General features: G+C 36.0%; 2 protein-coding genes across 2 annotated transcripts; both read right to left on the bottom strand.

Moving 5' to 3' along the window:
- Positions 1-29,715: 29,715 nt before the first annotated feature.
- On the bottom strand, positions 29,716-31,227 carry LOC131053832 (scopoletin glucosyltransferase). Its single transcript, XM_057988478.2, has one exon. It carries the CDS (start codon positions 31,225-31,227, stop codon positions 29,716-29,718), a length of 1,512 nt encoding a protein of 503 aa, XP_057844461.1.
- A 34,851-nt stretch (positions 31,228-66,078) lies between these two features.
- LOC131057560 (scopoletin glucosyltransferase-like) lies at positions 66,079-67,476 on the bottom strand. Its single transcript, XM_057991724.1, has one exon. The coding sequence runs from the start codon at positions 67,474-67,476 to the stop codon at positions 66,079-66,081; it is 1,398 nt and encodes a 465-aa protein (XP_057847707.1).
- Positions 67,477-72,089: the final 4,613 nt, after the last annotated feature.

Raw genomic sequence — 72,089 nt, forward strand, 5'->3', positions numbered from 1 at the left:
GAAGGGCTGACATATTGAAGATGTGAGTGAAGATTAGGGAGAAGAAGCCCTAGTAGAACAAGCAAACATACTGGTGGTTGATCCGGATGAGGAAAGGTTTTTGAGGGTTTTGAGTAGGGCGAATACTAAACCTCATTTTACCCCACCAGAATATGATGGGAAGTTAGATTCAGATGAATTGATGGATTGGGTCTCGAAGATGGAGAAGTATTTTAATTTTGAAAACACTGCAGAAGAGAGGAAGGTGAAATATGCCTATACCCGGCTGAAACTTCATGCATCTATTCGGTGGGAGGATTTGCAAGTTGATAGATAGAGAAGAGGTATAGAGAAGATTAAGACATGGGATCAAATGTTTGCTAAGTTGAAGTCAAATTTTATGCCAACGAATTATCAAGTGGATTTGTTCATGAAGTTGCAAAATTTGAGACAAAAGGAATCCAGTGTGAAGGAGTGCACCGAAGCATTTTACAAGTTGAATATCATATCCAGACATGTTGATGATGAAGTTGAACAAGTTGAAAGATATTTGAATGGATTGTGGATGTCTATACAAGATGAATTGAGTTTTATCAAATTGGAGAGTGTTGAAGAGGTTTACTAGTATGCCCTAAAGGCAAAAGAAAAGTTAAACAAAAGACATGAGCAGAGGCAGAGGTAGAGGGGCAAAGGTGGAAGGTTTACCGGAGGAAGATTTCAAGAAGGAAGAGGATATACCAGAGGTAGAGGGACCAGTACAGATTAGAACAAAGACAAGGAAGTAAACAAAGAAGGTGATTCATACCAGAAGGATGATATAAATTTCTACTAGAGAGAACCGGATGGTTACCAGAATGAGAATTTCAAAAGACAAGACAAGAGAACATTTAGAGGAACCTTATTTAAGTGTGGAGGAGAAGAACATCGTGCATTTGAGTGTAAGAAGACATAAAATATCGGAAGAACAACAATGGTGGAAGAAAACCCCACCGGGGTAAGTGCACCAAGATGGTAAACAAAAAGGAGGGTATAAGTCACCACTTTTTTTTTTTCTTCTGAAAAAACAGGTAACCCTGAACTTCAAAGAGATATTTGAAGGTCATGCACTAAAAAATAGGAGTTGAGAAAAGAATAAGAATTGTAGTGCTCTGAATCTAGTTTCTAAACTACCAATTTTTTTTAAATTTGCATAAGATTAAGAGGGTCAAACCTCTCGTGCACGAAAAATTGTTCTTGATTTTTTTTAGAAAAACATAATATAGCTGTTTTCATGCGCTGCACAAAATATATAGTTAGATTTAGTATTTTGCAAAACCCTTTGGTAGGATGATAGGTGAGAGTGAGACCTAGAAGTTGTTTATTTTTTTGTAATTTTTCGTTGAGTATTTTCTTTTTTTTGTAATTTTCCATTGAGTATTTTTTTGTAATTTTCCGTTGAGTAATTTTCCGTTTAGTATTTTGCAAAACCCTTTGGTAGGATGATAGGTGAGCATCTTGAAAAATTTAGTACTTGTTCGTGCACTGGACATATTTTGCATCAAAATAATCGAAAATGCAAACTTTTTTTTTTTAAATGTATAGAATCTAGTGTAGAATAATAATATGTAATTTATTTTGAATTTGGTCAAGTATATCAAAAGTTTTTTAAAAAAATGGTAGACATATGTCTGTGAGGACTATCAAGGCATTGGTAAAGAAAATTAAGGTTCACTATGCTAATGTTGTCCAAAAATAAAAAAAATTATATGGTCACAAAACTAAGAAGAAGTGTGAGATTATGGTGTTAATTTTAGAGATACCCACTTGACCATTTGTAAACCTGATGATGACGAAGTTGAGAAATCATGTTGGACAAAACTAGGGGGAAAATGGGCTTGCAAGCCTTAGGGTCATTTTCTAGCCCTCTTACCAAGCCAAAACCCGCACGGGTTTTGAAAAACAAAAAGTACTATTCATAGTTCTACATAACTCACATGGGTTTTGAAAAAAAAATACTATTCACAGTTCTACTTAACCCCTATGGGCTATGTAGAACTAAAACCATTATTTTGTGTTTCACAAAACCCATACGAGTTATGAAGACATAATAATATATGCTTGTAAACTTAGCATTTACTACACATATGTATAGGCATACATATATAATATGTGTATATGTGTTTATATATGCATATCTATAGCTATATATACATATATTTATATAGATATATGTGGGTATGTGCAGGATCATGGTGTGCCAAAACAGACCCTTAAGTGTCAATGAAATTTCAGAAAAATCAAAGTTATGCAACTTGACATGAAAATTTGAATAAGTTATGAGCATTATTTTTAAAATATGTAAGAAGAGAATCTATAGAAAATTGAATGTAGTTTCTAAGCTACTAGTTGTTTTTTGGACAAAAAATCCTATTTGATGAAAATTTTAAATTTCAAATTTCAATGCAGTGGTACTAAAATTTCAGGAAAAAGATAAGAAGTAGGCACATGTCTGACCACCCTAATCACAATCAAATCATAATATTTTTTTATAAGATTTATAGTATAAGTATTAGACTCATGTCTGGATGTGACACATATTTTTTATAAAGTAATAATTATGTATGAATTTTTAACTACAACTTTTCATAAATTCAAAAACTCCTACGTTTGACAACCTTAACTTGGTCAAAACCTTATAAAATTCATTTTTTTTCCCCTATAGTAGACGAAGCATAGGATGTGATACATATTGCGTGGTTGTTGGGGACTTCAATGCGATCTTTTCTGGCAATGAAAAAAGTGGGGGCATTCAGAGGACTGGTACGTCCCAGAATGATTTTTTGGAATTTGTTGAGAAGAATCACCTTATAGACATTGTTCCTAAAAATGGAATTTTCACATGGATGAACAGGAGATCGGGTTACCGTTTGAAATTTATGAGTGTTTTTCAATCAGTCTATCAATCAGGGCTTTTGTCAAAATTCAATTAGAAAATAAATAATAATTATTTATTAAAGTCAAAATAAGACAAGCCTTATATTGTTGGAAAGCTAAGAAGGTCCTTAAAAAGCCCTTTTCATTTTATCAATTTTGGCTAAAAAAAGTTGTCAACCACTAGTGTGAAGTCTAGAAAATCAAAGAATACTCAAAAACACGTTTTTCCTGTAGACTTTCCAAGCTTGTCATTTCCAAGCCAAATCCCAAAGCATTCCCGAGCCAAAAATGGAGGGAAAATATTATGTGTTTTAAAATCGGATATCCGTTTTAAAAAAATAAAAAACATATTTTAGTAAATTGGGGATAACTTTTGCTTATCATATCAAAATTTTGATTTTTTACAAGTGTTGGAAAGGTAATGCAGATCTCTACAATATGTAATAGGTAGTTTTTTAATATTTCATTTTAAAAAATATTTATAATTGATTTAAATTCATCCTTCATTTTTAAAACATCAAAAGCTCACGAATTTTTCATATGAATTTTTGTAACAATCATCTCAAAATAATTGAAACACTAAATAAGTAATTAATAATAGAAACTTTAGGAATTTTATTGAGTTCAATCAATTTTGATAAACCATTTTATCTCTCTTTGTTCCTTTCTCTACCTCTCTCTCCTAAACCTATCACTCCACCTGTTTGTTTCTTCCTCCCTCTCTTTTGTCCATATTTATACATCTCTTTCTAGACCTATATCTCTAACTTTCATTGAATACCTCATTTCTTCTTTCACAATCTGCACTTATATTTCTACCCCTTCATCACTTCCTCCTCTATCGCACTCTCTCTTCCCTAAGATCTAGACTAGTCTCTCTGCATTTCCTTCCCATCTCTAGCAACAAAATTCAGAGGGGACAAGGAGACGCATAGGGAAGTATCAACAAAAGGATAGGGGAAGAGAGGTGAGAAGGAGAGGGTAATTGGGGGGAAGAGAGAGTATGTGTGTGAGAGAGGGAGCTAGAGGTAATTAGGTGGTAGGAAAAGAGAGAGCGGGGGGGGGGGATGATTGGGGTGAACAGAGAATGAGAGGGAGAGTTTAGGATTATTAGGGGTTAGGAGAGGGGTAGAGGAAAAAGTATCAATAAAGAGAGATGAGAGATAGGGAGAGAGGTGAAGAGAGAGATAAAGAGTAATTAGTGGGTGGGGAGAGGGGGAGAGGGAAGTATCAATAAATACATAGGAGGAGAGAGGTGAGAGAGAGGGTAATTGAGGGGAAGAAATAATGTGAAAGAGAGTTGGGTGTAATTAGTGGATAAGAAGAGAGGGAGAGGGGTAAGTATCAACAAAAGGAGAGAGGGAGAGATGTGGAGAGAGGTGAAGAGAGTGATAGAGAGAGGATAGTTAGGGAGAGGGTGAGGGGGAGAGGGAATTATTAACAAAAAGATAGAGAGAGAGGGTACTTAGGGGGAGGGGGAGAAGGAAGTATTAACAAAGAGATAGAGAGAGAGGGTAATTAGGGGGCTCTCTCCCAATATCTCCCCCCTCTTCCTTTGTTGATACTCCCTCCCCCTCTCTCCCCCTTTTTTGATACTTACCTCTCCCCCCTCTCCCCCTATAACTCTAGACCTCTCTTTGTACCTCTCTCCTCATCTCTCCCTCTCCCTTTGTTGATACTTTCCCATCCCCCCTCTCCTCCAACCCCCTAATTACCCCCAACTATATCTAATTCTTTCTTCCCCAATTACCATCTATCTCTCAAAGCTATCTCCCCCTCTAACTTTACCCAAACTCTCTCTCATTCTCTCTTCACCCCAATTACCCTCTCTCTCACAACACTCACCCCATTGCGCTCTTTATTGATACTTCACTCTTCCATTCTCCCCCTCTCCCCTCCCCCTTAATTAACTGCCCATCTCTCTCTCTTGATACTTCCCTCACCCCCCTCTCCCCCTCCCCATAATTACCTCTCTCTATCTCTTTCTCCACTTATTTCCCTATCTCTCCTTCTCTACCTCTATTGATAGTTTCCCCTCTACCGCTCTCCCCTACCCCCTTATTTCCCCAACTCTCTCTCATTCTCACCTCCCCCTAATTACATTTTCTCTCTTTAACATCTCTCCAACTCTCTCTTTCTCTACTCCCTCAATTATCCCCAACTCTCTCTCTCTCTCTCTCTCTCTCTCTCTCTCTCTCTCTCTCTCTCTCTCTCTCTCTCTCTCTCTCTTCCACCATATGACCCCTTAGGACACCATATGACCCCTTAGGACACCATATTACCCATTAGAACATCATATTGTCCTAAGGTGTCATATCGGTGTCCTAAGGGGTCATATGGTGTCCTAAGGGGCCACACATGTATTAGAACACTGTGTATGAGCCCTTAGGACACAATATGGACATAAGGGGTCATATGGTATTTTGAGAGGTAAAAGTGTGTCCTACAGGGTAATATGGTGTCATTATGGGTCACATTGGATTCTAAGGGGGAACACATGTGTTAGAATACTATATAACCCCTTAGGACACCATATGACCATTAAGGGATCATATTGTCCTAAGGGGTCATATGGTGTCCTAAGTGGTTATATGGTGTTATTAGGGGTCATATAGGGTCATAATGTGCCATGCATGTGTCTAAATACAATATGACCCCCTAGGACACCATATGGACATCATATGATCCTAAGGGGTCATATGGTGTCCTAAGCGGTCATATGGTGTCATTAGGGGTCATAAAAGGCCACACATGTGTCAAAACACCATATGACCCCTTAGGACACCATATGGACATCATATGGTCCTAAGGGGTCATATGGTTTCCTTAGGAGTCATATGGTGTTCTAAGGGGTCATATGGCATTGTTATGGGTTATGTGGAGTCCTAAGGGGCCACACATGTGTTATAACACAACATAACCCCTTAAAACGCTATATGACCTATTGGGACATCATATTGTCCTAAGGGGTCATATGGTATCATAAGGGGTCGTGTCATGTAATAGGATGTTAGAAGGGGTCTTATGATGTCCTGAGGGGTCATATGGTCACCTATGGGGTCATATAGTGTTCTAAGGGGTCATATGGTGTCATTAGGGGTCAAATAGGGTCCTAAGGGGCCACACATGTGTTACAACACCAAATGACCCCATAGGACACCATATGACCCATTAGGACATCATATTATCCTAAGGGGTCTTAGGGTCATATGGTGTCCTAAGGGGTCATATGGTGTCGTTAGGCATCATATGGGGTCCTTTAAGGGCCACACATGTGTTAGAACATCATATGACCCCTTAGGACACCATATGGACATCATCTAGTCTTAAGGGGTCATATGTTATCGTCAGGGGTTGTATGGTGTCCCAAGGGGTCATATGGGGTCCTAAGGGGCCACACATGTGTTAGAAGGCCATATGACCCATGAGGACATCATAGTGTACTAAGGAGTCACATGGTGTCATAAGGAATCATGTCATGTACTAGGATGTTAAAAGGGGTCATATGGTGTCGTTAAGGGTCATATGGGGTCCTAAGGGGCAACGCATATACTAGAACACCATATGACCCATTAGGACACCATGTGACCTATTAGGACATCATATTATCCTAAGGGGTCATAAGGTGTCCTAAGGAGTCATATGGTGTCCTAAGAAGTCATATAGGGTCCTAAGGGTCCACACATGTTTTAGAACACCATATGACCCCATAGGAAACCATAAGGACATCATATGGTCCTAAGGGGTCATATGGTGTCGTGAAGGGTCATATGGTGTCCTAAGGGATCATATGTTGTTGTTAGAGGTCATATGGGGTCATAAGGGGCCACACATGTGTTAGAAGACCATATGACCCCTTAGGAAACATTATGACCCATTAGGACATAATATTGTCCTAAGGGGTCGTATGGTGTCATAAGGGATCATGTCTAGTACTAGGATGTTAAAATGGGTCATATGGTGTCCTAAGGGGTCATATGGTGTCGTTAGGGGTCATATGGAGCCCTAAGGGGCCACACATGTGGTAGAAGACCATGTGACCCCTTAGGATACCATATGACCTATTAGGAAATCATATTGTCCTAATGGGTCATATGGTGTCGTAAGGGGTCATGTCAAGTACTAGGATCTTAAAATGAGTCACATGGTGTCCTAAGGGGTCATATGGTGTCCTAAGGGGTAATATGGTGTCACTAGGAGTCATATGGGATCCTAAGGGGGCCACACATGTTTTAGAACACCATATGACCCCTTAGGACACCATATGACCCATTAGGACATTATATTGTCCTAAGGGGTCATATGGTGTCGTTAGGGGTTATATGGGGTTGTAAGGGGCCACACATCTGTTAGAACACCATTTGACCCCTTACGACACTATATGGACATCATATGGTCTTAAGGGGTCATATGGTGTCTTAAAGGGGTAATATGTCCTAAGGGGTTATATGGTTTAGTTAAGGGTCGTATGGGGTCCAAAGGGGCCACACATGTGTTAGGTGACATCATCTTGTCCTACGGGGTCATATTGTGTCGTAAGGGGTCATGTCGTGTATTAGGATGTTAAAAGGGGTCATATGGTGTCCTAAGAGGCCACACATGTGTCAAAACACCATATGACCCCTCATGACACCATATGACCCATTAGGATATCATATTGTCCTAAGGGGTCATATGGTGTCCTAAGGGATAGTGTCGTGAGGGGTCATATGGGGTCCTTAAGGGCCATGAGTGTGTTAGAACACCATATGACCCCTTAGGACATCAGATTGTCCTAAGGGGTCATATGTGAGAGGCCACACATGTGTTAGAACATCATATGAACCCTTAGGGCACCATATGGACATAATATGGTCCTAAGAGATCATATTGTGTCATGAGGAGTCATATGGTGTCCTAAGGGGTCATATGGTGTGGTTAGGGGTCATATGGGGTCTTGCGGGGCTACATGTGTTAGAATACCATATGACCCCTTAGGACACCATATGAACCCTTAGGACACCATATGACCCCTTTAGACACCATATGACCGATTAGGACATTATATTATCGTAAGGGTTCATATGATGTCATAAGGGGTCATGTTGTGTAGTAGGATGTTAAAAGGGGTCATATGATGTCCTTTGGGGTCATATGGTGTCTTGAGGGATCATATGGTGTTGTTAGGGTTTATATGGGGTCCTAAGGAGGCACACATGTGTTAGATCACCATATGACCCCTTAGGACATCTCTCTCTCTCTCTCTCTCTCTCTCTCTCTCTCTCTCTCTCTCTCTCTCCCACCCAATAACCCTCTCTTTCTCTAACCTCTCTTTTCCTCTCCCTTTTTTGATACTTGCCCCTCTCTGCTTTCCTCCTACATCGTAATTATCCGTCCCTCCCCCCTTCTCTCTCTCTCTCACTCTCTCTCTCTCTTCCACCAAATACCCTCTCTTTCTCCCACCTCTTTTTCCCTCTCCCTTTGTTGATACTTTCCTCTACCCCCTCTTTCTCTTTGTCTCTCCCTCTCTCTCTCTCCACTTCTCTCCCCATCTCTCCCTTTCACAGTCTCTATTGCAAACACCTCATCAAGAACTAAGATCCAAATATAGCAAACACAAAAACATATAAATTAGAAAAATAATCAAGATCCATTACCAATAGGCAGAGAGATCTATACATAGATTAAAATAGAGATAGACATGGAGATACGAATAAAGAGAGAGGAGAGGGATAAAGAGAGGTAGAGGAGATACGTATATATATATATATATATATATATATAGAGAGAGAGAGAGAGAGAGAGAGAGAGAGAGAGAGAGAGAGAGAGAGAGAGAGAGAGAGAGAGAGAGAGAGAGAGAGAGAGAGAGAGAGAGAGAGAGAGAGAGAGAGAGAGAGAGAGAGAGAGAGAGAGAGAGAGAGAGAGAGAGAGATTCAAATAAGGAGAGATATAAGGGTCAAGAGTGATGAAGAGATAAAGAGAGGGAGAGATAGAAGGAGAAATAGAAAGAGATAAACATACTTAGAAAATAGATAAATACATAAATAGAGATATAGATATTAAGGACTATGAAGAGAGAGGGAGAAAAATTGAAGGACAAGGATAGATAGAAAGAGGTAAGCATATCTAGAAATTGAAAAGGAGAGAGGAAGATAGAGATGAAAATAAAGATAAAGGAAGAGGGAGATGAATAGATACAGAGAAAGAGAGAGCCAAAGACAAAGAAAAATATATAAAGAGATAGAGAAAAATGGATAGAGAGGGGTAAAGAGAGTGAGATACAGAAAGGAAGAGATAGAGAGATATAAAGGAAGAGGAATATCGATAGATAGAGAGATGTAGATAGTGCAAGAGAGTGATAAAGAGAGAAATAGAGAAATTATAGATAGGGATAGATAGAGAGGGGGAGAGAAAGAGGGAGATATAGAGATATATATGGGGGCTATAGAGAAGGATGGAGGGAAATATCCAAAGATATATAAAGAGGGAGTAAATAAAGAGATAATGGTAGAGAAAGAGAAATATACTTAGAGAGGGTGATAGAGGAAGAGAGGGAGAGGTAGATTAATCATGTATAGAGGAATATATATATAAAGATAGAGGGATATGTAGAAAGAGAGATTGACAGTAAAAGAGATAGAGATGTGAAGATGGAGATAGAGATAGATATGGATAGAAAGTGATAGAGAGAGTAAGACAAATGGAGGGAGAGATGGAGTGAATAAGTGAGATTTAGAGATCTAATGAGATATAAATATACATGAAGATAGATCTATAGGGAAATAGAGATAGAGGGGATAAGATAGAGAGAGAAAGGAGGTGATAGAGACAAGTAATAAATATGTATAGGCAGGATAAGGTAGATGAGGTAGATAAATAGAGAGAAGAGAGATTAGTAGAGAGATATAGAAATAAGGAGTGACAAGGATAGAGTGGGAGAGATAGGAGTAGAAAGAGGGAGACATATACAGAGATGGATGTAACTTTGGAATTTATTTATTTAGATGGGATGAGAAAAGAAGTGAGATAAGTAGAGAAGGAAGAGATAGATAAAATTTATTAATAGAAGTATAGATAGACAAGTGATAGATAAAGGAGGCGATAGGGTAAAAAAGGAGACTTTGTATGCAAAATTTGTGAGTATTTAAAGTTTTAAAAATGAAGGATTAACTTCAAATGATTATAATTAATTTTTGGTCTATAATATAATAAAATTACCTTATCCATTTGATAGGTCTCTGAATTACCTTTCCAATGCCTATGAAATATTGAAATTTTAATAAGGAACACAAAAGTTATGCCCATGTTACTAAAGTATACTTTTTATGTTGAGCAAAACGGATATCCGATTTGAAAAAGCATGACATCACAAATTGGATATCCATTAATACCAAATATCTGTTATTAACGGATATCCAATTTGGTTTGGTATTATCAAACCAAATTCAAATTTTGGCCGACCCAAACAAAAAGCCAAAGCAGATTTTGGCGTGTTTGGCAAAGTTTAAAATGCGTTTTTTCCCCATTGCCACTTTTTGGACCCCATGATCTTGCACATACCCACGTATATATGTTTGCATACATTCATGTCTCTCTTCTTTTCCTCTCTCTTGTCTTCCTTCCCCCATCACCATCTTTGTCTATCCTGAGCCCTAATTATCCTCCTTGAGTTCTATCTCATCTCTCTCCCCCTCACACTTCTCTCTCTGTCAATTCTCTCACTCTTTTCTCCTTCTCGTTCTCTATCTACCTCATGTCTCTCACCCCACCCTCTCCCCCTTCTCTCTCTTTCTCTACACCTCCCTCTCCCTCCCCCTCTCGTTATCTTATCCTATTCTCTCTCTCGCCCTCCCCATCTCTTGAACCTACTCTCTCTCTCTCATTCCTCTCCCTCTCATTATCATATTCTCCCCATCTCCACCCTCCCTCTCCCTCTCTTTATCATATTCTCCCCATCTCCTCCCTCCCTCTCCCTCTCTCTCAATCTCCTCTGTCTCCCTCCCCCTCTCCTTATCCTATTCTCTCCCTCTCTTCCTATCTCCTATTCTCTCTCTTACCCCCTCCGCCCCCCCCTCTCCCTCTCTATCTTTTTATCTCTTTCAACTCCTCACTCTCTCCCTCTCGCACTCTCTAACTCTTTCTCTCTTAGTCCCTCTCTCTCTCTCTCAACCTCCCTTTCTCAACCTCTCTCTTTCTCGAGCTCTCAACCTCACTCTTTCTCCTCTCCCTTCACCCCCCCTCTCTCTCTCTCCCTCTCTCTCTCTCTCTCTCTCTCTCTCTCTCTCTCTCTCTCTTTTTCTCTCAATCTCTCTCTCACTCCTCTCCCTTCCCCCCTCTCTCTCGAGTGTAAAAACCTCAAAACCTCAATAAAGTTTTGGTCACTATAGACTCTCCCTCTATCCTTGTCTATAGTATCAAAACCTCGATGGGTTTTGGTCACTATAGACATTGCGACACTCTCCCTCTCTTTCTCTTTGTCTATAGTGTCAAAACCTCTATTAGGTTTTGGTCACTATAGATGTTGCAACTCTCTTCTCTCTCTCTCTCTCTCTCTCTCTCTCTCTCTCTCTCTCTCTCTCTCTCTCTCTCTCTCTCTCTCTCTCTCTCTCTCTCGCTTTGTCCATAGTGTCAAAACCCCAATCAGGTTTTTGTCACTATAGGTGGTTTCATAAAGGCCAAAAAAATACATTTTTTGGTGAAGGACCCACTGTAACTATGTATTCACCCATGACATTCTCGGATAGTGTAAGAAAATAGATTTGTTTCCTAAAAAATTGAGATAGGTTATTATAGAGAGGCCTCGCGTGACCCTATGGGTTCAAACATATCATTTGTATGTGCTCCAAATTCTAAAAAATAGTCTATCAAAGTTTGACAATTTTTTGAACTCAAGGCACTCAAGAGATGGCATTGTGACGATATGGCTCTAGATGTTTGAGAAACTTGGGAAGACAACTAAGACCATGCATAGCATAAAATTGCCTACTTAGACATACTTGTGTTGATGGTTCATGGATACGACAAATAGAACAAAATTTAACCAATCTTACAACTTTACATTGCGTGCAACTAACAAAATTTGCATCAACAGAGAAATTGTTGCCCTAAGAAAATGGCTTTGAGTCTTCAAATTTTGAGATATATTATTGTAGAGGGGCCTCACATGACCCTGTAAATTCAAACAAATAATTTGTATGTGCCCCGAATTTCGAGAAATAGCTCATCAAAATTTGACAAATTTTTGAACTTAGGGTACTCAAGAGATGTCGCCATGACGGTATGGTCCTAGAAGTTTGAGAAACTTGGGAAGCCAACCAGGACTATGCCTAGCATAAGAATGCCTACTCGTACATGTTCGCGTTGATGGTTCGTGAATATGACTACTTTTGAATCATTTTGACAAATTTTGAACCTAAGTCATTTGTAATGAATCTAACTCAGTCCAAATGAATCTAGATCATGAATGATTCCAAATGAAAATGATAATGAAATTCAACAAAAATGATCATAAAATTTGGTGGTTGCGCAAGACAACCAAATTTAACACTTGGAATTTAGATAATACCAATTTTCGTTCATAAGTTCCATTTAATTTCAATATCATTAATCCATAACATACTAAATTGTTTATAACTCAACCATTCATAATTGAATATACATTATTCATAAGTTGTTCAAAACATAACCATTCTTATTTAAATATACATTGTTCATAACTTAACCATTCTTAAGATGTTCATAAATTGTTCAAAGTATGAAGATTGCACACAATGAACAAATTAGACCAAATATCACCTTTTCTATATCCAAATGTAGAATAAAAGATTTACAAAAATGTGGCATATGTGCCAACTCAACAAAATGTACAAAAATGACATATGTGCCAACTCAATAAAATGTACAAAAATGACATATGTGCCAACTCAATACAAGTTTTACAAAACAATGGCATATGTCATCTCAAGATCGATATACAATGGCCACAACTAACAATATATTATTCTAAAAAATCCTATACTTGTGGTAGATCATCAAAATATAGCCCCCCTGAAGTACTATGTGGCTCTGTAGATGCCTGTAGAACAACAGTTCAAACAACAAATTAGATTACTTATGTCAATAATAATTTATAGTTGTCAAATTAACATCAAAATAACTATATTGTACTATTATTTCTCTACAATTTAATTGTTGATTACCTCATGTTGTAGTTTTTTTGCTGAAATACATTCTAAAAATGATGGTCCCCTTTGATGATCAAGAGTCCTACCAAATTGATGAGGTAGAGTATCTATGTCATGCTAATATCGCGAAAGGGGATACACCAGTTAAAATACAATTGATACAATATAGTTGATAAAATAATATAAACTATAAATATATCTACTACTATCTAAACAAATATTTACAATGTAGAATAAATGTGTACTGAAGGCTTTGATTGTTCTCATGTTGTCCTAGGAGGTGTCATCATTGATGAAACAAGTATCGATGTTCCCTGTATGTAAAATGATAAGATTGTAATTTAGAATGAATGTACATGTGCATATAATCATAAAATTGAGAAAGAAAAAAAACATATTCCTCTTGCATCTCTTCTTTCAATGCATCATCAGGTACATTCATTATTCTTGTAAATGATCTTAGTTGTCATTGTACATGTACAAGAAAAAATGTTAGACTCAATCAATCTAGATGTACGTGTATAAACATAATACATTTGAAAAAATAAAATATTTGTATCATGCTACAATAACTCATGTTATCTGTTAAAAATATTATATCTTGATTAAAATTGTTCTTAATTACCTTTTTCTAATTAGGTGTCCTCCAGAATGAACTTTGCAAAGGAGGAACCTCAACCACATGTGACTTACCCTAAAAGAGTAACATAGTTAATATACACCAACATTTAATGCTATAATATAAGTTAACTTAATAACAATTCACATGAGATGCATAATCAATACAAATTGTAAACAAGATGTGTACAAAGAAGAATACCATGTATAGCTCTACAAACCAAATGAAATGGCCATAATGGTGACATCATGAACCTGTGAAATCTGGTCCATAGTCAACACCTATCAAACCCCACACAAATATACATTAGAAAGTTAATATGCATTATTAAACATTAATTTGAATTCAAGGTCTTATTCTATTTTGACATGAAATATAATTTTTTTACCTCTGGTGAAGATACAAGTGCATGAGTTGTGGCAGGAATGGTTGATGGCATACCAAATTTGCTACTACATCCTAAAATGCATAATGTTTACATTATTTTAATTCATGACCTATAATTAAAAATATATTTACATTTGGAAATCTAAATTATTTAAAATAAATAACGCGTTATAAATTCAAATCAACATACCTGAGTAGCAAATGATTGCTCCATTAAGTCATTTGTGAGCACCACGTAATCTAGTTCGCTAGCCTAACAACTAGCCCCACAACATGTGCACTCATGGAAAGTATCTACCCCATAGCACACATAGTAGTAGGTGACACACTGGTGATTGCTAGGCATGTTGGAAGTAGATGGTCTAGTTGCAACACCATTTTTTGTTGTTGCACCGTCATTTGGGCCAAGAGGCTGGGATAACTATGTCCCATGCTAGATGATGGTGTCAGTTAATGTGGCAACTACTTTAAGAGTCTCCAACTCTATAGATTACTTCAAGGCTATAGGGACCATCATGTGTACGAAGGGTTTCATAGCTAGTGGAACCTTATTTTGGGGGTTTTATACTTGTTGAGCCCCTAGTCTATCCTAGGCAAAGCCTCTACCTCTACCCTAAAAATCCCTCATATCAAAATAATTAGGTATCTCATTAACGATGAACTTGCAGTGTAATTTTTAAAAAAATATAAAGGCACCTCAAGATTATTGCAAGGAGGTTGGTCAAAGACCATCCACCACCTATCCCAAAAATGTGGTTTCATGGCTATGTGATTGCACCAATGTATAAAAAATCCCTTTGAATTAAGAGGTAGGGTCTCCTGGGTTCAAGGATCTGTGAAAAGAGCACATATTTGTGCTTTGCTTATTTCTTTATCTTTTACTGCATCATATGAGAGACCCTATGCATGAAATTTGCGACATGAATTTCTATATGCATCCTATTCAATCGCCTATTTAAAAAATTTGTCCACACTTTCCACCATTGTTTCTAAGGCTATGGAAAGGTTTGCATGGTGTTGGTGTTTTGATGCTTTCAGTCTAGACACTATATTACAAATGGTAACTCTATTTTGTGCCAAACGACGTAGTAAATCCTCCTGTGTGGTTTAGGAAACGTTTATCAGAGGTTTACAAGGCATATTTAGTTGAGGGGGAGTGTGTTGTTGAGCATCTAATATCAAATTTAAAAAATAAAATCAAATTAATAAAAAAAAAATTGATGGCACAAACGAACCATAAACTTACCTCTGTAATGACATGACATCTTGATTTTCCTGATAGAACCAAAACTATGATGGGTTTTTGCACACTTTAGCTTAGGGTTTATGCATTTTTGGTGGAGGCCATGGGTCAAAATGATCAAGTCTTCTTTTTCTAAGAAAATATAATCAAAATAACCCGATCAGGTTATGGTTTGGATTTTCTTAACCGTAACCCAATCGAGGTATGTTCATTTTTAGTTTTTTTTGAGTAAGTGGCCACTTTATTTTTCACCATCTTGGTGCACTTACCCATAGACTAAATATTACTAAGGGAGTTACATCCCTTCATTGCCTATCATTCCTTCTACATATCTAGCTACTCCTCAAAAGAGACATGTTTATAACCTAAATCCTTAGCAGATGCATTGAATTAGGTGGGGATGAATTCAATAAGATAATTTTGTTATTTATGACCTTGATGCGAGAGGCTACTTTAAGTCGTGGAAGGGTAAAAGCACAAAAATGTGTCACATTTCAAGCCAACTTATTAACACAAGTGAATTTAAGTAATTCTAACTAAAAATTAATTTTATTCAAACATAAGGTCTATAGAGATTCATTATAGCTAGCTTATATATGAGACACGACTTTTCCAATTGGAATAGTCTACTAAATATATATTTTATACCACTTTGGGTCTAATTAAGGAAAAAAAAATCTTTTTTTGAAAAAATCGATGTTTCAACAACTCCTACTCTTGTAAATAATATTTTATTTGAAATGTAAAAAATACACTTTTATAGATCTATAAGTGAATTTTCTTAAATATAAGACTTTTAATATTTTAATTAGTTTTTTATATTTTATATTTTATTTTTATTGAAAGTAGGTCATCAACACTAAAATATAAGGTTGATTATCGTGTAAAAGAAAAATACCAAAATTTATTTAAAATTTTTGAAAAAAATAAATGCACTAGAGAAAAGAGTTTATGTCAAGATGATATAATTTTTTTCTAATTTGGATAAATAATTAAGAAAAAAGGTGATGCCAAATAGAAAGAGTTATATTTCAATACACGCAATTTTTCAATTTTATTGAAAAATATATATACATAAAAAATAGTTAAGAATATATTTTTGCACTAAACTTTCAAGCTATCAATATACACAAAAAAAATGAATAAAAAAAGATAAAATTTACTATATAAAGTGTGACAACTCGTGTAACTTCAATTTCATCATTTTATCAACAACTAAATTATAGTGTTTACTTTATAAGAAAGTATATTCAAATTATTTTTTATTTTTTATTTTAAATTACAAACATAAAATACACAACAGAATATAAATTTTATTAGTTTAAATCATTTCAAAATTCAAAACATATATTTCACTTTCTATTGATTCAATCTAAAAATTTGAATCAGCATTGACCATTTCCTTTATAAAAATGTGACACAACTTTGTTCTTTTACCTGGAAACTACATCACTCTTTTCCTTCACCTTACAATACTCCATCTCCTGGTGCAAAACTTGAATGGTGAGGGTTATGTTCTTTACTAAATTCTCGTAGTAATCCATCAACTCTTTTATGTTACTCACGAGGACCTCCTAATTTTCTTTCAATTTGGCCACTTCCACTTCCAATTTGGGGTTCTTGGCCTCTTGCTTAATGATTTGAATTTATTTTTCTATATCCCTGTAGATCTCAAAGGTTTCAACCATAATTATAGGTTTTTCCCAAGCCATATTGCCAATATTTTCATTTATCCATACTTAAGCTTTCTCCAAAACTAGATTTTCCAACACCTAAATTTTGCATTTGGCTTGGTGAATTTGTATCATTTTCCACTTTGAGGCTCAATTTTTTGTTGCAGCTAAATATAGAGGATGCATGGTGTCTGGGTTGGTTTGAAAAAGGGTACCTCCTCTGGCTCAATGTTGTCCTCTCTACGGAGCAAGGGGAGTGGGGGGGGGGGGGGGGGGGTGGTTACTAAGGGACTTTTTGGTTAGGGGAAATAGAATGCTAAGAGGAGTTGGAATCATACCTAGAGGATTCCTCACTAAGCTCTATATCTAGCACAAAGGAATTATATAGGGGCTCAGAAATACAACTCGAGGGTTCAAAGTAACTCACCAGTTTTTCTTAGGGAGCCTCAATGGTGAGGTCAACCATAATGTTTGGGGAAAAGGAGTTTGAATTAGGGGCTGGATTAGCAGAATAAGTAGTGCCTAGGGTGGGGAGTATAGGGTAACTGTGCTGTGTGAAAATGAAGGGGTTAACAATTCTAAACTTTTCTCATGAAGAAATTGTACAACAAAGGATGAAGGTAACATGTCAAATTATCTCGATGAATTCAGTACATTAATCAACCAATCAATTTCTATGGAGATAAATTTGGATGATGATATCAAGGCTATATTATTATTGTGCTTTGTACTCAATAGCTGTGAAGTATTGATGGCAATTAATAGTTCAATGTATGAAAAGCTAGGAAGAACTTAAAAATTTTATGATGCTATCAGGACTCTCTTGAGTGAAGTTATGAGGAGGAAGAATCAAGGAAATTCCTCAAGAGATGCTTTCATATTTGGCAATACAAGGAGAACCCAAGAAAGAGGTAAAAATAATAAAAGAAGAAGATCTAAATCTAATAAGAGATCTAAGTCTAAAGGTAAAACTATAGGTTGTTCGTTTTTTGGCAACTAAGGACACACAAAAGATAATTGTTGGTAATATTATAAGAAGATGAAAAATTAGTCAAAGAAAAATGAAGTTAACTCTACTTATGAAGACAATGAAGGTGCATTAGTTTTGTCTAGGGGAAATCTAAGTAAGCATTGTGAAGATCCTTAACATTATTAAAGAACATTTATGCAAGAATTATGCTATATCATATATTTTGAGTTTACAAGGAGTCCATATAAAAAAACATTGGATAAAGAATAGTAATAGTCTAGGGGAGATTGAAGGTAAGCATCATGAAGATCCTTAACATTATTAAAGAACACTAATATCAACACAAGGTTAGGAGCCCCTACAAACATAATATTTTTAGAAAACATCGATTGTTTAATTTATCAATAATAATACTTTGTGAAGTTAAGGAAGACTTTTAATAGCATTTCTATGTCTCTAAACTAGACAAAATTCAAAGTAAAAGTAACAAAATTCACATGGTATATAAATTGGTGTCTATTATAGAGTCTTTAAAAATGTTGAGTTTGTATTAATATTGTTATACGTTGATGATATGCTAGTGACCAACACTAGTATGAATGTTGTTACTAATGTAAAATAAAAATTAGCTCACAAGTTTGTAATGAAGCATTTTGGGGCAATGAAGAAGGTTCTTGGCATGAAATTAGGGCTAGGCAAAAAAGAGAGATCAAATTGTCACAAGAAAAATACATTGACAAGGTATTTGATAAATTTAACATCAAGGGTGCAAAGGTTGTAAGCACATCACTTTATGATCTTTTTTTCTTATCCTCTAAGATGTGTCCCAAGAAATAAGAAGACCAAGAATACATGAAATAAATTACGCAATCAAAAAAATTTAAAATTATTAAAGAAAATGTTGAAAATAAAACTAGTAATTTAAAATCAAGTGCTTGAAAATGGATAATGGTGGAGAGTTTTTTCTCATTTGGAGTTTGATAAATTTTGTGTAGATAATAGAATACAACACATCAAAATAGCTTCGTTCACCCCTCAAAGAAATGGCATAGCCAAGAGATTGAATCAAATAATCATGGAGAGATCTTGGAGTATGCTCTCTAATGCAAATTTGGGTAAAGAGTTTTGGGCAGAGGCCATTGATACATCGATGTACCAGGTTATTAATTGATGCATTTCATCTCAATTGGACTTTGAGATTCTTAAAAAAAAGTGTTTGGAAAGAAGAATTTTCCACAATCAACTTTGTGAGGTTTTGGTTATGAGGCATTTGTTTGGTGCTAGCTATGCAACCCTTTAGAATGCACTGCATAGCCTAGCTTGCCCCTACTCCCTACTCCCTATGTCGGCTATGTCAGTGCCATTAGCCCATGCATACGACCTCTCCAAATGTTAGTGTCGTGCCCACTGTAAAGGCTAAAAATTGCGATAAACCGATGCAAGGGGAAATTGCCGACCGGGGAATGCTGCGGGGAAACCCTTCCTCCCGCAACCACACAAGTGGAAAGGTGGGCCCCTCCAATTACCGCGCGCTTGTGCGATAATTGAAGGGGCCCACCTTTCCACCTGCGGGGTTGTGGGAGGAAGGCTTTTTTTAATTATTTTTTTGATTTTTTAAATTTTATTTAATATTTTTATATAGTTTATTTAATACAATTTAATTATATTTTTAATATTATTATTTTTATTTTAAATATATTTTATTAAAATTATATTTTTTTTATTTTTTTAATATATATTTTTTAATATTTTTTTAAGTATATTTTATGAATATTATATATATAATTCAATATATTTTATTTATATTAAATTTTTTTAATATTTAAATAAATATTTTAGATTATTATTACATTAAAGTTTAATGATTGATGGACATAAAAATTAAATAACATGGATTTTTATGATACTTAATTTTTATTGATGTTATTATTTGTTTCTTGGACAGGAGTTAAAATTAAATTTAAATATATTATTTCATCATTTCAATTTGAAGCAAGTATATATTGTCAAGAGGTCTTGCATTATATTTTAGTTATTTTTTGTGTGAAAAATTAATAAATTTAAATTTAAATATATTATTTCATCATTTTAATTTGGAGCATATGTTGTCAAGAGGTATTGCATTCTGTTTTGATTCATGTTATTTTTATGCAATGTATTTAGCTTTCAATTAGAAGCGAGTATTTAATTCATTATGATGTGTGCATTTAATTTATTAAAAATGTTTTTTGGATTGACAAACATACCATTACCCTCATCAATTGTTTTCAATCTCCACTAGGTGTTTTCAACTAATTGAACTATAATCCTCTAGTAAAATACATCAACTTTGAATATAAACAACCAATTAATATTATAAGGTGTTAAGACATCCATAAAGTTGGAAGATGTTGGAAAATTGGCTCAACTTTTTTATATTTATCTTTTCAACTATCAATTTAAATTTTAGAAAATAAATCAATTAAATTATTGATGAAAATAATTAAAAAATTTCATTAAATAAATGAATCAATCAATTAGCTAATAATAGCTACCACCTTTACATATCCAACCCACTTTTTATGGGTCACCTCTCCATAATCACTCCACTTTTAATGGAATTAAACTCATGACTCAAAATCAAATCTTAGTCATTCATCTATTTCGTCATTTTGATTTGGAGCAAGTATATGTTGTAGGAGGTATTACATTATGTAAATATGTAATTTGTCTTTTTATTCTATTCCATATAAGTATTTAACTCACTATGATGTGTGACATTTATGTATTGAAATATGTCTTTTGAATTTCTTAAACATAACTTATCAATTGTGTTCAACTAATTGAGTTACAACACTTTAATGAAATAGAAAAATATTAAATATAATCAACTAATTAATACTATAAAGTGTTAACATCAATAAAATAAACAAGAACATCAATAAAAATTAGGTATCATAAAAATCCATATTATTTTATTTTTATGTCCATCAATAACAAGTTCATGCTATTAGATGGAAATGGTGCACAATGAGTAAGAACAAGGGAGGGGTAGGTCTGAAAAACCTTCCACTCCAAGGCATGGCACTGGCATCAAAATGAATTTTTAAAGCCTTAGAAGGTAAGGAGCCATGGAAAGTGCTGGCCAAGTATAATATCGCTCAATCTGTCCCAGAACAAGGCAAAACATGTAAATTGTTGCCTTTGGATGATTTAGTTGCAGGGCATTTTGTTGTTAAACCTACAGGTTTGGTAGTCTTCAAGGCCATTTGGAAGTCTTGGGCATGGGTTAGGCATTTTAATGTTAATAATGGTATTATTGATAAAAATAACTTGATATGCGGTAGGTGGTCAGTGTGGTGGAACCTATACCACAAGGTGAAGCCTCTAGCTCTCACACAAGGCTGCTCGGCCAAGAATTGGGCTACTAAAGGTATCTGATATTTCAGGGACATTCTAAGGGATGGTCACCTCATTTCTTGGCTTGAACCATGTAACACTTTTGACATCCCCCAATCTCAATGGAGAACCTATACTTTGTTGAGAGAAGCATGCTCTATGTTGTTCGTCCCTAGGGGTTGTGACAAAGACAAATGTGCTTAGTTTGAATGGCCCAATAGCTCTCCCCTTCCCAAGGTGAAAGCCAAAGATATTTATATTCATCTTTTTGACAGGGATGACATCTTGAACGATTTTAATAAGAGCTGGAATATTAATTTTGAGGACTCTAAGTGGATCAGACTTCTTGGTCAACTTTGGACCAAACCAATTGAGCCTAAACAAAAATGTATTTCTTGGTGCCTCCTCTTCATAGGCTGCCTATTTATCTTTTAGATGGTGGCCCTAATATTTGTACTTATCATAGAGCTCCTGAAACAATGAAGCATATATTCTTTGATTGTTTATTTGCTAAGGAAGTGTGGAAGATGTTTGGCATATCTGTTAATACTAATATCATGAATTGGGAATGTGTGGTGGGATATGTATCAGGGTTGTCAAATAGTGCTAATGTCTTTTGGTATGTGCTCTCATCTGATATATTGTGGTTGATTTAAAAAACTAGAAATAATGAGTTTTTCAATGGCATTGAAAGGTTGCTTACAGAGTCTCTTAGGAGACTCATTTTTTACAATGTCTCTTAGCAGGTTAAAGTTATCATGAAGATCTCAAGGAAGAAATTTGAGTAGGTGGTTGGGGATGGTCAGGTCATAATGTTTTCGTGGGAGATCTCTCATGGTTTTAGCCGGAAGAGATCCACAGAAGAGAGAAATGTGTTTGAGACCAAGCTCTCCAACTTCATGATAGAGCTTGACAAGAAGTGGAAGAACCCAGTTGCTATTGTGGAAACCCCATGGCTGTTGCAGCTCCAGGTGCAGCAATAGACATTCTAGAGGCCATACCTATCCCAGTATTTCCAAGAAAGAGACAAATCTAGATGGAAGGGCAGAATGGATGGATTGCATGGATTGATGAAGATGAAGGCAACACACTTCTGGAGTAATATCAGTAGTAGATGTTATCAACAACTCCTTTGATTACTCTTTTTTGTAATGTAATATGGTTTATGACAGTCATATGGATAGATCCTATATATAGATCTTAATGGTTATGTTATGTAATTATTGATATAGCGTGCATAAATAAGCACTCATTTTGTACTCCTTTATTATTTTTAATATATATATATATATATAATAAAATATTAAATAAACTATATAAAAGTATTAAATAAAATATTAAATAAACTATATAAAAATATTAAATAAATTTTTTTTAAAATATATTAAAAAAACATTTAACGTGTATAGATAAACACTCATTTTGTACTTAGCCAGCACCCATTTGTTTACATTCCCAAAGGAAAGAGAATGGAGTTGAATGTCAAATCAAAATGATGTGTTTTCATTGTTTATGTAGAAGAGCAATATGCTTATAGGTTGTGAGGTTTTATTAACAATGGCTAATTCGTAGCTCGGATATGATATTTAATGAGAGTTTCATTACCCACATTGAGCAGGTGAGATTCTCATACAGCGGCACTTTGCTGCTTTGTCCTTCTTGAAATCTTGTCACTTGTCCTCTCTATTTTCTCCAACAGTCACCTCTGGCTGCGGCTTTCTTTTCTTCAGGCGGCAATGATTTTCCCCCCATACAGTTACAGACTTCTCTTCAACCTTGGTAAGCGGCAAAATCTGCTTGGCAGCGGCCCTCTTTTTTCTGTCTTCCAAGACTATGATTTCTGTGACTGTGGCTTGCAATTCAAGCAACTTCTTTGACCTTTGCTCCAATTTCAAACCCTTCTGATTTTTCTCTTTATCTGGTTATTTGCTTTATGTTCTGATGATTGGATTTTAGAATTTGATTCAATATTTTGGTAATAAAAATCTATAGGGTCTAATTTAGAAGTTAATTTATTGAGTCACTATGAACTATGGAAACTTTATATATTTGAATCTTTAGACGACTCAACCAAACAATTACAGCATTTTTACAATATCCCAATCTCCATTTACTTGGCCGTTCTGATATCAAATAAATGCAATAAAACTAACAATAAAACTGGAAAATATATCAAACTTCAAAATAATTTCATTTCATTCATTCTCTTACTTTCTTATAATTCATTATTATATATATAGATTTAAAGATATAACTAAAATCTTCAACTACTAATAAACAAATAACTAACTACATACTCAATGTTCATTATCCTTCAATTTCGTGCTTATGTAATCTGAGTGTGGAGTGGGGAGACCCAAGCTCAGGACAAGACCGTCGCCTTCTTTCTCCAATGCGTTGTGCGAATATGACAGACATGCAGAACGACACTGCCACTACGTGGGGTTTCTCAAAACCGTTCAACATCTTTCTTACTGATTGAATTCGTCGACTGCAACCTTTGTCAGAAGGATTCGCTGACCGAGTAAAGAATTGTCTATGCAATTTCACACATATTTCCAGTGAAGAGAAAAGCCATATTACAACCAAGGTGAGACGTTTCAGTGGTTACAAAAACCGGTCATCGTTGTGTCGTTTTCAATGTCAAGATCTGACATCAACGAAGTTTTAAAAATAACTTAAAGACTGATCCCTTAGACCAAGGTCATTAAAATCAAGCTACAATGAATTCATTCACGTGAAATGACAAACTCGTTCTGTAGAACTCGGAGTGCATGCTTTAACCCAAGGGAATCTGCACACCGTCTAGCACAAGGGAATCTAGCCAGTTTTAACTCGTTCCTCGGGAAAATTTCATTTCTTCGCTAATCGACGGAGCAGCTCTCATGGCAGATGCAGCTCTCAAGGCGGGGGACCCCACATATTAGATCAGTAGCTACTTCTAGGGTGGAACCTAAAGATAAGAGCAGCCCCACATAATTGCATTCCTTATACTTGGTAATAGGACAGGAAAGCTAAAAACACATGATTCGGTATAATTATAATTATATGCAATTGAGAAACTACAGAGGGTGATATTCGTCAATTTTCATATATTTCTTTACAATCACTATGTTGTTGGATATATAGAAAATATGAATGAATTAAATAGTGAAATAAGCACACCATTTTAACTATCAAATTCAAAATTAATTTCTACATAAAAATGTGAAAGCCCCATAGAAATATGGTAATGATTCTTTACGATCGATTTTAGGGTTTTTTTTGGTGTTTTGGAATAGTTTATTTGGATAAACTTAGAAGGGATTAGATGAAGAAAATAATCACATAAAAGTTATACTTTTTTGAATAATATTATGTATGATGTTGAAATTCATGAATCAATGAATGTCTTTCATAGCATGTACATTAGATGTTAGGTTGTTTTCCTCCATGTTTGCAATGAAGCATTTCAAGTGAGCTCTCTTGATGACCTACCTACTATATGGAACCTAGTCCTATAATCAAGCATTGCAAATTTGTAAACATGCCATATTGCCTATTATTAAATGTTATAAATTACACAAGCATCAATATGATAGATATTTACGAGTTCAATATGCTTACCTTTAAGATTTTGCAATATCATGCTAAAGTAACAATAACTAGGCCACAATTCCTAGCAAAGAAGAAATTTTTTTGCATACATAGTAAATCCCAGCAAATTTGGCATTTTAGCAACTACTTCTAATTATTTCAATAGATTTGATGCATGGTATCAAATTAATAAAATCCAATCTTTATAATGCACTTGTTGTTGTGTTTTCTAAAGCATTTTATGATCTAAATTAAAAAATCTCTCATCCCAACACCTAACATGCTCCTCTCTCTCTGTCTCTCTCTCTCTCCATCTTACAAATATTAGCCAATTTGCTATAAGTTATGAAACATTCAAAATATTTCCAAAATCACAACACATTATTGTTTTTGCATTCATAAAGAAAGTTGTTTGTTATTGAGTGAGCTTAGGGCATGTAATTCCAAGAAATATCCTTTTGTAGATGAGTGGAAGAGAAGATAACAATCTCAAATGTCATGAAAAATAATCAATAAAATTGGAAGGTGATGCATGCAATGTACACAACTAGTCATGGTAGTTGATTGCTCCCAAAAATTAATTTGACAATGAAAATACACAAGTTACTCCATGATATATATATATCTGTAGTGTTATAAATTGTAACCAATTAATTATTTCACACTATTTTTGGGCCTTTGCTCATGAGGTGACCTGATCGTATGTGATGTGCTTGAATGCTTTGTAACCACCTTTATTTTGTCTCTTTTTAGGTGGAATAATATGGTACCTAGCACCCTAGTCCTTGTGGACTATGGCACCTAGTGCCCTAGTCCCTCCAAAAGGGGCCCAAATTCAAATGTGTGCAAGTGTTGATTACTACTATTTGTGATCCTATCCCAATATTTTGATATTACTATTACAAGTTGGCCTAGATACGAAAACACCTTGAGAACCTATATAAAGAAAAATCATTTATCATTCACCAAATCTATTATTCAAATTTAGAAGTCCTACTACGAGCATCAAGCTATAACAACTTATCCTCAAGTATGTTTTCATGATGGATTTTGTTATGATTTGTCATGTTGTTACGCAAAAACTTAGATAACTCATCTAAAGAAAATCACATCACCACCATCATCAATCCTAAGGTATAATCCAATCAATTTAGTATTTCATTTATGATTTATCCTCTACCATACCAAGGGTAAGATTTATTTGTCAACATCATAGCTATTGTGAAGGTGGAAAAACAAACACAAGATCTGACTTCTAGGCAAGCCGTTATACAACACAAATTTTTTCCCTCTTCCTTGTGTAGGTTACATATCCGATAATTGAGTTCTAGATTTGCACAAAGCAGATTAAGCGACATAGTTGAAAACTTTAAATATGTAAAAACCCTAGGTCTATGGTAGCTAGACCAATTGACCAATAATTTTTAGCATAATTTTGAAGGGAATATCTATAGAGCATCCTGATCCAAAGTTTGAAGTCTTAGCTAACGAAGACACCTCTAGGTCAAGGGTGCTTATCTCACAGGTTGACACTTTTAGGTTTGGATTTTAGTAAGAGGTTCTTCTCTGAATTCATTTTGTAGATTTGTACTTCTATGTTTGCTTCCAGTTCTGTCTCTATTTTTATGTTCAATCTTATGAATTTTGCACCATTTTACATAGTCATTACACATTCACATGAAATCAAATCAAATCAAAAGATAAAATAATCATACACAACATCCAACTCTCCTTTGGAACTGAAGTTGGATTTTGTTTGCTACATCTTTTAATGAATGATGTTACTTTATATCTTATTTTATGTCTCTAGGATAAGAATTCATTTTACTACATTCCAATATTAGTTAAAAAAAAGGTTCAAATTTGGAGGGCACATATTTTTAGCATCTATTAGGGTATGATCTTGTTCAATCTCAACCAAAAATATTCATCAAATTCATAAAGATGGTAAAAAAATGGTTATTTAAAAAAGAAAAAGAGAGTTTTCTTATTACTCTTTTAATCCATATTACTAGGGTGAATGTATCAACATGGCTACACATATTATTAACCCTTATGTTTCCATGAGGTTTAACATTTTGAAGGTTATGATAGTAGACATTTTAGATTATTCCCTTTCTTGTTTATTTATAGCCTCATTAACAAATGTTTTTTTTTATATTCCTATGAAGGCATACATATTTCAATATCATAGAACAAAAAGTATAGGGTTTTTCAAAATTGAGAAAATGCTGAAATTTAATGATAAAGAAGACTTAAGTTTGTTTGCCAATAAACCAAAACATTGAGTTAATCAAAATTTATCATTTGGAAATATGTCAATAGACAAGCATGTGTTTGATAACCAAACCCTTTGTGTAGAATATTGTAATAAAATTGAAATATAAAATTACTCATAAATGTCATGACTTACTAACCTGATGAAGAGCTTGAATAACAAAAGCTTTTGCAACTAAAATTCTTTCATCATTCAACAAATGCATTTCATCAATACCGAGTTTTAACAAGAACTAATACTAGCATGTCACTACTCTTATGTCTAATCACATTTCATTTTTTAAATGTTTTCACAATCATCTTCTAAAAATAAAACATGAGATACATAGTTTTGGAGAAACAATATCATCCCAATTGGATTGGGCCACATTCAACAAAAATCCAATATAATATTTCCATCTTGTAATATTCATCCAAATTCTTAGCATATAGATATAGAAAAATAGCTACATGCCTTAGATGAAAATAGGGACAAAGGATCTATTTTCTATTTAATCCACTTTATTATTCGCCACATTCAAGTTTAATTAAAAAGAAAGAAAAACCTTGCACAACTAGTTGTATATTAGAAATAACTAGGACACTATAAAATAAAGAAAACCTAGGAAAGCCTTGTTTCTCCTCTACTAGCACGGGGTCCAAGAAAGATAGTATTTGCATTTAATCAAGTGAAAACATAAGTCTCCACCTATATTGGCTAGGAATAATAATATGAAGTCACCTAACCAAATTTTAATATCCTTTATTCTTTTATGCATATTGATAGCATGCTTCAAAATTATCATTTTGGCATAGGCTAAATAATGATTTATAGAACAAACCCTTATTCTAAAATGGAAACTTGGAAAGACACTAAGAAGTTTCATAAAAGTAAAAGGAAACGCAAATTGATAGCTATCAATAATATAGATTTGAACTAACAAGTTCCAATTTGCATACATTGGATCTTTGTGCCTCACTAGATTCAAATCAAATACACTTTGAATACAAGAAACTAGAAACACATCACCTCTTGTTCTTTATTTCCTATTCTTAATATAAAAATGAGAGCATTGATTGATGGATATCAATAAAAATCCTTGAGCTAACAAGATACTATTTGCATACATTACATCCCTAGGCCTCACCAGATTCAAACCAACTATATTTTAAACATAGATAAATGATAACACAGTTCCTCTTGTTATTTATTGCATGTGGCTAACAATATACATGACTATAAATTCTTAAGGTAAATGTACACAAATTGATTTTCTAAAAAGGCTTTGAAAACTTTTAGCCAAACATAAATAGCAAAGATAGACAATTGAGAAGTATGTTTGAAAGATAGAAAAAAAATATGTTTCACCAGTTCCATAGATCACGCTCAATAAGCATATTATCCACTTCATGGACATAATTGAAAATTAAAATAACAATATTTAATGCACTCAATGAAAATAGGTTATTAATATTATTGTGCAAGTTCTATACACATTTTAGGATATAAGGGGGTATGTTGTAAGTAAATCTAAATTCAATGAAGTAGTAGGAGGCTTGCATGAGTAGTGGAGCACATGGGAAATGATTATCATAGATCATGTAAAGCAAGTACAAATAAAGACTATTTGGATTTGTTAGAAAAAATTTCATCAAATTTGTAAATTGAAAAAGCAAAAAAACCTAGTAAAAATATGATAGTGAATTAGGAAAAAAGAAAAAAATGACAAAAATTCCATTTTAAAAATCAAATTGTAGTAGATCGTAGGAAAACACTTATTTCTCCTTTGTTGACATGGTTTTTAAGAAACACATATTTGTGTTTAGTTAAGTGAAAATGCTTTGATACATATGTATGTCATGTTTCAAAACTGCCATTTTGTCATAGGTTAAAGAAAGATTTATAGAACAAACCTTATGTCAAAATGACAGCCTAGAAAGAGGTTCATATTGATTCAATATAGATCCTCCAAATCCCTAGCAAAGAAGAGAGAAATGGATTCATGCAATATCATGCTAAAAGAATAATAACTAGACCAAACAACATTTTTTAAAAAAATTTGATCTTTATATTCATAGGGTTTTTCATTATGAAAGATATTGAGACACAAGCTATAGTAGAATAATCTTCTTTAATATAAATAGTAATACGACATCATGTAAGAAAATTAACAAGAAAAAATATCAGTAATGTAAATTATATTAGAAAACACAGGAGACACAAGTGATTGCATTATATTAGAAAACGCCGAGAAAACGCCGAAGACACAAGTGATTGATTGATTTGAAATATGAAAAAGAAATTTTTTACCACAAACTTATACAAACAAAACAAGAAAATAAAAAACCCTATGAATTGATTGATTCTATTTCAACATCGGAGGAGTTGTCTCCTGCCACAAACTTCTCTAAGATTCAACGAAAAAAACATGCAACTCACCTAGGATTCTTATTAATATAGCACCTATGACATCTTGGAAGCTACACATCGGAGGAGGCAATAAAAACAAGGCCTACAATGGCCACATGCCTACCAACAGCTATGAAACTGGTAAGCTTTAGATGAATTTTGGAACACAATGATCTTTTGGGGCTTTCAAGGATTGTTCCCGAGCAGCAGTTCTTGCCTTCTGCAACTTCTGAATATCAGTCACAAAATCTTGTAAGTTTGCATTTGAAGATCCTCCACAAGCAACAGCCTTTCTCGCCATGTCCTTCAACTTTTCTGCCTGTCTTTTCATCTGTTTCCCCTTGTCTTTACTCAGAACAAGTGTAACACCCTCCTTCACTCGTTCCTTATCTGCAATTCCATCTATATGCTCGCACACTTGGATTCCAATGCCGGACTCCACAGCTAGTTTAGAATTGAAGTGTTGATCTGCAATCATTGGCCATGTGATTAATGGGACTCCAAGAGTTACGCTTTCAAGCATAGAATTCCATCTGCAGTGGCTCATGAAAGCGCCTACAGATGAGTGGGAGAGAATAACAAGTTGTGGCACCCAACCCCATATTAATAGCCCTCTATTCTTTGTTCGCTCTTGGAACCCCTCCGGAAGATATGTGCGAGCCAGGTCGGATTGCGTGTGTTTAACCTCTGGAGACACTTTGATAGCCCAAATGAAGGGCTGTTCGCTGGCTTCTAGCCCACCAGCCAAGGCCTTGCTTTGTTCTTCTGTTAAGAATGTCCGGCTTCCAAACGAAATATAAGCAACTGAACATGAGCTTTGAGAATCCAGCCATTGGAGCAGCTTATCTTCGCTGATGTCTGCCATTTTACCTTGGGTGCTGACTCTCACCGCACCTTCAAAGCAAGCGGACGGAAGTACTGGGCCTATGGACCATACCTTTTTCCCTGTCAGATTTCTCAAGTGTTGGAGATATTCAGGCTCCAGCTCCTCAAACATATTGACGAGCATTCCCCATCCTTGGATGGCTGAGTGTATCCGTCCTGTTCTCTTCATCGGCATGGCCTGGAACATCACTGAGTGTATTTCGTGCTTATGTAATCTGAGTGGAGTGGGGAGACCCAAGCTCAGGACAAAACTGTCGTCTTCTTCCTTCAATGCGTTGTGCGAATATGACAGCCATGCAGAACGCAGCAGAGTCAGAGCGAATGCGCCATATGTATCGAACGCAACCTTAACGATGTTTTGTTTTTGGGCTAACTCCATATTCCATCCCAGAAGCACATCATGCATGATACAAACAGGAGCTTCCCTCCCTTCAAGTTGGCCTTCAAGCCAACGGTTAAAAGGGTGTTCAAGGTTAGCGACCAGATCAAAAATTAGATCAGTTTGCTCGGAAGGAACTTGCTCGAAGCTTTCCACTCCCTTGGGTAACCCTTCAACTTGTGGCGTAGGAAGGACTGTGAGGCGAATATCGAAGCCGGAGGAAATAGCGTGGGCCATTTGGAGTTTCAGAGAGGGTGCATTAGCAGCGGTGGTGACAAAAGTGACGGCAAGGCCATACGAGGCAAGCAAGTTACAATACTCGAGTAGAGGGATGGCGTGACCCAGTGCAGGAAACGGCACTGCCACTACATGGGGTTTCTCAAAACCGTTCAACATCTTTATTACTGATTGAACTCGACTGCAATCTTTGTAAGAAGGATTGGCCGACTGAATAATGAATTACATACAGAATTCCACACAAATTTCCAGTGATGAGAATTGCCAAGTTACAACCAAGGGTCAGATGCTTTATTTGTTACGTCTGAAAGGGTAGGGCATTAATTTGTCGTTTCCCATGTCAAGATCTAAAATAGGATATCCGGCATCAATGAAGTTGGAAAATAACTTAGAACGGCAATTCCTGATCCCTTAGACCAACGTCATTAAAATCAATCAATCGTTCATTCATGTGCAATGAGGAAAGCAGGGGTGATGGGCCATTTCGACAAATTTATGCAGATCCAATCCTTACAGTTTGGAGTGCATTCACACCGTCTAGCACAAGGGAAAATTGCCAGCTTTAACGCCTTCTGTATGAAAGTTATTATGTTTGCTAATGGACGGGCCAGAGCTTAAGGCGGACGACCCCACATAATTGCATGATGAGGTTCTAGAATGATAAGTTTTTTGTTTTTTTTCCTTTTGTGTGTTTTTCCAAGTACTCGTGTATTATAGTAAAGATTAAAAATTTGATTGGTTTTTCTTTTTGTAATCTAATGAGAGTTGCAACAAAGATTAAAAAAAACAACAAACACTTTTATCAATGGCCTCTCCTTCAATTTTCAAAATCTTCACTCGCACTTGTGGATTCTTGCAACCCGGTTCCCCTACTCACACTGGTTCCCTTGCTCACAATGGCTCCCTTATTAACAAATCCCCTATCTACAACATTGTGGTTGACACTTCTCACTTGCCCCCCCAGAAACTCTCTCATTTGACTCCCCTAGAGGCCTATGCTTCGATGAACTCTGCCCTTAAGAATTTGTTTGTTGATCTGCTCTGCAAACCCTCATTTGGCCCATCTACCCCTTCAGCAAAATGCCTTCCTTGCACCTCCTCTGTTCCAAAAGTGTCTTTGGGTAAGGAGGTGCTTGACTACATTTCCTACTACAAAAAGTACGTACTAATCAATAGATTCAATTGATTGTGATCGTCACTCCCATTACTACATTCTTGGATCTCTGATCAATCGAACTCCTAATTTCTATGAAGCTAGAGATCTACCGATGTGCTTGTGGGTTTTTTGTTGTATGTTTTGATCACACTGATGATAGGGAAATAGTTCTCTCTGTGGGCCTGTGGAGATGAGACTCCCATGTTCTGCCACTGCGGCCTTCGACCTCTTCTTTGAGTCCTCTGACAGACATTGTTGAGGTCTCCCCTATTTGGGTTGGGCTCCCCCACCTCTTGCTGCACTTCTACTGCCCTACCACTAATGAGTCTATTAGTAACATGTTGGGCCGCTTTATTAAGGTGGACCCTAATATTAGTTTCTTTTCTCATGCTTCCTTTGCTAGGATTGTAGTTGATTTGGATCTCTCTAAACCCCTTCCTGCGGAGATCTCTCTTAGGGTTGGTGGTCTCCGGTAGAGACAACACTTGGACTATAAAGGAATTCCTTTTTAGTGTCAATGTTGCTTTGCCACAAGGCATCTGGTCTTTTCTTGCCCTCATGGGTCTTGTGTTCGTTCATCTCCCACTTGGTAGAAGCATGCGGATAGGTGCCATCTCACTATTTTTTTGGCACTTTCAAACATGGACTCTTTTGTTGTGGAACCATCTTCGTTGACTGTCCCTGCTTCTATGGTTCATTCATTGGTCCCTTTGGCTCTTGCCTTGTCACCCCTTGCTATTGCGACTCCTCCCCCCAGGAGATTCTATTTTTTCTAGAGCGTGTGTTGCTACTATTGTGTAGTTTCCTTTAAAGGACCTCTCCTACATAGGACTCATCCCTTCTATGGCCCCAAACGCTCTCTCCCTTGATTGCCAAGTTCCTCTCTCGGGCTCTATTATCCCTCTCTATTATCTTCATGAAATTACATAATTTGATGTATTGTAATTTGAATTATACCTTTCTTGCCATTGGGTGAGCTAAAAAAACCCCATAATGACTCAAAAATTCACTTAATAAATAAGTGGAATAGCATGTGCATTTGTAGAGCACTAATAAACACCTATAATATCATTATAGTTTTCAAATTCATATTGTTGATACACCTTCTTCATACACTAGTATAACTAAAATACCTCCATTTTTCACCAACCATCCTATGCACCTAATTTCTTTGCTACTTTTTTATCTATCCATTTATTATTTACCCTATCAACCAAGTTCATTGCTCATACCTATACATCTAACACAAAACTAAGTATTGATTGTCACATACATTAGGTCCTAAACATAGAAGACTTAGATGACCTATGAAAAATGGCATTATACAAACATATTTCATTTAAACATTCGTATACTACTTCTTAACCTACAAACCCTTGCCACACACACACACACATATAAATATGTACATACATATACATCTATATACACACATATACATATATATACGGGTATGTGCACAAAGATGGTGGTCAGAAAAGTGGACACCACCCATAAAAAACATGAAAAAACAAGCAGTGCGTACGTGCTTAGGTCTGTTGTTCCTGAGCCTAAAAAAGGTAGCGCGTACGCGCTACTTTTAGGAAAGTGAGCACGTACGCGCTACCTTTAGGAAAGTGAGCGTGTACGTGCTACTTTTAGGAAAATGAGCACGTACGCACTAATAAGCCCTAAAGGATCACGTACACAGTACCTATCAAAAAAAGTTTTTAAAAAAAACTAGGTCTTATTTTCGCGTGATAGCCACGTTTTTTTCCCCCATTTTCTCTGCCAAACCACGAATGGGGTGCCTCATTTATCCTCCAGACACTATGGATCAAGGTTGGTTTTTGTTAATTTTTGTCTTTCTTTCCCGTTTGTTCAATTTGTTTTACGTTTTGAATTTAATTTTATTAATTTTGATTAGGTTTTTTCATTTTTTGTTTCAAAAACCAATTTCTAATAATCCACAACAAGAAAAACAAAATGCACCTCCTGAAAACCCACAAGATACACCCCCAATTCCTCCTTTTGACTACACACCTGAAACACGGGAGCAATTAATTAATCAATTAGGGCAAAATATGTCTAAAATCAATAGACTGATTGATAAATTGAAAACATCCGAACTTGAGCATCATAAATCCCCCGCCACTAGCCTAGAAACATTAGCTAGTGGTGCCATAGTTGTTTCCACATAAATTACAAAATGGGGAAACTTTAAGGATAGGTGTCGTCAATACTATGTTGATGGGTTATCATGTGAGGGAGTGAAAAACAAAAATATTAACAAACAACAAATATGTGCCCTTTTTGTTGACCCTAAAACTGGTCAGTCATTACCTCTTAATGCAAAGAGGTTTCCCATACATTGGTGTACCAATGTGCAGATGAAGAATCTTTTTTGGCAGAGGTGGTGGATGGTCTTTGATGATCCACCTTGTAATAATTATGAGGTGCCATTGTATTTTTTGAGAAAAGTATATTGCTCAATGTGCGGCCAAACTATTTTGACATGAGAGATTTCCATGGTAGAGGTGGCGGCTCTGCCCAAGATAGACCTGGAGCCCATAGGCAGGTAGCCCCAAAGAGTCATCGCCCCCTAGAACCCAAACCCAAGGTGCTCCAAGCTATCCCAGTAGAGCTGAAAGAGTCGATGGAGCTACAGACTCTTCAGGTAGCCACATCATTGACTGGTGCCATCATCCAGCATGGGACGTTGTTAGCACACCCTACACTAATACATTTGGGGTTAAATTCCGATGGAGGTTTCCGACGAACAAGGAGCATTGTGTGAAAATTTGATTATTTTTTTTTAAATGCCCATGTTCGTTGGAATTCTGATGACCTCGGGCATTTTATTAAAAAAAAAAAACACAAGGCATTTTCATTTTGAAAGCACAAGCGGTGACCGTCTTGCCTCCCTGCCCCCCCCCCCGCCGGAGTGATCTCTGCACAAGAAAGGTAAGGTTTTTTTTGAATTGATCCATTTTGTGCATTCCTGCGATCTTAAAATTCCATGAAATGACATCTCTTTGAGGTATTCCGTCATACAGTTCACATGCCGTGTGTATGCTACCCCATTTTGCGATTTTTGTTATTGGATAAAAAAAACCGCTCCGAGAATTTGGAAGACATTAATGAAGTAACTCAAATGAACGGAATGGGGATTGCATTGAACCACATAAGACCCGACTTCCTCCCATACCCACTATGGGTTCTCTTATTAGTGGGGGCCCTACATCCTGAATCTTGTTGGACAAGAACCGACCTATATTCCAATGCTCTCTCGATTATGCTTTGATGGATGTCCATACCTTGTTCAAAAGCTCCTATTTTGGCACACGCAGGGAGGATGCTGGAAAACGTTGCATTGAGATAAACATGACTGTATTTCCTTTTGTATTGATCTAGGGCTACTCATTAATGTATCTATGGATTTCCCTTATTCACTATGTTGTGACAGTCATTTGCATATTTGGGACTATCATCTTTCATAATTTGATGTCTTTAAGATGTGGGTGCATTGCTTGACAAGAAAAGCTCAAGCATTTTTGAAGTTCAAAGAGTTTAAACCCCTTGTTGAATGGTCATCTAGTTGTTCTCTAAATGCAAAATGCTCAAGTAAATGAGAAATTCACTCAAAATGGTTTATACACAACTAAAAGAAAACAACTAACCACTACATATATGCATCAACAAAACAGTGGTGTATAGAGACCTAATCATGCCTTCATGGATATGTAGATCAAGTTCCTACATTTTGGACAAAAGCAACTCACACAATAATATATTTGTTGAACACACCCACCACAAAGATTTGGTTATGCAATAATATATTTGTTGTTAACTTTATCATGGAGGATTTGGTTATGCTTGTTACAATCAAGGTTTGACCAAACTAATTCTTAAATATACAAATGAAGAGTGTGGTTGGTTGGTGACTAATTACTCTTTTTAACACCATTTACAAGATCATATCTAAATCAAGTGTCTCAAGAAATAAGCTACTACTAAGAAGATAGTTTTCCTAAAGCAAATGGGTTTCTTGGGTGGCTATTTATTGTAGATAACTTAGTTCCTTCATGAGAATCAATCAATTTGGAACATGTATAACTCACATTTGTGACATGTCACTAATGCAATTCCTTAGTACTTGTTTGAGTACTATCTCCTCTATTGTTTTCTATCCACTTTTGTGTCCTTAGAACAAATAATAGATTAATGAGAAGGTGGAAAAGGTGGATTCACCTAAGAGGGAGTGGATTTTCCCAATAATATGTTAGATTCTCCCAAGGATGGATGGACTATACACTTGAAAGGTAGATTATTAAGGATGATGACAAGGTGAATTTTCCTTAGAATGATAGGGTTGATTTTCCTAAGAACAAGTAGATTCATGTAAACTAGAGGATACAAATTTGGACAAAATAATGGAAGGAGACTAAAACTAGATAGATTCACCTAAATGGGAGTGTAGTCATCTAAGGATAGGAAAAATTCACCATTTGCGTATGAAAGATGGATAAGATAAATGATTTATGTGAAATAGATTCACCTAAGAGAAAGTAGATTCACATAAGGATAGGTGGATTTTCCTAAAGATGAAGAGATAAGACTTAACAAAAAGAGGACTTAGGATGATGACAAGGAGGATTCATTTAAGGATATGGCATATTCACCTAAGGGATAGTGTATTCTCCCAAGAATATGAAAAAATTATTGATTGGTGGAATGACATACTAGATCAAGGAATGATACAAGGGTAGATTCACCTAAATATAGGGTAAATTTAGCTAAAAGGGTACCCATGAGATTGTGGTACTGAGAACCTATCTATGGATGGTGTATTTGGATACAAGTATGATGAAACCATGCTTGTGTATGATGAAACAAAGTCCAAATCTCTATTATAGGTCCAACATAATCTCTATTATTTGAGACACCATTTTATTAGCATATCCAATTAGGGTAATTTATGGGTTTAATTATGGATCATGTTGTCTATTTGCATGCACTATTGAACTTATTTTGATGTATTGTGATTATTTTAATTTTGAAGTTATAAATAAATTATGTTTGTACCTTAGAAAGGGTAACTCCAATTGATGTTTGGGCAGTTTATTTGAAAACTTATGGTGATTATTGCCCTATGTTATGTAATGGAGTTATTTTTACACTAAATAATTAACTAGAAAAATGAATTTGTATTGTTGTACAAGTATGATGAAACCATGCTTGTGTGTTTACATGTTTGTGCATCCTATTGAGAACCAACCTCATTGTTGAGGAACTCAATAAATGTGGTGTTAAGTAGAAGAATGGAAAACTCAAGAAGCTATGGTGACATATTGTGGCATTAGTAGGGATTATCTCTATTGACCACACCTTTCAAAGATAGTATCCCCTAGTTCTCCTCATAGAATGGACCATTGGATGGCTCATAGTGGTATCCTATCCTACATTTATCTTGATGGCATTGCCGATAGTTGGTATGTGGTTCTCGGTACGTGTTTCCTCTTACCCTATTATCTTATTTATATCTTTGTTCCAACATGTGGAGATTGATTTTTGTCATGCTATGATGATTTTCATGTTTGCATGTGTTTTGACATTATGCAAATAGATATGATGTCACACCATACTTATGTTTTGATATAGTGTAGGTGATGGTTACATGTTGTTGATGGTAGCGACTTGGATTCAAAGACACAATTCCACACACACACACAAATATTTGAAGATGCATTTTATATTATTCCTTCTTAGTGGCGATTAGTGTTGGAAGATTTGCACACATGTAGAGAGGAACTCATGTTAGATACAATAGGTTGTGTTGAATAACATATGAATGTGCCTCATGATGTATACATATAGCTTTGGTGTGTGACATGCATGCACATTTTTCCATAAGACACATTGCTATGTGGCATGTGCCCTATGCATGTCTTCTTTGTGAGGCACGTTGCTATGTGCAATGTGGCCCTAGGTGTGTCTTCTCTATGAGGTGTATTGCCATGATATGTTAGGATTTGTAGTGTGCAGACCACAAATGCATGCATGAGGGACTATTATTATAGTCATGTTTTTTGGGCATGTAGCCTAGGCATGTCTTCTCCATTAGGTACATGGCCATGCCATGTGGGAGTTTTTGTGCTCATGCCACAAATGCACACATGAGGGACTATTATTGGAGTCATGATGAATCTTCACTCTATTTAGCCACAATTTCTAGTCGTATAGTTATGTAATGTGCACTTTTAAGGATTGTGAAGTTTCCTTCAATTATTGATGATCTCTCATCTTTGTTGCATGGGCCAACAATTTTATTTTATCTTGTTTGAATTAGTTTAATCACTATTGTGAGTTTTCTCTATTGTGTAGTTATTGTGGCTATGTTTGATTTGCTATTGGAATTGAACATATTTATTTGACTTATTATTGGTACTATTTTTTCTTTCTTTCAATATTTATGATCTTTGGTAGTTTAGTGAAACTCTTGCTATTTTTAAATGTTGCCTTCTTTGTTGTGATGTGATTCCTCACCAAGATCGACGTAGATAACCTTGGATGAGTGTATATAAGGAATCAAACATTGGGAAAATTTGAGGATAGGGGTAAGTGTTTGTTGTATGGGTAGCTACGATCCACTTGTACATTCTTAGTGATTATTGACGGCTATGTCTTAGAGGCTAATCCCATTAAACAAACAAGGGGGAAGTCATACATAATCATATGGATCCTCCCTAGTTCTGTGTGGATTCAAGACCACCATTTCATATGGTTCTTGATTACTTTGTGAGACCATGGCATCCTCTTAGACCAATATGTGAGCCTTGTATTGTTATCCCTGCAATGTGGATGAATAAGTGTATGTTAAAATAAATGCTTTGCATGCCATATAGTTGCATATGAGTTGTTCACATCATCAGATCATGATTTAGAATATGTGAATTATTTTATCCACGTGAAGTCGAATGATTGCTTATGAAAATGTGTTATACATTGAAGCATAATCTGTAAGATGTTCTCTTCAAGAAAAAATATTTAATCTTTCATAGTAAAATGTTGACGAAATGGGGTCTTATTCTAGGAAAGTAAACTACAAACCTATACATTCACCATTTCAAAACATTTTATTGAGGAATAGTCAATTTGGTTCAATTTAATTCCTCTAGGAGAGACCAGCAATATGATTAATTGTTCCATTTTGATGTGATTGGATATGATTAGATATAATTTCATTGAAGATGCAAGAACTAAGTAAAATTATGCAAAATTGACAAGATTAAGCATAAACAGGCAAATAATAAAGCAAAAAGCTAACATAGAGGTACATATTTGGAAATAAGACTCTAAAATGAACCTAATCAGTAACCTATAGGGAAAATGAGGTTAGAGATAATCTACCTATATGGAAAGTGGTTAAACTCTACCTCTAAGTGGCTCATCTTGAGCATTGTCGGTATATGGGCATTGATGGCATATTATACCTAGTTCTATCATTTTTATGGGTGCAAAATTAACAAGGCAAAATAGTATTAGTGGGATCATGATCTCATCAAAATGGTTTTGGCTTTTCATTTATAGAATGTGTCATGTTGCATGATATGGTGGGGATAGAACAAGTGAATTTACAATGGGAGACAATGTAACTCGATGGGCATTGTCATCAATGAGAAGACAAATATTCTCAATTGTTTCATCAATATTTGAAAGGTGAGAGTCCACAAACAGATGTGAAATGTTTAAGTAGGCCTCCCAATGAAGTGGATCTCATAGACACGAAGAATCCTATATAGAGAATCATTGAGAGCCCTTGAAGAAGCAAATTTGAACTTCGATGAAGCAATACATGATGGAGGAATATCTTGCAAGAGGAAATCAAAGTCATTATGGTGTCATCTAGATCTGAAATGTGGTCTACTTTTCAAAAAAGTAAAGATGCTTGATAGGAATGTGTCCTAGTGGGGTGAATCTAGAAGACATATAATCCTATTGCAACGAATCATGGAAAGTTCTAGAAGAAGCAACTTTTAATTCTAAAGTAGCAACGTGTATAAGAGATGTTCTCATTTGTAGATGGAGTATCAAGAGGAGGATCACTAGTCCATGGACCATGTCATTGTTGTTAAATACCTACGCTTTTGTTCATAGTCACTTGGTGTAGGAATGAATTCAATGAGATAGGGTAGGAGATCCTACATGATGTAATTTTTCACTATCCCTTGTTTCGAGTACAAATGGTTCTCTGAATTTATCTTGACAATAGAATGTCAGAATTTAATACCATAATCCATGATGAAAACTGCCAAAAATAGAAATTTATCTTAGTTCGCAATTACAAAATGCTTTTGTATAGGCCTCTCAAAGATTAAGTACATCAAATTGAGACTTTATAAATTGAGTGTATGTATTAGCAATCTCCCAAATTGTTCAATGGTCTCCAAACCTTGTCAATTTTTTTATTTTATTTTAACTCAAATATGTATGGTATAGGCATATCATTGGTTGTGTGATTTTTTTTTTCCTTAAATGCTTCTACGACCAAAAGAGACAAGTTTTAGATGAAAATGGGGTCTTATGGGCCTTTTTGACACAATGGTAGGTTCTTTAGACCTGAAAATGCCCCAAAAACTAGTCGATTGCCTTAAGTTACAAACAAATCCTTGTTTGTGAGCATGCTTCTTGATCTCCAATTTTGGTGGAATGAAAGATAATATTGAATTTCTCAAGCCTTTTGGATGCTTCGAAACCACCAAAAAAAAGATACTTTGATCATTGAAATGTTGTAGTGACCTGGATAAAAAAAGAAAACTAAGTCTAAACTTTAGAAGTTAGTTTTTTCTTGTCAAATTGTTCTCAATTTTCAAATCATCCAAGGATGCAAGAGGAGTATTTTTTTTATGAGAAGATAAAAAAAAAACTTATAATCTTTTGAAACCATTGAAACATGGGGACCCCTTCCCCCCCTCCAAAATCCCTATTTTTTCAAGATGTAATACTTAGGGGAAACATCCCCTTGCCGCACCACTTAGGGACGTCCTAGGGACTCCAAGGAGTCTCTTGACCATCTTGAGGATGCCTATGAGTCTCCCATGGCCCCCAATTAGAAACTCCAATTCTAAACAAAAATGGTGAAATTATTGTGAAAATGTCATCTGCATTAAAGGTTTGGCAATGCCCCCTAACCTTGATGGGGGCTCTGCCCCAAACCCCCCACAAGGGGCACTACCCATTGACCCCAAACCTCTACCCAACATTCTTATTGTTAATGCAATTGTTTCCATTTTTTTTATGTTGACTAGTTTAAACACTTAGTATGCCAAAGTTTCATCTGCAATTCTTATACTTATTCTTAGCTTGTTCCCAAAGTTCCAAAACTCTACCACCATTGTTAATGTTCAAATTTCAATGCAATCATTGACATATTTTTAATGTTTATTGTAAAATTTACATAGTGTGGCAAAGTTTTATTTATAGTTGTTATACTTATTCTATACACATCCTTTTATAATTAATTTTTTAAGTTGTATATATATTTGCATCCCACCCCGCCCCCTTCATCATCCCCCTGTCGTCCCCAAACTTAAGCCCTTGGTATGTTAAGATATGAAAGTTCACAATAGTTTCATTTGATATGTTATTCGAGGAAAAACCTACAATATATAGCTTCCAAGATTCCAAATCCATGAGGATCATGAAGAGGTAGAAAACCAAAAAAAGAAATTGCTTATCCAAGTTTCCAAATTTGTGACAAGGAAAAAGTAGAATCTCAATCAAAGAAGGAGAATGTGCAAATCATTATCTTATTCTACCTAAGTAAAAATATTACCTAATTAAGCTTTTTAATAGTGGAATATCACACTTAGGATAAAACATATCCAAGGTAAATAAAATATTACATTGATAGGCTTCTTTGGTTGCTCTAAAAGTTGTGCCTTATGAATTATGTTCTTGGATACTAAAGTTTCCAAATTCTGGGCACTCTTGATAGCTTCTCGTAGAGATTGTGATTCGAAGGCTTTAACCAAACATTTCAATGGTTTATGTTGATGTGTTTTTTATGCACTATGCAACACAAAATAAAATACTAAGTATTCTATCCTCTCTTGAACAAAATCCTCCCAAGTGCTAAACTACATGATCAAATGGGATGACTCCAAGATTCCAATAGTTAGGTCTTGACTTTATATTGCAGATAGACTCAATGATTGTGATGTGATATCTGTTGGAATCACAAGGGGGACTTACGTTGCTTGGGTCAAGACCTATCCATTCTCATGTTTCATGATTGATTTACACTCCATGATTTAGGTCATCCTTGAGCAACATCTTGACTTAGCCAAATTTTGTTTTTTGTACCCTAATTCTTTAATTACTAGCATTGCCTTAGGTTTTATTGGAATTCTTGCTTTTCTAGCATGGGCACATTTCTAGGGTTCATTTGCACAAATTGCTCTTGATGAGCAAGCTAGTATCATGACCATGACTTAAACAAAATTTTAACTTAGTCAAATTATCTCCTCCAAACTTCTATGAGTTCATCGCCTTCATTCTTCATCATTTGGATGTCTTTTGTCATTGGAAGGTAATTCTTGACCACCATACCTCAATCTTGACCTATGCTATACCCTAAAACCCTAGAACCTAGTCATGTTTACAATTGAGATCTTGGTGACTTGATCACTTAATACAGCTTAATCATGCAGGTCTCATCTAACTCTGACTCCAACACTTAAGCAAATCAACCCTAGCAACCAAGTACTTTGGGAAATATCTTGCAACTTGACAACATGGGTAATGATGGAGGAATGGAAGGTGAGACCTATAGAGGTGAGAGAGAGAGAGGGTGAGAGGAAGAGATAATGACCTGGAGAGGGTAGAGAAAGAGAAGTAGAGAGGGAGAGAAGAAGAGAGGGATGGAGAAAGAGACCTAGAGAGGGGAGAGAGAAGAGAGATAGTAGAGAGGGATAGAGAAGAGAGATAGAAGAGAGATACCAATGACAATCTTTTTCTATAAAAAAAAAAATTTCCGAAAAATCGGCCTATCACCGGAATTCCGACTCCAAAGGATAAAATTCCGACAGAGGAGTGCCATCAGATGCACAACATCCTCGTCGGAACTCTCCTGGAGGCCATCGTGTCACGACAGTATTCTTTTAGGGTATGAGCATCCATGGCGGCCATCGAAAAGGTTGGAGGTGATGTCAGAATTGCGACAACCACAAGGATAGTCGGAACTTCTGACACAAAGTTTTCGACGGATTTTTTTGTCGGTAGTGCGACAAAATTGTGTCAGAATTCCGATGATTTGCCATCGAAATTTTGACCCAAATGTACTAGTGCTATTGTACTAGATGATGAGCCATTAGTTTCTCCAGGTGACGACAGAGATCCCATTCAGCATATGTGTGTCAGTTGCTCGGGGATATGCTCAGGGATAGATGATGTAGTCGGTGCAGATGGATCCACATATCATATGTGCATGATTTGTGAGAGTAGATGTTAGGCTCGCATGAATGAGGATTTCACGCTGACAGATGAGTTGATGGACATGGTGTTTGCCCATCAACGACAGACATAGGTGTGTTGATTTGAATTCATAGCATTTTATTTATTAGTCACTTTATATTTGTAATTACATAAATGAATTTTCATTTATACATCGATTTAAATTGAGACAAATAATATGCATTTCATGATGCAGCAACAGTATCCCATACTCCTCCCCCAGTTACTATAGCTGCAACTTCGATGCCTGAGGTATAAATTTTGTAACATATTAAAATAGAATAGTACACTTTGAATTCAAAAATATTACAAGATATACTAACTATCTTTAATGCTTGGTCCAATTTTTGGTTTGTAGGTGTTGACAGGGGACCAAATGTCCCAGATTGATGACATCACGCTCTTAGCGATCGATTTTGGCCTACAAGGCTATACGGTATCATCTTTTGTACAACCCTTTTTATGTATTGTTTTGATGGAATATGCAAGTCATTTCATTTTAGATTTTTTAAATTATATTTAATAAATTATCTGTACTAATATCTCATGTTAATTTTGTTTTTTTAGGGTACCCCCTGCGTGTCTAGGCCTTGTCCTAAGAAAAATAATTCCTCAAAGATGCCAAAATGTGGGAAGAAGGTAATTGAACAAATTTTTAGTTATACAATTGTTTGAAAATGTTTAAATCAAGTATTAGTTGGGGTTTGTAGATTGATTAGTGTTTTTTGTCTATTTTACATGTACAACGATCATTGAGCAATGTGGATTTGTTGAATACACCTGATTTGCCTGTGGATCAAGAGAGGGTGGAGGTATGTATCTCTACTTTATTTTCTTGATTTCATGATTATATGCACGTGTACATGTGAACTTGTGATATATTATAATCTTATAATTTTTTCATACAAGAAATATCCATATGCGTTTCATCAATGGCGAGCCCTCCTCCGTGCACTAGAGAAGCATCTCAGGATCCGGTACACTTTTGTTTGATATATTACATTAGTTATTTTTAACCTATAATACTTATCATTATATTAATTGTGTTTAATCTTTGATCATTTTTTGTATAGGTAATAGCGACAATTTCTCCATCGATGGTGAGCCATCCTCAATCCATTAGAGGAGCATCTCAGGCACCGGTACATCAGTGTTCTCTATATTATAGCGTTTAAATGTTTTTGATGTATTTATGTTAGTACATTGTATTAATTGTACATTTAATCTACAATAGACCCCTTCGCGGTATGGCCATAATGTGGATCCTTTTAAGTATGTCTTCAAGAAAACTCTTAAGAGTGACAAGGAGAGGAGAGCGAAGATATTAGCTCCTAGATCAGCCGATGAGGTAATCTACATTTCAATTGCAAAGGAATTATAGTTAAATGCATAGTTATGTTGTTAATTGTGAACTATTTTCTAGAAAAGAATTCTAACTTGGCTTTTGAATTGTGGTTTTGCAGCCATCTACAGAGTCGCGTATTGCATCAAAGAGGCTTGATTTTGATGATCCACCACAAGTTTAGGATCATATAGTGTTATTTTTGGTCATTGAATGACCGATACATGTAGATATATTCTACATTTTTATTGTATATCGATTTGGACATGGCATATGCCACATTTTTGTAATACTTGTATTGACTTGGCAGACATGCCTTTTTTATATATATATAAATATTGATATTCGATCCAATAAATGTGTATTGATTTCATTATTTTGTATTCATTGTATTTAGTGGATGTCCTTTTATAAAGTTAATTGATCATTTTCTTATGTAATCAACAATATGAATATAAACAACAAAAAATCTATGATATAAAACATTGCAATCATTGAATATGATTTGATAAAATTTATAAAATGTTGAATTAACCCTACAAAAATCCTTGTATTCAATTCATTATTGTGTATTCGTTGTACTTGGTGGCTGCTCTTTTATAAATTTAAATGAATATTTGCCTATGTAATCAACAATATAAATATAAACAACAATATGTGTGTGGTGCGAGAGCACCCTCACGCTCGCAATGGTCATATTTTGGTTGTCGTGTGCACAAACCGACATCACGAGCGCATCTGGGTGGGAAGGTTTACACTAGGCATACTCCTCTCGTGCATCCCAAAGTGCCCTGAGTCTAAAAAATTATCAAACTTTGACAGACTATTTCTTTTAATCCAAGACACATATGATTAATCCATTTGAACCTGTGGGGTCGCGTGAGGCTCCTCTACAATGTCTTATCTCGGTTTTTGATGACTCATAGCCATTTTCAATTGGTAGCATTTTTTTGCCTGCTGCAAAAACCATCAATGGCATGCAATGCAAACTTGCAGGATAGGCTAGAATTGATTCAGTTCATTGTGTGCACAAACTGACATTATGAGTGTGTCTGGATGGGTAGGTTTATGCTAGGCATGCTCCTCTCATGCATCCCAAAGCGTTGTATCGTCGAGAGTCATACCCTATTAATGTGATTTCTCAAGTGCCCTGAGTCCAAAAAATTGTCAAACTTTGACGGATTGTTTCTTCTAATCTAGGATACATATGATCAACCTGTTTGAACCTATGGGGTCATGTGAGGCTCCTCTACAATGGCCTATCTTAGTTTTTGATGACTCGGAGCCATTTTCAATTGGTAGCATTTTTTGCTTGCTGCAAAAACCGTCAGTTGCATGCAATGCAAAGTTGCAGGATAGGCTAGAATTGATTCAGTTTGTCGTGTGCACAAATTGGCGTCATGAACACGTCCAAGTGGGCACATTTACGCTAGGCATTCTCCTCTCATGTATCCCAAAGTGTCAGAACGTCAAGAGTCATACCCTACCAGTGTGATCTCTCAAGCGCCCTAAGTCCAAAAAAATTTCAAACTTTGACGGACTATTTCTTCCAATCTAGGACACATATGATCGATCCATTTGAACCTGTGGGGTCGCGTGAGGCTCCTCTACAATCTTCTATCTCAGTTTTTGATGACTCAAAGCCATTTTCAAGTGGTAGTATTTTTTTGCCTGCTGCAAAAATCGTCAGTTGCATGCAATGCAAAGTTGCAAATAGGCTAGAATTGATTCAGTTCATCGTGTGCACAAACCGATGTCACGAGCGCATCAGAGTGGGAAAATTTATTCTAGGAATTCTCCTCTCATGCATCCCAAAGTGCCAAAACATCGAGAGTCATACCCTACCGACACGATCTCTCAAGTGCCCTGAGTCCAAAAAAATTTCAAACTTTGACGGACTGTTTCTTCCAATCCAGGACACATATGATTAATCTGTTTGAACCTGTGGGTAACGTGAGGATCCTCTACAATGGCCTTTCTTAGTTTTTGATGACTCGGAGCCACTTTCAATTGGTAGCATTTTTTTGCCTGTAGCAAAAACTATCAATTGCATGCAGTGCAAAGTTGCAAGATAGGCTAGAATTGATTTTGTTCATCGTGTGCACAAACTGACGTCACGAGCGCATTCAGGTGGGCAGGTTTACACTAGGCATGCTTCTCTCATGCATCCCAAAGCACCGAAACGTTGAAAGTCATACCCTACCGTCGCGATGTACAAGTTGCTTGACAATAATGACAATTTTTGCTCAAATTATATCTAGACTCAATCTATGACCCCTATGACCCGATAATGACTCAAATAATTCTCCATGATTATACAAGAATCAAGAATACTCATGATTGACCTTATCACATCACATAAACTCAAAACATAGACACAAAAAATGGTCACAAAACATTGTCACATATTATTAAAAAAATTGCCTCAAAATATGGTCAAATCAGCTCTTGGCTATTTGAATATACAAAAAAATGTCTTACAAATCATCTCATGGGCTTTTATATAAAATTTGGCATTACAATATGTGCGATTCATCTCATCACCATTTTAATATACAAAATTTGGCATCTACATATGTACAAATCAGCTCATTGTCATTTAAATATACAAAATTATGCCCCTAAACATGTAAAAATCAGCTCATGGGCATTTATATATACAAAAAATGAATATAGAACAATTCATCGATGATATATACAAAATTATCAAAATCATTCTACTATGAACCATAGAATCAATCGAGCCTTCAGGATCGGCTCTAACTCGTATTGTGTCAAGTATTGCCCCATGATCAGATTCACGAACTTTCCATAAAATCTTGTTATGAGGTCTACCACGATACTTCATCAAATGAATATTTGTTGCAACAACAAGATTAGAGAAATGAAGAATATGTATGTGTGTTTCAAAGTCCTCGAACAACTAAACATCAGAATTCTTGATAGGGTATCTCCTAAGCCATGTTCCTATCATGACAACAAACCCTATTGGGTACTCAATACCCTCTTTGTCAATTCAATTACTTCTATGTATAAAACAGTGATAGAAGTGCAGACACAGTTGCAGTGGGGCCTTCAATGACCTCAAAAAATTCTTTTGAGGCCGTCGAGGCTCTTGGGCAAATAAAACTGTCTAAGTACCTCGTACGCGCTGTATTAATAACTGTGTGTGTGTTGTTAGTCCATAAAATGTTGGCAAGCCCAATGGTATTTTTTTCCCCACTTTGTACTAATAAGTAGCGCGTACATGCTCCTACGCCTTAAAAATGTTATGGCAAGGCAGCAAACTAATAGGCTCAGTACCCTGTACGCGCTCCTACACCTTAAAAATGTTATGGTAGGGCAGTGAACTAATAGGCTCAGTACCCCATACACGCTATTTGTAGTAAAGAAAATGTGAAGGAAAAGGGAGAGAGAGAGAGAGAGAGAGAGAGAGAGAGAGAGGAGAGTAGGGGGAGGGAGAGAGAAGGAGAGGGGAAGGTGAGAGGAGAGGGAAGGGAGGGAGAGAGGGAGAGACAAAGGGGTATGGAAGAAGGGAGAGAGAGAGAGAGAGAGAGAGAGAGAGAGAGGGGGGGGAGGGAGAGATAAGGAGAGGGGAGGGAGGGAAGGAAGGAGGGAGAGAAGAAGGGGTATGGAGGAAGAGAGAAGGGGAGATAATTAAGTCTCTATTTTTCACTTAAGTCTCTCTCTCTCCCCTATTCTTTATCTATGAAGTGTCTTCATCTCATCCTCTATCTCTCTATCTCACTCTCCCCTTCTCTCAGGTGTATCTCTCTTTCTCATTCTCTCCCTCTGTCCCCCCCTCCCTCTTTCCCTTTCTCATTACCTATCTTTCTCACTCTCTCCCTCTCTTTGCATCTCTCTCTCTAGTCTCTTGTACTTGCATTCCATCCCTTCCTCCCTCTCACTCAGACTCTCTCTATCTCTCACCCTCTCTCTCCTTTCCTCCCTCCACCTCTTAGGTCTCTCTTTCTCTCCCAATCCCTCTATCCACCTCTCTCTCTCTCTCTCTCTCTCTCTCTCTCTCTCTCTCTCTCTCTCTCTCTCTCTCTCTCTCTCTCTCTCTCTCTCTCTCTCTCTCTCTCTCTCTCTCTCTCTCTCTCTTTGAGTCCCCTTCTCTGTGTCTCTCTCTATCTCTATATCTCCCTCTATTTCCCTCTCTCTCTCCATCTCTCTCTCTCCCTCCCTTTCCCTTTCTCTATGTCTGTCTCCCCCCCCTCTCTCTCTCCATCTCTCTTTCTCTCATTTATCTCTTGTCTCTCCTTCTCAGTCTCTATCTATTTATCTATCTCACTCTCCTCCTCTCTTAGGTGTATCTCTCTCCCATTCCATCCCTCTTGTCCCCCTCTCTCCCTCTCTAGAGTCATGGGTATGTGCAGGATCATGGTTTGCCAAAACAGGCCCTTAAGTGGCAATGAAATTTCAGAAAATCAAAGTTATGCAACTTGACATGAAAATTTGAATAAGTTGTGAACATTATTTTTAAAATATGTGAGAAGAGAATATATAGAAAATTGAATTTAGTTTCTAAGCTACTAGTTGTTTTTTGGGGAAAAAAAATCCTATTTGATGAAAATTTCAAATTTCAATGCAGTGGTACTAAAATTTCAGGAAAAAAATAAGAAGTTGACATATGTCTGACCACCCTAATCACAATCAAATCATAATATTTTTTTATAATATTTATAATATAAGTATTAGACTCATGTCCGGATGTGACACATTTTTTCTTTAATTTTTAATAAAGTAAATAATTATTTATGAATTTTTTACTACACCTTTTCAGAAATTCAGAAACTCCTACGTCTGACCACCTTAACTTCATCAAAGCCTTATGAAATTTAATTTTTTAAATTTTTTCCTATAGTAGACGAAGCATAGGATGTGACGCATTTTTTGGATTCAAAAAATGTTATACAGTTTGAAATTTATGAGTGTTTTTCAATCAGTATATCAATCAGGACTATTGTCAGAATTCAATTAGAAAATAAATAATAATTAGTTATTAAAGTCGAAATAAGACAAGCCTTATATTGTTGGAAAGCTAGGAACGTCCTTAAAAAACCCTTTTCATTTTATCAATTTTAGCTACAAAAAAAGTCGTCAGCCACCAGTGTAAATTCTGGAAAATCAAGGAATACTAAAAAACACATTTTTTCAGTTGACTTTCCAGGCTTGTCACTTCCAAGCCAAATACCAAAGCATTCCCGAGCCAAAATTTGAAATTTGAAAATTTGACTACAAAAATCGGATATCCGATTTTAATATATAAATTTGTGGTCCCCAAAAATTTTCCCGTTGCCACCTTTTATTTACTGAACTACCACATTAATGGCGATGGCAGAAATCCAATATCGGATTTTATTAGTCATGTTTTAGAGAGAGAGAGAGACACACACACACACACACAAATTGTGTCGTTATGGGTCATATGTTGTCCTAAGAGGTTGTAACACACAATATGACCCCTTAGGACACAATATCCGATTTTAATTAGTAAATTCTCTAACTAGATTTGTTTATTAATATATTAATTTATAAATAAATTAGTATATGATATTAGGGAGAGGGAGAGGGAGAGGGGGGAATGGGGGGATAGATAGAGAGAGGGAGAGAGAGAGAGAGAGGGGAGAGAGAGAGAGAGAGAGAGGGGGGAGGGAGAGAGAGATGGAGAGAGAGGGAGGGAGGGAGGGAGGGAAGGTAGAGAGAGATAAAGAGATTAGCGGAGAGAGAGAGAGAGAGAGAGAATAGTGGAGAGATTAGGGGAGAGAGTGAGATAGAGAGAGAGATGGGGAGGGGGAAGGGAGAGATAGAGATAGAGAGATTAGGGTAGAGAGGACACAATATGACCCCTAACGAAATGATTTGGTGTCTTAAGGGGTCCTATGGTGTCGTTAGGGGTCATATGGTGTCCATAGGGGTCATATGGTGTCTTGGGACACCATAGGACCCCTTAGGACACAATATGACCCCTTAGGACACAATATGACCTAAAGTGACCCAATATGGTGTCATTAGGGGTCATATGGTGTCTTAAGAGGTCATAAGGGTTCATGATGTCTTAATCTCTCTCTCTCTCTCTCCCCTAATCTCATAAGGGTTCATGATGTCCTATGATGTCTTAATCTCTCTCTCCCCCTCTCCCCTAATCTACCTCTCTCTCTCCCTCTCTCCCCTAATCTATCTCTCTCTCTCCCCTAATCTCTCTCTCCCTCTCCTTCTCTCTCTATCTCCCCTAATCTCTCTCTCCCTCTCCTTCTCTCTCTATCTCCCCTAATCTCTCCTATGACACCATATGACCCAAAATCTCATAAGGGTTCATGATGTCTTAATCTCTCTCTCTCTCTCTCTCTCTCTCTCTCTCTCTCTCTCTCTCTCTCTCTCTCTCTCTCTTTCTCTCTCTCTCTCTATAAAATATGACTAATAAAATCCGATATCCAATTTAATCGGATTTCTGCCATGTGGCAGTTTACTAAATAAATGGCGGCAATAGGAAAATTTTTGGGGATCACAAATTTTTGTACTAAAATCGGAAAATCAGATATCTGATTTTAGTACAAAAAACTAGGAAAAAAAGGGTTTGTGGGCCATTTTGTAGATTCCAATGGCCCATAGTCTGCATATTCTATTTTCTGTCGAGGATCATGGGTTCTTAGATAGCTAGAGACAAATTTGTGCTTTTGGGAGATTCTTAAAGTGAAAACTTACATTGTCAATCACGAAGGAGCATATGTGTGGAGGGAAATGGGGAGTAGTAGTCGTCGAAAGTCTAAACGCAAAAGAAAACTTGCAAATGACCAAATTGAAGTGTATAGAGAAAGAGATAGAGAATGTCATAGGAGGAGAAGACAAGGTATGTTAAATATTGCTAATGTTACTTCAACTGAAGAGGAAATTGAATTTGAAAATGTGCCACAAGTTATTGAAAATGAAAATGTAGATTTTGAAAGTGAAAATATTGAAAATAATGCTCAACATGTGGAAAATTTTGACATAGGAGGTGAAAATGTGGAAAACTTTAACATTAAAGGTGGAATTGCTCAACCAAGTGAACCATATGTAACACCTAATTACTTTAGAAATGAAGACCCTCTCATGGATGAAAGAAAAATTCCAAATCCAAGACCTTCAAGAACCCCAAAATGGTTATTTGAAATCGATGAGAACATTATTGCGAATCTTGAAGGCAAGAGGTCAACAAGAACCGTTCAGTTGTGGGCTACACAACTTTTCAACCAAAATTTTAGCAATGAGACATTGACCGAGCAATTCCAACTCTTTGTTCAATTGCTAAAGATGATAAAGATAAGACCATTGCTAAACAAATTGAATATTCGTATGAACAAGAAGAAGGAGAGAAATTCTATTATTGCAAAAAACCTATTTGATGCTCTCAATTCTATTGGAAAAAATACCAAAGAAAGAGATAAGAGAGCCGCTCGAAGAGTGATTACAACCTCCTTAGTAAGCCATCAATTAAGGAAGGCTCGTCAAATGAGACAAACTTGTGTTGATTTTAACATAAACTGTAAAACTTTGGATAGAGCACTTGCACGAAGACAAAGACTTGACGATCCACTTCAACAAGATACATGGGCATTTGGTGGGAGGCTTCCACGTGTTGATAGAAAGTTGACTGACAATGTGAAGGAATAGATTCAACAATTTTGGCACTCTAATTCTAGAGTGTCACCCAATGTAAAGGACGTTTTGAAATTAAGAATCGACAACCGAGACCGCACACCGCATCCCAAACATTTCTTGGAATCAAGCCAAATAGTGTTGTACAAAACATTTTGTGAATTACATCCAACTTTGCAAATATCACAAAGGGCCTTTGAATCTTTGAAACCATTTTATTGTGTTCCTCTTAAGATTCTCAATACCTGTTGTTGCAAGTACCATGTGGAGTTTTCAATGTACCATGAACTTTTATGTCATATTCGTTCTATGATGCATACTAATGAGATGTTCCAGGAGTGTGGTGCAATGCTATTTCCAAGATCATCAAGAGACTTGCAAGATCTATTTTTATGCCCTAGAGATGATGGCTACTATTTCTATAGAAATGATTGTTTGAATGAGAAGTGCTCAGAATGCGATGGGTTGTCAAAGTTTGTTTCATGTTTTCATGAGGGCAGTGAACACGAGTTTGGAAATAATTATGTTGAGAAAAAAAGATACAAGACAGTGAAATATACTTTGAAGAGTGGAGGTGAAGGTTCTATATGCGAATTAGTCTCAGGAGAAGTGAGTATTGCTGATTTTATTTTGGATTTTAAGGAAAATATTTTCTACAAGTATGCAAGGCACACCCATAGGTCTCAGTGGTTGGATCAACAGTTTAGGATGTGTAAGAACTCCTTCCTGACTGACACTACTGTATCGGTGGTTGATTGGTTTAGTTATATTGATGATAATGTCCATGTATATGTACATGAGTACATTGGTGTAGTTGTATTGATAATGAAAAAAAAAATCATGTTTGCATATCCCTTCATGGATGTCACATGCAAGTGTAATGGTAATTATGTGTATAGAATACATGGAAATATTCATGATCATTATGTGTCTACAATGTAATGCTTGTTTATATATAATTTTAGCGCTCAAGGGACGACGTCGGTAGGGTATGACCCTGAGCATTGGATCGAGTGGGGGGGCAAAATAGGAGCATGCATAGGGTAATAATGCCTAACTGGACATGTCAGAGTAGACAGTTCATCATCGCGATGAGCAGAACGAGAAATCGGCCACACGACAACATTCGATTGAGTGAGACTGACGATTTTTTCGCAAACCGAAGAATTGCTGCCCTAATAAAATCGTAGGGCAACTTGAAAAACTGAGATAGGATTTTGTAGGGACCCCTCTTGTGGCCCCATAGGTTCAAATGAATCATTCGCAAGTGCAACGGATTCTGAGTTAGGGCCCGTAAAAGTTTGACAATTTTGAGCACTTATGACGCTCAAGGGACGACACCGGTAGGGTATGACCCCAAGCGTTGGATCGAGTGGGGGGAGAAAATAGGAGCATGCATAGGGTAATAATGCCTAACTGGACATGTCGGAGTTGACGGTTCGTTATCGCGACAAGCAGAACGAGAAATCGACCATGCAACAACATTCGATTGAGTGAGACTAACAATTTTTTTGCCAAACGAAAAATTGCTGCCCTAATAAAATCATAGGGAAACTTGAAAAACCAAGATAGGATTTTGTAGGGACCCCTCTCATGGCCCCGTAGGTTCAAACGGATCATTTGGAGGTGCCACAGATTCCAAGTTAGGGCCCGTCAAAGTTTGACAATTTTGAGCACTTAGGGCGCTCAAGGGACGACACCGATAGGGTATGACCCTAAGTGTTGGATCGAGTGGGGGGGGAAATAGGAGCATGCATAGGGTAATAATGCCTAACTGGACATGTCAGAGCCAACGGTTCATCATCGCGATGAGCAAAACGAGAAATCGGCCACGCAACAACATTCCATTGAGTGAGACTGACGATTTTTTTGCCAACCGAAAAATTGTTGCCCTAATAAAACCATAGGGAAACTTGAAAAACTGAGATAGAATTTTGTAGGGACCCCTCTCATGGCCCTGTAGGTTTAAACGGATCATTCACAGGTGCCACGAATTCCGAGTTAGGGCCCGTCAAAGTTTGACAATTTTGAGCACTTAGGGCGCTCAAGGGACAACGCCGGTAGGGTATGACCCCGAGTGTTGGATCGAGTGGGGGGGCAAAATAGGAGCATGTGTAGGGTAATAATGCCTAACTGGATATGTCGTAGCCGATGATTTGTCATCGCGACGAGCAGAATGAGAAATCGGCCACGCGACAACATTCCATTGAGTGAGACTGACGATTTTTTGCCAACCGAAAAATTGCTGCCCTAATAAAACCGTAGGGAAACTTGAAAAACCGAGATAGGATTTTGTAGGGAACCCTCTCATAGCTTCATAGGTTCAAACGGATCATTCGTAGGTGCCACGGATTCTGAGTTAGGGCCCGTCAAAGTTTGACAATTTTGAGCACTTAGGGCGCTCAAGGGACGACGTCGGTAGGGTATGATCCCGAGCATTCGATCGAGTGGGGGGGGGGGAAATAGGAGCATGCGTAGGGTAATAATGCCTAACTGGACATGTCAGAGCCGACAGTTCATCATCGGGACGAGCAGAATGAGAAATCGGCCACGCGACAACATTCCATTGAGTGAGACTGACAATTTTTTTGCCAACCGAAAAATTGCTGCCCTAATAAAACCGTAGGGCAACTTGAAATTCCATTGAGTGAGACTGACAATTTTTTTGCCAACCGAAAAATTGCTGCCCTAATAAAACCGTAGGGCAACTTGAAAAACCAAGATAGGCTTTTGTACGGACCCCTCTCGTGGCCCTGTAGGTTCAAATGGATCATTTGCAGGTGCCACGAATTCTGAGTTAGGGCCCGTCAAAATTTGACAATTTTGAGCACTTAGGGCGCTCAAGGGACGACGTCGGTAGGGTATGACCCCGAGCGTTGGATCAAGTGGGGGGCCAAAATAGGAGCATGTGTAGGGTAATAATGCCTAACTGGATATGTCATAGCCAACAGTTTGTCATCACGATGAGTAGAACGAGAAATCGGCCACGCGACAATATTCCATTGAGTGAGACTGACGATTTTTTGCCAACCAAAAAATTGCTGCCCTAATAAAACCGTAGGGCAACTTGAAAAACCAAGATAGGATTTTGTAGGGAGCCCTCTCATGGCCTCATAGGTTCAAATGGATCATTTGCAGGTGCCATGGATTCCAAGTTAGGTCCCGTCAAAGTTTGACAATTTTGAGCACTTAGGGCGCTCAAGGGACAACGTCGGTAGGGTATGACCCCGAGCGTTGGATCGAGTGGGGGGGGGGGGAGTAGGAGCATGTGTAGGGTAATAATGCCTAACTAGACATGTCAGAGCTGATGATTCATCATCGCGATGAGCAAAATGAGAAATCGGCCATGCGACAACATTTGATTGAGTGAGACTAATGATTTTTTCGCCAACCAAAAAATTGCTGCCCTAATAAAACCGTAGGAAAACTTGAAAAACCGAGATAGGATTTTGTAGGGACCCCTCTCGTGGCCCCGTAGCTTCAAACGGATCATTCATAGGTGCCACAGATTCTAAGTTAGGGCCCATCAACGTTTGACAACTTTGAACACTTAGGGAACTCAAGGGACGACGTCGGTAGGGTATGACCCCGAGCATTAGATCGAGGGGGGGGAATAGGAGCATGCATAGGGTAATAATGCCTAACTAGACATGTCAGAGCTGACGGTTCATCATCGCAACAAGAAGAACGAGAAATCGGCCACGCAACAACATTTGATTGAGTGAGACTGACGAATTTTTCGCCAAGCGAAAAATTGCTGCCCTAATAAAACCCCAAGCTTTCGACCGAGGTGGGGGGCAAAATAGGATCATGCATAGGGTAATAATGAATTGTATCAAGTATTGTTCATTAAATGAATTGTATTGTATTGTTCATTAAATGAATTGTATTGTTCATTGAATGAATTGTATTGTATTGTTGATTAAATGAATTGTATTGTTCATAAATTGTATTGTTCATTAAATGAATTGTATTGTATTGTTCATTAAATGAATTATATTGTTCATTATAAAAACAACACTTATGATGAAATGAAATGAATTGTATTGTTCATTAAATAGCCATTATTAACCATTGTTAATTATTGGAATGAAGATTAAAGATTTCCATGATAACACCACGCACAGATGAGCAACAATTTATATGATCGAATATCAACTTCTGTATATATAAAATTTCAAATGATTACAAATGTCCATACACAAATATGGCATAAATGCCAACTGTCTAAATACGTGAATTTTTGTCCATATACAAAATCTACATGCCAACTAGACATGTAAGTATCCCAAAACTATCTATAACATCCTAAGCTGCTGATGGATCATCAAAATCGATCCTCTTCGCCACACTGCTCGGCTCTGAAGGATCCTGCACAAGAAAAACAAACCACGATTAATATTAGTTATATTATATAATTCACATTCGAAAAGTTAACATAAAAATGAACTATAATTGAACTATTCATGTTTACCTCATCTCCATGTTTTCTCTTTAGCTTTGCGGGACTCTTGATGTATGTCTTCGATAGAGGAGGTATATTTTGAATATTTTCATACACAACCTACATATGTTCAGAAACATGACATTGATACAAGTTAGCATATAATTGTCACTGATAATAACAAATTATATCTACTAATCAAAAAATAAAATAAACACACATCTACTCGAGGCATCTCTTCTTCTTCTTCAGGTATACTGGGTGTAGTCATCAAGGATGTGAAGCCAAGAATTCTTTGTATATATACACAACAAGTATATGAAACTATCAATCTATGTCTAAACATGTATAATCACTATAAGTTATTTAAACTATTCATTCAATCATATTTGCATTCAATCACCTTTCCCTTATCTCCAACTGCACTACCAGATCCTAAATCACATTGCCCTGCACTCATGCTGCTTGTGCCCTACAAGAGTAAAATAAGATATACATGCAAGTTACTACATAATCTAATTAATAGAAATATAAATGATGAGCATGCATGTACAATAAAATACAAACAACTAGGTGCAATAATATATGTACCGTCAAGGTATCAAGGCCAAATGAAATGGCCGACAAGGTGCCCTCTTGAATCTGTCTCAACTCATCCTCGATCATCAACTGTTAAATAGACCATGTAAATAAAAATTAGTACTTAATACTATCTAATTTATAAATATTTAATTAAAATATAACATGAACTGTGAAAATACAAATCTTACCACTACATCATCAATGTATGATGACGGTGTCTCCTCGCCTCTAGCATGTGAGGACTCCCCAGGGTATCCTCTAGTCTGTGTAATAACATCTGGTGCATCATGCATCTCATGCACCTCATAATCTGTACTGTCCACAGGAGGATCAACGGGTTGTCCAACTGGACCCAAGCATACGTGCTCACACATGACACAACTCTGGGGCACACATATGTGTGGAGTCGAGGATGACGTGTCAACGGCACCGGATGCACTGCTACCATCAAGAGTAGGCTGAGCTACCGACGCAGCCTGAGAAACCAAAAGGCTACTCAAAGAGTGAATAGTCGATATGGTCCGTGAAGCCGCCTCACAAATGATATTAGGATGCTGCACTGTAGGTGGGGGATCAACAGGAGGAGGGGGGCATATGGGTCCTGGACTACTCTGACTGCCCTAGGTCTATTTTGGGGCATACCTAAACCTACACCCTAGAAAGGTTGGATGTCAAAGTAGTTCACATGTTTGTTTAAAACAAACTCAGCATACAATTGTTTTATGAAATGGAAGGGGATATCAACATTTTTGTTGGGTGGTTTGTCGAAAACCATCCACCAACAATCCCAAAAAAATTTCACAATCCCATCATTTGTGCACCATTTAATAGAAAGTTTTGTTTTTTTGGGATCTACGGGTTGACCAGTACGGGGATTGCCAAACAATGAGGCGATATCGGCTTTGGATGTCTCAAGATCCTTGATATCCTTATAAGACAAGTCATTTGCATATTTTTCCCTCATAGAATCTCACCACAAAAGGGCAACATTGTGCTCCTCAGTCATGGTTTCCATAATTTTTATGATCGACGTGAGAGGATCAAACATTAGGTTTAGACGAGGGATCCTACGATATACTTCTACAATCCCTCTCAATTCATTCAAATTTTGTGCAATCAAATCCTGAATTGAGGGGGGGTTTGCCAAATGAGGGTTTGGTTGTTGCGGTTGTGGTTGGTCAGGTTTTTCATTGTTATCCCCCATTTTTAACCTAATTGAATGTAAACAATTAAATTTAGTTAACAAATTTAAACAATTAGGTATTTGATTTAAAAAAACCTAGTTTTCATGAAAAACCATATTTTCAATGAAAAATCAAATAAACATTAACAAAAATACAAAAAATGAATGAAAATGATTGAAAATGATAAAATTCTTACATCTCAATCTATTTTTTAGCAATTTTTTGCCAAAACACTAGATATCGGATTTTGATGAAATTGTGTGGCTCGTGAGTTAAAAATGACTCATGGGCTGTCACTGTCGAAATATAAAAGTCTAAGAAAATCAAATATCTGATTTTTATACTTAAATTATTTTTAAATAACATATATAATATAATAATATATTATATAATATATTATTTTATTATATAATATGTATTGTATTATATTATATATATTATAATATAAAATATAATATAATATAATATAATATAATATAGTATAATATTGTATTATATTATATATAATATTATATTATATTATATTATATTATATTATATTATATATAATATAATATTGTATTATATAATATATTATTATATTATAATATAATATAATATAATAATATATTATATAATACGTATTATATAATATATTATTATATTATATAATATATTATTACATTATATATATTATAAATTATATAATATGTAACATATAATATATTTTTTAAATTAAAATTACAAATAAAAATCGGATATCCGATAATTACCAGGCCAAGGTGTACTAACACCCAGGCCAAGCAAAAATTCAACACGGATTTTCGCGTTTTTAGGCGAGTGAGGAAGGCTATTTTTTTCACATCACCACTTTTTGGCCCTCCTTGATCCTGCACTAACCCTCATATGGTATTCTTAGGGGTCATATGGTATTCTAGGGATCCATGCATGTGTCCTAAGGGGTCATAGGACATGATATGACTCCTTAGGACACCATATGACCCATCACAACACATAAGAGGTCATATGGAGTCCTAAGGGGTCATAGGACACCATATGACCCCTTAGCACACCATACGAACCATAATGAGACCAAATAGTATCCTAAGGGGTCATAAAACACTATATGACCTTTTAGGACACCATACGACCCATAACGACACCATATCGAATCCTAAGGGGTCAAGTGGTATCCTAAGGGGTCGTTGGAGACCATATGACCCCTAATGACACCATATGGTGTCCTAAGGGGTCATAAGGTGTTCTAAGGGTCACAAGACACCATAAAGACACATAACGACACCATATGGTGTCGTAAGGGCTCATAGGACACCATGTGACCCTTAGAACACAATATGACCCCTAACAACATCTAAGGGGTCATAGGGTGTCCTAAGGGGTCATAGGACACTATATGATCCCTTAGCACACCATAGGACCTATAACAACACCAAATAGTGTCCTAAGGGGTCATAGAACACCATATGGTGTTGTTATGGGTCATATGGTGTCCTGAGGGGTCATATGGCATCCTATGACCCCTTAGGACACCATATGGTGTTGTTATGGGTCATATGGTGTCTTAAGGGGTCATATGGTGTCCTAAGGGGTCTTAGGATACCATATGACCTCTTAAGAAACAATATGATCTCTAATGACACCTAAGGGGTCATATGGTGGGCTAATAAAATGATATATTATTTAAAGTTATGAATAGAACATAATACAATAGAACATCGGTAGTTTAGTTTTGATATAGCTAAGTTACACCATTTTCAGCATAAGAGAGACTCCAAGCGAACAAACAATGAGGCTTCGCTAAGAAGAAAGTGTAAGAGCTCAACCTAACCCTAAGAGTACTGCCTTTCTAAATCATATGATCTCAATTGTGACTATAGGAATTACACACTTGATTTCTTTCATGGGTATGTACCCTTCCAGGCTTTTTGACAAGTGATGATCATCATATACTACCACTGCCATGCTTACAACAAACTTCAATTTCTTTAGATGAGAGGCGTTGTGTAACAATATGGGAACTCTCGCATGACCACCACTATCATTCTCTGTGACATCATCTGTGTTACTCTCCCTCTTTCTCTTCCTACCGATTGTTTCCTTCTGAAAAACATATTGCAGGTAGTCTGACTCATCATTTTGCTTTGTTGACACTATTTTCCACATCTGCTTTGCTCATTAAAAACACATTCAAGAAGAATATTGTTGCAAGTTTCCTTGTTTGTCATGGTAATGCACCCGTGGTTCAATTTCAGACCCTTCTTCCTCCTATTCAATATACATGCACAAATCCATTAGTCAATTTTCTTAGGAGAGCATACATGATAAAAATCAAAGAGGAAGTTGTAGACAAGAAATAAATTCACTTACTTCTATATAAGTGCAGACACAGTTGTAGTGGGGTATGGAGGGAGGGGGGAGAGAAGAAGAGAGAGAGAGAGAGAGAGAGAGAGAGAGAGAGAGAGAGAGAGAGAGAGAGAGAGAGAGAGAGAGAGAGAGAGAGAGAGGCACCTTGTACGTGCTTGAGAAGGGGAGACAATACACTTGTATGTGTGTATATATATACTTAATATATATTATTATATATATATTATATATATTATATATAAAAAGTATATATTATATATGTATACACATATTATATATGCAATATCATATTATACGAACTCCCAAAATTTAAACAAATGTAGCGCGTATGCGCTGTTTATAGTAAACATAGCGTGTATGCATTATTTATCATAAACATAGCGTGTACGCGCTATTTATAGTTAAGATAGAGCATACGCACTTCTTACACCATAAGTACCCTGTACGCACTTTTGACTGTTTAGGCCTGGAAATAGGCCTGGATGACAAAGCTACGGTTTGGAAGTTTGAGTTCCCTCCATTTCTCTCCTTTTTGAAGTGTTTTATTTTATCAACTTGGTTTCTTGACCTTGTCATCATCAGGTTTACACTTCATCAAGTGGGTATTTCTAAAATTGCCACCATATTTTCACCCATCTTCTGAGCTTTATAACCATATAAGTTTTTTTAAATTTGAACAACAATAGCATATTATTATTGAATTTCTTTTACCAATGTCTCCATAGTTCTCACAGACATAGGTGCACCATTTTTTTAATACCTTTTGATATACTTATCCAAATTTTAAAAACTTTATATATTATTGTAGTGCACTTGATTCTTTACAATTTTAAAAAAAAAATTGTATTTTTGATTTGCTTAGTGCAACTTATGCTTTGTGCACAAACAGGTACCTAATTTTCAAGATGTGCTCGATTGGAAAAATCATAAAAAAAAAATACTCAACAAAAAAATACACATCTTCTAGTGCTCACTCTTAACTATCTTTATACCAAAGGATTTGTCAAAATACTAAATCTAACTATGACTTTTTTTATGCGCTCGTCAGACACTATGTTATGTTTTTTAGAAAAAAATCAGGGTCTGTTTTTCGTGCGCAAAGGATTTGACCCCCTTAATCTTATCCAATTTTGAAAATGTTTAGTAGTTTGGAAACTAGATTCAAAGTACTACAATATTTGTTCTTTGATTATCTTTATATCTTGAGTGGATGACTTTCAAATTTTGCCTCCAAATTCAAGTTCACCTGATTTCAAAAAAAAAGTGTCCACTTATACCCCCATTTTTTACCACCATCTTTGTGCACTTACCCATACATATATAGATATATATACATACGTGCACGTGCACGTGCACGCACATGCACACACACACGCGCACACACACACACACACACACACACACACACACACACACACACACACACACACACACACACACACACACACACACACACAGACATATACATATACATATACATATATATATATATATATATATATATATATATATATGTATGTATGTATGTATGTATGTATGTATGTATGTGTATACGCAAAAAAACATATATAAATATATATTAAAATATTTTTTATTATTTTTACCAACTCCTCTAAACTCTAATCCAAAATAAAATTTAGCTAAGGAAATGCCTAAGAAAACCCTCCATCACCCTATTGGCACCTCATTTTTGTGTCTCTTTTTTTTTATTCTACTCCAAAGGTTGTGCATTTGAACTTATCAACCCTCATTGATTACTAGTCTAAGATATCGTAAATGGCTCCCATAAGTGTCAAAGGATACATGAATCCATAGAGTCTAAGTTTAGGCTAGTTATTGTGTTTTCCTTTGTGTTTTGTGTGTTTGCCAATATTTTAAAATTTTGTTTGTAAATGCATCTAAAAACTTGACATAAACAACCTCTCAATGTTTGAGGCCTAGGACAAAATCTTCCTAAAAAATATATGACAATTTCATATCTAATCTTTAATTTAATAAAGGATAGATAATTAAAAATATATATGTATATAAATATGCCTTGATTTGTGTAAAAATTCATGTAGAAGATGTGGCACAAGTTGTATACTTTCTTACAATCTTAATGATTTTTCTTACAATTGGTAATTATCCTTGCTCTATAGGTTGATTACTTCAATGTAATGGCTTCAAAATGATTCCCTTGATCATTTTAGACCGCCCATTGTTCTCACTATGGTTTATCATCAATTTGTAACTTGTAGGAGAGAGACCAATGAGTCTTTAATAATGTTCAATATAAGCTTCCTTTAACTATACATGAGGTTAGTAGCTCCCTATAATCCTACAAGAGCTAATATTGTTCAAATGTACTTTATATCCCTCTAGCTCCTCTTATTTATATGTTTGTGAGACGTAAATTTCCTAAAATAATAAATTTTTCAATTGTATAAATAGAATTCGTGATGGTAGAAATACAACTCATCTTACAAGATTATAACTTGTAGGATCACTCTCTTCTCTTAGATAACTAGCAGCATACAACCAAATAGTCATTCTTAAGTAATCCTTCACGTATACACTACTCAATCAAATTCTTGGAGTCCCAAATCAACTTTAGCACAAACCACATAATCAAAACCAAGTCTTCAACCTTGCTTAGGTAGTTAACTTCCCTCTAACACACTAGGTTACACCAGCTATATAATTGAATATAAATTATTATTTGAATAATCAATTTCCTCAATTAAATGCAACTAATCAAGAGAACCTCCTTAAAATTCAACCAAGTATACTTGAACAATCAAGCAACTATCAACAATCTTCGAACTTGAATCCAAGGGGTTCAACAAAGGCAACCTTCTACATCAAATAAGGACATAGATAGCATACAAAAAAATTGTAGAAAAATTGAACAATGATGTCCTAAAACATCAAAGAAGGAATGCAAAAATTAGGAAATGAAGCTTATCAACCAAGAAACTACAATTATCAATAAAAATTAATCAATGGAATGCTTGCCCAAATGATGGTAGCATTGGTCCTTCTCTTGAAAACACATTTGAATAGACTTCAAAAAAATCAAAGAATAACAATTAATATTGAATACCTTTCCCACTAAATAGATGTAGATCCATTCCACCAAAGATCATAAAAAAATCGATTATCCATAGTTCCACATAGAGTCGGATATAATCTAGAGCAACAATTAAAAAGAATGAACAACAACCTACCCACTAACACAATCCAAAGGAAAACAATACATTCCTAGGATAATAATTATAATCAATAGTGATGACTTTCCTATAGAAAAGGAGAATGAGTTGGAGGTGAACACTCACAAATTTTAATTATACCAACAAATATTAAAAGGGGGGAAATTATGCTTTAAGAAATAGGGTTAATTAATCGATAACAACTTTTATCTCACTAAATATTATTTACTTTGTCTAACTTTGACACTAGTAATTGTTGTTAGTGAATGTTAGCATACATTACATATTCCATTGTTTAGTGATCTAGGCCGTTATCAAGTAGTTGGTAGCTAGGCATTGCATAATTGCATTGCTTCTAGATTTATATCGGTTTTTATTGTTGAATCTAATATTAATAAATCAAGCAATTACATTCTTCATATTGTGTCAGAGAAGACAATGGGAAATGGAAACATTAAACTAGATGTTGGTTGGAAAAGGTGAGAAGTAATTTGATTTCCTATGGTTGGATGCTTAGCTACAAAGCTATGCCTATAATGAAAGAAGACATTGAAAGCATTAAATGTGATAAAAATGTTAAAAACCAATAAGATAAGTTGGGTTTGCGGATGAATACTTTGGTAATAAAAATATCACAAAGCATCCAAACTTCCATTTACCTTAATAAGGGGGGAATGTTAGCAAATGCTAGCATATATTACATAATACATTTTTTAGTGACATAGGTGGTTATCAGATAATTGGTAGTTAGTCACGTTGCACAACTAAATTACTTTTGTTTATATTGGTGTTTGTTGTGGAATCTAATATCAATCAATCAAGCATTTACCCTCTCCAATTGTTATAGTCAATTTTTGTTTTCCTATTATAAGTTTTTCCTACACATATATTCTCAACAGTAAACTCGCTTCATTACATAAATTTTGTTCATCCTTAAAGCTTGGTATATTTATTATAGTTTTAATAGGTTGATCAATTAGTGTGACATTTAATTTTATATTAAAAATTATATAATTATAGATAATTTTATCATTTATTAATTCAATTTTTGTTTAAAAAATTTGTTCAATATTAATTTGAGATGGCAAATATGACATACCTTCAATTCAAGGTTTTATTTTTTAATTACATTAAATGTCAAGCATGGTCTCCTATTTATATAAAAAATGTCACAATAACATCAGAATCTCTAAATTTTCTAACTATGTGATATTTTTTATATTTCAAATACGTTAAGGTTTTGAAAAACAGCAACAAATTCCCTAAAAGTAACACCGACTAAACACTGTTCAAGCAGCTTTAAAATAGTACCTAAAAAACTTACAGAAATACATCAACTTATTACTAAACAAAAACCTTTAAAACGTCTCTAAAAATAACCTTGAACTGCTGTCAAAGTGGCGCCTCAGAAGCATTAATCCAACAATATGTAAGCTCTCAAGATTCTCCGCGTACAGCAGCAGTTTTTGTCATGTGCAATTGGTACATCTCGCGGGCAAAATCTTGTAAATTTACATTCGAGGGATGAAAGATTCTCCGCGTACAGCAGCAGTTTTTGTCATGTGCAATTGGTACATCTCGCGGTCAAAATCTTGTAAATTTACATTCGAGGGTCATCCTAATTCAACTGCCTCTCTTGCCATTTTCTTCAACTTTTCTGCTCCTCTTTTCATCTCTTTCCCCTCCTCTTTACTCAAAACAAGTGTTACACCATCCTTCACTCGTTCCTTGTCTAGAGTTCCATCTCTATGCTGGCAAATTTGGATTCCGATTCCCAACTTAATTGCTAGTTTAGAATTGAAGTGTTGATCTGCATAGATGGGCCAAGTGATTAATGGGACTCCTAGAGCCACGCTTTCAAGCATAGAATTCCATCCACAGTGGCTGACGAAGGCTCCCACAGATGGATGTGAGAGAATAAGTTGTGGTGCCCAACCCCATATGACCAACCCTCTATTCTTTGTTCTCTCTTGGAAACCCTCCGGAAGATATGTACGATCGAGAAGATCTGCTGTGTCAGATGTCCTGGGTTCGAACTTTGGGGAAACTTTGATAGCCCAAATGAAGGGTTGCCCACTGGCTTCTAGACCACTAGCCAAGGCCTTGCTTTGTTCTTCTGTTAAGAATATCTGACTTCCAAAAGAAATATAAGCAACTGAACATGAGCTTTGAGAATCCAGCCATTGGAGCAGCTTATCCTCGCTAATGTCTACCATTTTACCTCGGTTGCTGTCTTTCACTACACCTCCAAAGCAAGTCGATGGAAGAACTGGGCCTATGGACCATACCTTCTTCCCTGTCAGATTTCCTAAGTGTTGGAGATATTCAGGCTCCAGCTGTTCATAAGTATTGATGAGCATTCCCCCTCCTTGATTGAGCGACTTTAACCGTCCTATTACCTCTAGCATCAAGGGGTCGAACAACATGGTGTCTATTTCGTGCTTATGTAATCTGAGAGGAGTGGAGAGATCCAAGCTCAGCAGAATAGTGTCGCCTTCTTTCTCCAATGCGTTATGCGAGGAGGAAAGCCATGCAGAACGCAGCAGAGTAAGAGCGAATGCGCCATATGTATTGAACACCACCCTAGTGATATTGTGCTCTTGGGGTACCTCCATAGTCCATCCTAGAAGTACATCATGCATAATACAAACAGGAGGATCCATCCCTTCAATTTGAGCTTCAAGCCAATGGTTAAAAGGTTGTTCAAGTTTGACGACCAGATCATAAATTAGACCACAATGCTCGGGAAGAACTTGGTCGAAGCTTTCAACTCCCTCGGGTAGCCCTTCCACTAATGGTGTGGGAAGGACTAGGAGGCGAATATCTAAGCCAGAGGAAAAAGCGTGGGCCATTCGGAGTTTCAGACGGGGGGCATTAGCAGCAGTTGTGACACAAGTGATGGCGAGACCAGACGAGGCAAGCGAGATAGCAAAGTTGAGTAAAGGGATGGTGTGACCGAGTGCAGGAAACGGCACTGCCACCACATGCGGTTTCACAAAACTATTGATCATCTTGCAGATTGAATCAAACTACAAATTTGTGGGAAAGATTCCGTTCACCGACAGAGCATAGGCTACACAAATCTTATTATGTAACAGCTGAGGAGGGTAGATGGGAAAGAGACATTTAATAGGGATTATCTATACAGGGAGACTGTATGAGCTGATCAGTGTTGTTTCCACCGTCGCTTGACCTCGGTTTTGAGGGAACTTTTCTGCCGAAAGTCATTAGAAAGTAATTTTTTTATCAAAAAAATATGTCGAACGGGATGAAATTATATTTCAAATACCACACAGGCCGGGTGATATCAAGGAAATATCAAATTTATTCAGTTTTTAACGGTCGTGCATCCATCAGCAAATATTCCATACAGTGCCTTGATTTAGTCTATTTTCTTTCGGCATACGGCTTCTTCCCCTCTGATTCCCCGATAGAATAAGTAACAGGGACGTAGCTTTTTAAGTTACTCTATTTCCTTCGAGCATATGATTCGTACAATAAGTTTGGTATTCAAAATAAATATATTATTTGAGAAATAGAAGTTCATAGTGATCCACATACCTATCTTCTACCCACCTTACGGAAAAAGAAACATTTATCAGGATTCATAATATATTTTTTGGGATTGGATTTTTATTCTTACAAGATTTTCACATCTACCACACAAACACACTCTTAGAAAATGTTTATACCTGAACATGATAAATAGGAATAGTGTGCTTGATGCCATATTATTTAGGAATAGTGTGCTTGATGCCATATTATTGTCCCTTATATATATTGAGGTATGCACGTGAGAGGAAAAGAAAAGAAAAAGATAGAAACTAAGCGAGGACCACCTTCATTTTTATGGAGCAGGTGACAACAAAGTAATATTTATCTACTCAAATAGAAACACGTCCATCACAATTAGATGAAATTTACACATAAAGCACACTGAGTTTATAAGAATTTGTAAATAGTTTACTATGGAAATAGCATTCTAGTATGAAGTTTCTAGACATAACTTTGTTAATAGTCTCTACATATTATTATGAATAGCAGATAGTCTTTAAGATTGATCACCGTGTTATCTCCTAAACTATTACGACTAATATGATGAAATACCAATGCATATTATATCTAATTTCTAAAATCAACCATAGTTATTAAGACCGTGACAAGGAGAATGACTGATAGGGCACCCTATCAATATGGTTTACAATAGGGAGAACAGTTGATAGGACACCCTACTAATATAATTTAAATCAAGGAGAATAGTTGATAGGGAACCTTGTCAATTAGGGAGAATGACTAGTAAGGCACCCTACCATTATGATTTGATTAGGGAGAATGGTAGATAGGACACCCTATCAAGTATAACCTAGTTCAGGGAGAACAATTGTTTAAGACACCCTCACAAGTTGGTTTAGAATTTCTTTAGTTATAATCTATAATTTTGAGCTTTACATTTGCAGTTATTCATTATTACAAATTACATTTAGTTTCACTAATAATTGATCTTTCTTCATATTTTGTCTATATTTCATAAATATTAGTTAGTCTCTCCTTGTTGATCATAATTGGATAATCTATTTTTTACAGTCGGTATGTTGTAAATATTAATCACTTATACATTAAATTTCTAACGTATTGTAGGATTCCCTATTTTGGGAAATAAAGGTATTCCCCCTCTAACCCACCCTTAGCTAAATCTAGGGCAAACTGGGGCATTTCATAAAAGGGGACATTAAAAAATGGCAATACAATACATCTTATTATTGATTGACTATGGTCAATAATATCAAAAAGCAAGAACATTTTGATAGGTCAATTATTCAACAACCAATATTTGAGCTAATAAGTTCTAGTTTGCATACATTGGATCCTTGAGCCTCACTAGAATCAAACCAACTTCCTTTTGAACATAGATAGAACGTATCACAAAACCTCTTTTTCTTTATTACTAGTGGTTAGCATTATACATGGCTATAAAACTCTCAAGAAAAAAGTGGGCAAACTAAGTTTCCAAAAAGGCTTTGGACACTTCCAACCAAATGTAAACAGTGAGTACAGATAAAGGAGCAATAAGTTTGAAAGATGGAAATAAATTGTTTTACTAATTACATAGGCCATGATCAATAAGCATATTATCCACTTGATGGACATGATTTGGTTAGAATAAAATGTGATATGCACTCAAATAAAGAAAATCATTGATATTACTATGCAAATTGCTAGTCTTATTTTGGGATTCAAGTGAGTATGTTTTAAACAAATCCAACCTGCATAGAAGTAGCAATTATCAAAATTGTTAAAAAAGAGAACTAAACAAATTGTCTAGCCATCCATGTATCTTTAACGGCATTCAATTGGATTATGTTAATACTCGACAATTACTTTTAAATTGATATCTCTCAACATAGTTTACATGAAATTTTTAAAATAATAGATATGCTAGTTATTTGCCTATAAATAATTCTTAATAATCTTCCATAAAACTACATGTGAATAATTATGTGAAGCAATAGAACATTCTATGATGCCCATTCATAGACACTATTTGATTGTGTTTCCTTTTATATTATTTTATAAAATATGATTTGAAGTTGGATTAAATATTTATTCTTACCAATTTTTTGTATAGGATAAATAATTGTACGAAACATATATATATTCTTTTGGTTTCAAAGATAATTTTATAACAACTCAATTAAAAGGTAATGTTTGGACGTTAGCCAATTTTATGTAGGTAGAGATAATGGTGCACTTCATGATGGAAGGTGGCTTAATTGGTAGGTATGCAAACCACATTAGATTAGAAGTTACCATAGTTTGTACTTTTATTTTAATTGTCATTTCTTCATATATAATTTATAGATAATTTAATTGGTTTTAATGCAATTGATTATGACAGTTTTTTATTTTGTTAAGGCATGGTAAGTATTTTGTTTGTATAATTTATGTATCTTCCATCTTATTGTATTCTTTATAAACAATTTTTTTTAATTAAAACTTGAAGCTATGATATTTAGTATTTATTTAAGGTATTCAAGGTAGAGAAGAGCACGCCACAAATAAAAATATATTTATAGAAAGAAGAAATTCAGCAAGATAAAGAAGATCTCTAAAAAGAATAGAAATAAAGTGAAAATAAGAAATATACGAAAAGTGACAAGGCCTAGAAGACCTACTAATTTAAAGTTATCCAACAAATGCACTATGATATTAGTGATAGTGTTTTTAGTAAGGCAATGAATGGCACCAACAAGTTACAATACTCGAGTAGAGGGATGGTGTGACCAAGTGCAGGGAATGGCACTGCCACTACATGGGGTTTCTCAAAATCGTTCAACATCTTTATCACTGATTGAATTCGAATGCAATATTTGTAAGAAGTATTAGCCGACTAAATAAGAATTACCTACAGAATTTCACACAGATTTCTAGTGATGAGAAATGCCAAGTTTATTACCTACTTTATTTGTCATTTTCCATGTGAAGATCTAAAATAGGATATCCGACATCAATGAAGTTTGAAAATAACTTAAAACTGCAATTTCTGATCCCTTAGACCAACGTCATTAAAATCAATCAATCAGTCATTCATATGCAATGACGAAAGCAGGGGTGATGGGCCATTTCGACAAATTTATGCAGATCCAATCCAAAGAGTTTGGAGTGCATTCACATCGTCTAGCACAAGGGAATATGCCCACCTTTAACTCCCTCTTTATGAAATTTGTTTTGTTTGCTAATGGGCGGGCCAGCGCTCAAGGCGGACGACCCCACATAATTGCATACTAAGGTTCTAGAATGATAAGTATTTTTGTTTTTTCCTTTTTGTGTTTTTTTTCAAGTATCCATGTATAATAGTGAAGATTAAAAATTTGATTGGTTTTTTTTTTCTAAATAATTAATGAGAGTTGGAACAAAGATTAAAAAAAAAAACACTCCCATCAATGGCTCTGACCCATAGCCTCTTCAATTTTTAAAATCTTCACTCTCACCTATGGATGCCTGCAGTTCGGTTCTCCTACTCATTCCACTTCCCTTGCTCACAATAGCTCCCCTAGTAACAAAACCCCTATCTGCAAAATTGTGGTTGACACTTCTAACTTAGCCCCCAAGAAACTCTCTCCTCTGACTCCCCTAGAGGCCTATGATTTGGTGAACTCTCATGTTGATCTAATCTACAAACCCTTGTTTGGGCCATCTACCTCTTTATAAAATGCCTTCCTTGTGCCTCCACTATTCCAAAAGTGTCTTTGGGCAAGGAGGTTCTTGATTGCAATTCCTACTATGAAAAGTATGTTCTAATCGTAAGATTCATTCAATTGTGGTCGTCACTCCCATTGCTACATTCTTGGAACTCTGATCAATGAAACCCCTAATTTATAGGAAGCTAGAGATCTATTTTTATCACACTGATGATAGGGATGCAATTCTCTTTATGGGCCAATGGAGATGGGACTCCCATGCTTTGTCATAGCGGCCTTCAACACCTTTTTTTAGTCCTATGACAAACTCTATTGAGGTTTCTCATATTTGCATTGGGCTCCCCCACCTCTCACTACACTTATGGTGCCCTACCACTTATGAGTCTATTAGCAACATGTTCGATCGCTTTATTAAGGTGGAGTCT

The sequence above is a fragment of the Cryptomeria japonica genome, chromosome 1 (assembly GCF_030272615.1).
Source record: "Cryptomeria japonica chromosome 1, Sugi_1.0, whole genome shotgun sequence".
NCBI classification, from domain to species: Eukaryota; Viridiplantae; Streptophyta; class Pinopsida; order Cupressales; family Cupressaceae; genus Cryptomeria; species Cryptomeria japonica.

Coding starts and splice junctions, on each gene's coding strand:
- LOC131053832 (XM_057988478.2), bottom strand. CDS start 31,227: ATGTTGAACGGTTTTGAGAAACCCCATGTAGTGGCAGTGCCGTTTCCT.
- LOC131057560 (XM_057991724.1), bottom strand. CDS start 67,476: ATGATCAATAGTTTTGTGAAACCGCATGTGGTGGCAGTGCCGTTTCCT.